At 36.4% G+C, this 72089-nt stretch overlaps 3 protein-coding genes across 4 annotated transcripts; all 3 read right to left on the bottom strand.

Moving 5' to 3' along the window:
* Positions 1-12535: 12535 nt before the first annotated feature.
* LOC140140595 (uncharacterized) lies at positions 12536-30543 on the bottom strand. Its single transcript, XM_072162352.1, has 3 exons — positions 30520-30543; positions 13177-14772; positions 12536-12751 (listed from the first exon to the last, which is right to left on the bottom strand). The coding sequence occupies exons 1-3, from the start codon at positions 30541-30543 to the stop codon at positions 12536-12538; spliced, it is 1836 nt and encodes a 611-aa protein (XP_072018453.1).
* Positions 30544-41805: 11262 nt separating this feature from the next.
* Positions 41806-51274, bottom strand: LOC140141324 (uncharacterized). 2 transcript variants are annotated; one of them, XM_072163160.1, is made up of 2 exons: positions 51114-51274; positions 41806-43678 (listed from the first exon to the last, which is right to left on the bottom strand). In XM_072163160.1, exon 2 carries the CDS (start codon positions 43674-43676, stop codon positions 42081-42083), a length of 1596 nt encoding a protein of 531 aa, XP_072019261.1. In that variant the 5' UTR covers positions 43677-43678; positions 51114-51274; the 3' UTR covers positions 41806-42080. The 2 variants fall into 2 exon arrangements, with proteins under 2 accessions (XP_072019261.1, XP_072019262.1); XM_072163161.1 differs by having other exon boundaries at positions 51225-51273.
* Positions 51275-59206: 7932 nt separating this feature from the next.
* On the bottom strand, positions 59207-67160 carry LOC140141323 (uncharacterized). The gene is made up of 2 exons (XM_072163159.1): positions 66594-67160; positions 59207-61250 (listed from the first exon to the last, which is right to left on the bottom strand). The coding sequence occupies exon 2, from the start codon at positions 61246-61248 to the stop codon at positions 59575-59577; it is 1674 nt and encodes a 557-aa protein (XP_072019260.1). The 5' UTR covers positions 61249-61250; positions 66594-67160; the 3' UTR covers positions 59207-59574.
* Positions 67161-72089: the final 4929 nt, after the last annotated feature.

The raw sequence follows: 72089 nt of genomic DNA, 5'->3' as shown, positions 1-72089 counted from the left end.
GCAAATGTAGCCATAGGGCAGGTATGTTATCTACTGATATCATTAGATTATAATAAAGGTTACTTTGATGACTAAAAATGTCAATTTGTATTAGGCCAAAAAAAAAAAAAAAACCAAGGAAATCAATCATAAATATTCTTGAACATGATGAAATATGATTTTTTTTTTCTGTGTGTCGGAGAGACCCACTCTAAATTCTCTTTCCAATGTGCAGCAAAAAGGTCTTTTTTTTTCATTTTAAGACATGGATTAAAAAACAACAAAAAAACAACAACAACAACAACAATGCATTTTTCTTTTTAGACCTGCTACAGGAAATATTAATTTTTTTGGCTTTATACGCAAAAAAAAAAAAAAAAAATTGATATCATCCGGACATTCCTCGTATTCAGAATGCAATTTAGTGTCTGATGTTCTCTTAGGTCCCACAAAAAAACTGTGCAAAGGTGGGTGACAGAGCCCATACACAATAGTTTTATGATAATGATGCACTCAGATGATACAGCAAATAGCCTTGTACTCATTTTGTGCAAGCTGTATACATACAATAATGATTTTTTTAAATTCAGAGATCAGTGACACTTTTCAGGAAGAAAACCCTGAATTAAGTTTTTTGTTTGTTTTCTGTTTTTTATTTTTTTTATTTTTTCAATCTGGAACTTTTCAGTTCATATTTATATGAGTTTTTCTCACTAGCTTCATATTTTTGAGGCGTGAGTGCTATATAATATATACATAAACTAGCCTCAAAAAGAAACTTATAATTTTTCACAAGGTCATATCTTAAAATCCTCTCCATAAAAATGAACAAAAATTGCACACAGGATTACTTTAATACTCTACGCTAAGCACACGTCAGTAACCAAGCAGTTGTCCAACTGACACAACAGCAAAATGCACTGACATGGAACACCTTCCTGGACCAAAATTCACAGCGCAACAGATTTCTTCTTGTTGGGTTTCAATTATTCGCCTGTGAATGTGGTCCCGGAAGCTGTTCCGTGTCAGTGTATTTTACTGTTGTGTCAGTTGGACAACTTCTTGATTACTGACATGTGTTTAGAGTAGAGTATTGAAGTTATCCTGTGTGCAATTTTTGTTCATGTACAGGCAAATAATTGGAACCCAGCCAAAGAAATTCTGTTGGGATGTGAATTTTGGTCCAGGAAGATGTTCCGTGTCAGTGCATTTTGCTGTTGTGTCATATGGACAACTGCTTGGTTACTGACATGTGTTTAGAGTAGAGCATTGGAGTAATCCTGTGTGTCTTTTTTGTTCATTTTTATGGAGAGGATTTTAAGATATGACCTTGTGAAAAATTATAAGTTTCTTTTTGGGGCCAGTTTATATTGTATACAGAGCATTTCAGGGACTGGACAATTGGACAGTTTATCCACCATACTTAATTACTAGTACTTATTATACTGGTTGCAGGTGTAATGTTTTGGGATATAAAGTCTGCACAAAAAGTAACTCAGCTGTTATAAATACGCCTATAGGTTCAGAACTAATAATTGTTTTCAAAATATTTCAACATAAAAAGAACGATAATTTATTTACGCACATTTTGAAACCACATTTGTCCAATTTTGTTCAATATTGACAATACAGCTGAGCAGTGTTTTGAAAGAAAAATACCCTAATTTTAAAGTTGCAGTTATTTGTATGATTTGAAGTAAGCGCGAAGATAATGGCGGGCTTTACGTGTTTACAGTGCTGCCATTATAACCATCGATCGCTGTAAACTGCAACTTTTAAATTCGGGTATTTTTCTGTAAAAGCACTACTGTGTTGTTAATATTCTACGACATTTGACGAATGGGGTATGTAAATAAATCATCCTTCTCTCTATGTTGAAATATTGTCAAAACAATTATTAGTTCTGAATCTATAGGCGTATTTATAACAGCTGAGTTACTTTTTGTGCAGGCTTTATATATGTCCACTATTATACAGGGTATATCAGGGACTGAACATAGATCAATCCAACAATGTATAACTTATAATGTATAATTATTATACTTGTTGAAAGTGTACTAGGATGTGCCACGGTTTCAGAATATACCTTTTCAGCAATTTTGCTATATCTATGGGTGGGTCTTCAGTGGAGACCAATGAGTCGAATTGGGCACATTTAGGCAAAAGTGCCTTAAAAAGCACCCAATTCGGGCAAATTTGGGTCACGGTGACCATAGACTGTCCCACAGTCTTGGTTCCATCTCTGGGTAAATAACTTAAGAGCTAAAACCACCTTCTCCTTCACTCCAAAGATTAATACCAACACACTACTAAGCCCTAACTACCAGCAACAAAATTATAATTGCTCCTGGAGCACTGTGTGTCGACTAAAACTCAATTAATCTACAGACCAACTTGTTTATTTTTTTTAGAATAGCTCTCCTAATCCGAGTCTGTTACATTTGACAACTCCCTTCCAAATAATTATCAAGCTATGTAACGTGACCGTTGTGTCAATTGTGATAGCCCCGCCCCATTGTCAATTGAAATATGGTAGGCACATAACATGCATGACATGACCCGGGGTTCTATTGTCATTTTGCGCGTGGTAAAAGTGAATTCCCACAAAATGATGGGAAGTGGAAGGAAACTTGTCTACAGATTGGGAGGGTCCATGTATCAGGCTTATTTAATGTTATATAATCTACATTACCAGTCGTTCTCCATGGACCCGGGGTAGCGTCTACGGTGACAGCTGCTTTTTCTGCAAAATTGGTCTAAATGATGGGTTACAAACCAGCAAAAAAAGTAGGCATAAAGAAACTCAGCAAAAGTCTGTGTGGTTCATCACCGTACAATTTAATATTCTTAAAAAGAAAATCCTTCCGCACTTGCAAAATTCTGATATGTTGTAAATCTTATCAAACGATAACACTCTCACCACACAGGCGCTGGGCAGTCAGATTTCCGGCCTGTGAGAAACTCTTTTTACAATATTTATATTGGTATGTTTTTTCTTTGGTGTGAATCCTTTCATGTTTAATCTTATTACTTCCCTCCGAGAAAGTCTGTTCACAATATTTACATTGGTATGGTTTCTCTTTGGTGTGGATTCTTTCATGTCTAGTCTTGTGACCTACGTCTGAGAAAGTCTTTTCACAATATTTACATTGGTAAGGTTTCTCTTTGGTGTGAATCCTTTCATTCACAGTCTTGTCACTTGCTTTTGAGAAACTCTGTTCACAATATTTACATTCGTGTGGTTTCTATTTGGTGTGAATCCTTTCATGTCTAGTCTTTTGACCTACATCTGAAGGTCTTCATAATATTTATATTGGTAAGGTTTCTCTTTGGTGTGACTTCTTTCATGCACAGTCTTGTTACTTGAAGTTGAAAAACTCTTTTCACAATATTTACATTGGTAAAGTTTTTCTTTGGTGTGAATCCTTTCATGTTTAATCTTATTACTTCCCTCCGAGAAAGTCTGTTCACAATATTTACATGGTTTCTCTTTGGTGTGAATCCTTTCATGTCTAGTCTTGTGACCTACATCTGATCAAGTCTTTTCACAATATTTACATTGGTAAGGTTTCTCTTTGGTGTGAATCCTTTTATGCACAGTCTTGTCACTTGTCTTTGAGAACCATTTTTCACAATATTTACATTGGTGTGGTTTCTCTTTGGTGTGAATCCTTTCATGTCTAGTCTTGTTACTTACAACTGAAAAAGTCTTTCCACAATATTTACATTGGTATGGTTTCTCTTTTGAGTGAATCCTTTGATTCCTTTCATGTCAAGTCTTGTCTACGGCATTTGAGAAAGTGTTTTCACAATATTTACATTGGTATGGTTTCTCTTGTGTGTGAATCCTTTAAGGGGACTCGATCTTTTGTGCGTAATTATAGAGGGCCAGGGGATTCATTCTATCATTAAAAAAATTATTTGAAGAAGTCAAAGAGCCCTAAGAATAAAAACTTTAGTGTAATTCACGCCAGACCCAATTTCTTTATATGACAAAAATTTATTTTTGTAATCGATCAAAAAACAAACGTTTCATATCAATTTTAAATTTAGCCTGAATCCGTAAATACGGTACCTCTCGCCCTTTTTTAGGTCGAGACTGTTTTTACCATTATGGAGCGAACCATTGTTGAAGCTATTTCACATACATGTGCAAAACATTCTAGAGAAAGAATGAGGCCATATACTGTTGAAATATCTTTTGTTGATTTCAAATTATGTCTTGAAGTCGTAAATTTTAAGGTCAAATTCCTAAAACCAAAACAAAACATTGAGACGCAGATATTTCCCGACTTACACAAGTTCATCATCACATCAGTGTCTTTATTATTTGTTTGAAACCTTTCCCAAACGTTCGTGCTATCATTTTATGCATAAAACGGCTAATCTATCTTTACAAAACGCGTCTTTTTTTAGTAAACAAAAGGCTAAAGCTGGCATTATGAGATTTATCTTTTATCAATACACTCCTCCGCTCAACTGCCACCGTGGCCGAGCGGTAAAGCACTAGACCCGTAATCAAAGGAAGGTTCGAATCGCTGGTTTGAATCCCAAACGAAGCCTGTGAAAACTTTTTTTTCTTCAAAATTCATGATCGTATTCCGAAATGAGTCACTTGTCGGTAAATCATGTATCGTATCCTTAAGGTCTAGTCTTGTCTCCGGCATGTGAGAAAGTCTTTTCACAAGATTTACATTGGTAAGGTTTCTCTTTGGTGTGAATCCTTTCATGCACAGTCTTGTCACTTGCCTTTGAGAAACTCTTTTCACAATATTTACATTGATGTGGTTTCTCTTTGGTGTGAATCCTTTCATGACTAGTCTTGTTACTTACATCTGAGGAACCCTTTTCACAATATTTACATGGTATGGTTTCTCTTTGGTGTGAATCCTTTCATGTCTAGTCTTGTCTCCTGCCTGTGAGAAACCCTTTTCACAATATTTACATTGGTATGGTTTCTCTTTGGTGTGAATCCTTTCATGTACAGTCTTATTACCTGCAAGTGAGAAAGTCTTTTCACAATATTTACATTGGTATGGTTTCTCTTGTGTGTGAATCCTTTCATGTACAGTCTTATTACCTGCAAGTGAGAAAGTCTTTTCACAATATTTACATTGGTATGGTTTCTCTTTGGTGTGAATCCTTTCATGTCTAGTCTTGTGACTTACATCTGAGAAAGTCTTTTCACAATATTTACATTGGTATGGTTTCTCTTTGGTGTGAATCCTTTCATGTACAGTCTTCTTACCTGCAAGTGAGAAAGTCTTTTCACAATATTTACATTGGTATGGTTTCTCTTGTGTGTGAATCCTTTCATGTACAGTCTTATTACCTGCAAGTGAGAAAGTCTTTTCACAATATTTACATTGGTATGGTTTCTCTTTGGTGTGAATCCTTTCATGTCTAGTCTTGTGACTTACATCTGAGAAAGTCTTTTCACAAGATTTACATTGGTAAGGTTTCTCTTTGGTGTGAATCCTTTCATGCACAGTCTTGTCACTTGCCTTTGAGAAACTCTTTTCACAATATTTACATTGATGTGGTTTCTCTTTGGTGTGAATCCTTTCATGACTAGTCTTGTTACTTACATCTGAGAAAGTCTTTTCACAATATTTACATTGGTATGGTTTCTCGTTTGTGTGAATCCTTTCATGTCTAGTCTTGTCTCCGGCATGTGAGAAAGTCTTTGCACAATATTTACATTGGTATGGTTTCTCTTTGGTGTGAATCCTTTCATGTCTAGTCTTGTCTCCGGCATATGGGAAACCCTTTTCACAATATTTACATTGGTATGGTTCGTCTTTGGTGTGAATCCTTTCATGTCTAGTCTTGACTCCAGCCTGTGAGAAACTCTTTTCACAATATTTACATTGGTATGGTTTCTCTTTGGTGTGAATCCTTTCATGTCTAGTCTTGTTACTTACATCTGAGAAAGTCTTTTCACAATATTTACATTCGTGTGGTTTCTCTTTTGTGTGAATCCTTTCATGTCTAGTCTTGTTTGCGGCATGTGAGAAACCCTTTTCACAATATTTACATTGGTATGGCTTCTCTTTGGTGTGAATCCTTTCATGTCTAGTCTTGACTCCAGCCTGTGAGGTACCCTTTTCACAATATTTACATTGGTATTGTTTCTGTGCTCTGTACCAGTATCTGTTTAATTTTGCTCTATGTCTTATCACATGTTTCATATAATATGTCAAATTACTGTATAACCGTCTGCAGTAGATACATCTGTATGGTAGAAAACGGTGTGCATAATCTGACTCGAGTTGAACTTGATATGGCCTGCGCTGTAAATATTGAAATCGGAGTCTTGTCTTCATGGCTTTGAAATGAGAAAGAAAAAGATATTAATCAGTAAAAAGAATCGTAGTCAAGTCTATAAAAGGTAAACATTTGGTATCTACAATGTGAATGTTCAGCTGAATTTTGCATACTGGAAATCATACTCGGCTTAAAGCCTTAAAGGAGTATTTAGTGATCCTAGCATCCTCTTTTTATGACATTTTTCAGTACATATCCACGAAAAAAGCATATTCCCAAAATTTCAGTTGATTCCGATATTGCGTTTGCGAGTTATGCATGATTATGTGTATTACACTGCTCCATAGACAATACGTTGTAATTTCGTTCTGGTGCACCAGAACGAAATTCAAATTTCACGATATCTTTGCTAAACGAAATAATCTGCAAGAAATATTATGTACATAAACATTATGTAGCCAGAGGAATTTGCAAAGAAACAACATCATAAACTTCACCTCTATCACTCGAAACATCTCGCACCATTTGGATTAGGACAGCGAGTGCGGCCTCAGAATTAGTCTCCTACGCGGCCAGTTTGGTTACGCTCCCTCCACATGTGGAGGGAGCGTAACCAAACTAGTTTTGTAGGAGACTACGGTTTGCGATCGTGGCCGACATAAAATCATAATCTAAAAAATTATGATTTTATGTTGGACCAACAGAAAATCATCCCGTTTTACTACAAATAGGGCGATTTTGACAGTTTGCTCATAGATTTAAAGGAGTACGGTGATCCTAGCATCCTCTATTTATGTCATTTTCATTAGATATCCACGAAAAAACCTATTCCCAAAATTTCAGTTGATTCCGATTTTGCGTTCGCGAGTTATGCATGATTATGTGTATTATACTGCTCCATAGACAATGCGTTGTAATTTCGTTCTGGTGCACCAGAACGAAATTCAAATTTCGCCGATATCTTTGCTAAACGAAATAATCTGCAAGAAATATTATGTACATAAACATTATGTAGCCAGAGGTTTCCAGTGATGTAAAAATCTCAACTTTTTTGAGAAAAGTGGGGGGATGAGGCTGTGGATCACGAAATGCCCCTTTAATGTAAGATCTTTTTAAATTTTTAGATTTTTCTTTTTCTTCCAAATTGATAATATGCAATCATTATGAAAGTTCCCAATACATTTGGACGCGAAAAACATTGGGAATTTGCAAAGAAACAACATCATAAACTTCACCTCTATCACTCGAAACATCTCGCACTATTTGGATTAGGACAGCGAGTGCGGCCTCAGAGTTTAGTCTCCTACGCGGCCAGTTTGGTTACGCTCCCTCCACATGTGGAGGGAGCGTAACCAAACTAGTTTTGTAGGAGACTATGGTTTGCGATCGTGGCCGACATAAAATCATAATCTAAAAATTATGATTTTATGTTGGACCAACAGAAAATCATCCCGTTTTACTACAAATAGGGCGATTTTGACAGTTTGCTCATAGATTTAAAGGAGTACGGTGATCCTAGCATCCTCTATTTATGTCATTTTTCATTAGATATCCACGAAAAAACCTATTCCCAAAATTTCAGTTGATTCCGATTTTGCGTTCGCGAGTTATGCATGATTATGTGTATTATACTGCTCCATAGACAATGCGTTGTAATTTCGTTCTGGTGCACCAGAACGAAATTCAAATTTCACGATATCTTTGCTAAACGAATTAATCTGCAAGAAATATTTTGTACATAAACATTATGTAGCCAGAGGTTTCCAGTGATGTAAAAATCTCAACTTTTTTTGAGAAAAGTGTGGGGATGAGGCTGTGGATCACGAAATGCCCTTTTAAGTTAGAACATGTGTAAGTATTACAAATATGCCAAAAAATCGGGTTAAAAAAAATAAAGGTAAATTCTGAAAAAAGATCGTACATTGAGGCTTGAAGGGATGGGGTATGAACGTTTGGACAGTATTTATTGTGGGACATTAGAGCACATCAGACATATCGAATTGCATTCTAAATACAAAGAATGTCGTTCTGATATTAAATAATTTTTTGCAATTCGCAATGTAATACCCATTTTATGGCAAATGATTAAAAATTGATATTTTTAATATTTAACAGTACTCGAAGTAAACTTTATAAATCTGATATTAGTTATAGTAGTCTTTTTCGGAGGTCAATGGGCGTGGCTAATTAGCATATATGAATATTCATGAGATGGGCGTGGCTAATTAGCATATTTGAATAAAATTGTGAAAAAAAAATTGCAAAAAATTTCAAAATAAAATTAAAAAAAAAATGTCAAAAAAAAATCAAACAAAATGTCAAAAAAAATATAAAAAAATTTCAAGAACAAATTAAAAAAAAAATTAAAAAAAAAATTTTGAAAAAAAAATAAAGTTTTTTTCAGAGTGACCCTTGACCCGGAAGTGACCTTTGACCCGTTTTTGTTATATATGGTAAGGGTCGTATTACAAACTACCCGTGGGGGTCGAGGGGTCGAAAGGTCAATGCGCTTAAAAAATAAATTTTGTCTAGGGAAGTATCGTATTTTTCGTTCTATAGCACGTATCAAAGTAAACAATTTCGGGTTTTGACCTCATGACCCCTCGACCCGTAAGTGACCTTTGACCCAAACGCTTCCATCGCGTAAAAGAGGCGTAAATCGAGTCGAAAAGCGAGGAATGAGGTGAGCTCGAAAAGGAGCGGTGAAATGAGTCGATGAGGCATCGCGATATAGAACCGGATAAAACAGGTTAGAGCCGGATAAAACTGATTATCCTATCCCACCACCACCACATATACGATAAAATGCTCCAATACGTCAAAACGCTTCGATTGCATAACGAAATGCATCAAAGCGCAACGAATTGCATCAAAGCGCAACGAATTGCATCAATTGCGTAACGAGATGCGTCAAAGCATAATGAAATGCTTCAATTGCGTAACAAAATGCGTCAAAGCATAACGTATTGCATCAAAAGGCTTCGATCTGGTAACGAAATGCGTCAAAGCGTAACAAATTGCGTCAATTGGGTAGTCAAATGCGTCAATTGCATTTTCAAATGCGTCAATTGCATTTTCAAATGCGTCAATTGCATTTTCAAATGCGTCAATTGCAATTTCAAATGTGTTAATTACGCAATTTAATGTGTCAATTGCGTAATGATTAGCGTAAGGCGTAACACCAAAGTTTAGTATATAAGTCAGTCATTTCAATCCTAACTTCTGAGCAATCGACATGAATACCTTTAAATCTTATCCTTGCTCCACGTGCGGCAGGACGTTCTCGCGCAAGTACGATCTTGAGAGACATGAGCGACACTTGTACAAGAGGAGGATTCCGACGATAACAACTCGGAGGTTGTCTCGGACCGAGAGTCCGGCGACGAACTGGAAGACAACAAGGCTTATCGGGAATGGTACGCAGGAGCTAAAGAAGCTACGGAAGACATGAGGGAAAAATACGAACAGTTTTTCGGCGACGGCATGGATCCGGAGATGGCGAGGGAAAAGGCCCATTTGAAAACGATATAGGCCGTAAAGTCGCGTTTTACGGCCCACGGTCAAAACCCAAATTTTTTTACTTTGATACGTGCTATAGAACGAAAAATACGCATTGACCTTTTGACCCCTCGACCCCCGCGGGTAGTTTGTAATACGACCCTTACCGTATATATCGAATTTGACGCCGATACCTTCCATAGTACGGCCGATACGACGCGTTATTTTAGGCAAATTTTTTCCCTTATTTTAAAAATTTTGGTGTTTCTAGAACAAAAACGGGTCAAAGGTCACTTCCGAGTCAAGGGTCACTCTGAAAAAAACTTCTTTTTTAAATTAAAAAAATAATTTTTTGAAATTTTTTCTTGAAAATTTTTTTGTTGAAATTTTTTTTTGAAATTTTTTTCTGAATTTTTTTTTTAAATTTTGTTTGAATTTTTGTTGTTGAAATTTTGTTTGAATTTTTGTTTTGAAATTTTTTTCTGAAATTATATTTTTGTAATTTTTTTCCAACTTTTTTTTTACAATTTATGCTAATTAGCCACGCCCATCTCATGAATATTAATATATGCTAATTAGCCACGCCCATCTCATGAATATTCATATGTGCTAATTAGCCACGCCCATTGACCTCCGAAAAAGACTACTATAACTACGACTGATGATTTATAGGTGCGATGAAAAGCCGACGATCAATTGACCTTTCGTATTGAAGATATGGATTTTTTCCCCCCAAACACCGAAAAAAATTAGGTCTTTTTGGGAAAATCCATATCTTCAATATGAAAGGTTAACATTTTCAATTGATCGTCGGCTTTTCCTCCCAGCTACATACACTTTAAGAATATATCATTAGATTTATAAAATTTACTTTGAGGACTGTTATATGGCCGTGTGTCCTGAACTCGCCACCCTTAGCGTTACATGACAAATATTATGATTTTTTACACCAACCGGGGTTCTAATTAGATTATCTCGACAATAATCAACTCTAAACTAGCAAAAGTATACATTTTAACATAACATAACATATAAACAGAAAACTTTTGGTGCGCTGTTCCTTATGACAAGCTCGTAGCGCTTACAAAGTAAAAATAAATAAAAATTCCTTTAAAAAGGAATGGGGCGCCCAATGTGAGCTTGGTCGTGATGTGGTGAATTTCATGGTGTTTAGATTTGGTATTATTATCTCTTGCAAACCCGGTGACACCTCATTATAGAAATCAGACCTGTTGATAGGTTGTAAGAGGGGATAGCCTTTTCCAGGCACAAATTGCACCATATATAAAGAAAGTTTTGCTACTTTGCAACACAATAAAAACTTAAATGCAAAATGAGATCCTGTAGGTGGCTCCCAATGGGGCTTAAAAAACTAAATGCAAAATGAGGTTTTTAAAAAATATTGTTTTGCACAGTCAAGACGCAGGTATCATTATTAAGCCTTATATCACTTATTTATTGTCGAATAAGTGCAGAGTAGGTTAGATATGAATATTAAATGTTAGACCAAAGTAGCTCAAAGCACATGTACTATACACCTGATCCGTGAACTTGTCTTTTTTAAAGGTAGTTCTTGTTTCTGTTGAAAAGACAATATTGATGTCTAAGATCTTAATTATAGCATTCATAGCATTTAAATTCAGGATATAATATTATCTATAAGACTTCCCCTATGGACAATGGATCTATTCCCTGATCCAGCATGTCTGCAAAATGTATATCATTAGAATTAACACCTGATAACGACTGTTGACTAGTATTATAAAACTTCGAACATATTTCATATCTGCCTAAATTCTTCTGGTAGAATAAACAACCTTATCTCTGTTTCTGATAGCCAACTTATCTTGAAGGTCATCACAAAAATAATGCATACGTAGACGTAGTGGTGATGATTTCTTGTTGGTAAGAAGAAAAGCCCTAGCATTATTTCAAAAGAAAATATCACATTTTCATCAAAATGTACCAACTTTTAATGTGTTTGGTATCAATCTGGACTGAAATTGAATCATTCGCCAGATTCCGTTGATTACAGTAAAATTCATCCACAAATAAAAATCATATTATTGGGTGGCAACTGTAGTTTGACAATAACCACTATATGGATTTTATGGTAATTAACAAACAAAGGCCATCGGTTTAACCCCAATACATTTGTACATTCATTGAATGACTTTGAAACTTTGGGTACAAAACTCATACTCTGCAACTTAGGTCAAATTTTGCACTATGATTGTTTAATTGAAGTTATTGGACTATGCCATTGAGATTAGGCTATTGTGGTCCACGGTGTTGGTCACCGTCTATCGGGTTCTAAGAGGCGGTAAACTGGTTTTTAAACCAGTTTAAAAGCCTTACAAAGGTACAAAGGTCACGGATTATTTGGTGTTTTTACAAATCCATTAATTTTGTGTTTTAAACAAAGAATATACGCACACCATTTTATCCCGTGCATAACAGAAAACAATAATAAAATAAAATCCAAGCATATTGTGGTTTTATTTCTGAGCAAGGGCATAATTTTAGCAAAACAATTGCGGAGTAAATCTAGTAAGAGTGAAATTAGAAGCTACTCACAAACTCATGCCTATATTGTGGGACGCCTCCGTAGAGGGCGCCCCAAAAACATCTTAAAGTACACAAGCAAAACCTTAAATAAATAACATTATAGAGTACAAACCTTAAATTTACATACAAGTCTTAAATATAAAGATCAACAAAGTAAAACACATCATGGAAAAAGATAGGTCTTAATTGACTTTTTAAAAACTCGCGATGGAAGAGGATTCTCTTATTGTGATAGGAAGTTCCATTCCCGTGAAGCACATAACGTAAATGTCCTGTCTCCTGCTCTAAGGTGAGCCTTGGGGTAATCCAAACGAAGAAAATCATTGACGGATCTGAGATTACGGGTTGGATGATAAATATGAAGACAAGTATTCAGATAATCTGGTGCTAAGTGGTTTAGAGTCTTGTAGACGTAGAGGAGCAGTTTGTAGATAATACGCTGTTGGACAGGTAGCCAATGAAGAGCAGACAACAATGGTTGGGATTCGTGCTTGCGAGGTACATTAAAAACAAGTCGAGCTGCCCAGTTTTGAAGACGTTGAAGACGAAGGACATGTTTATGTGGAATTGATGACAAGAGACCATTACAGTAATCCAAACGGGACCAAACAAGTGAGCGAGCAGCATGATTACAAGTATCTTTATCAATATATTTCCGTATTCTAGTTAAATTACGTAGATGAAATGTAGTTGTTTTGCATAAATTAGTGATGTGCGTTGTCATAGACATATTTTTATGTTGTTGATAAAGCGTGTGTTATGAGGAGACGATGCAATGAAAAATTCAGTTTTATCATTGTTGAGTTGTAATTTGTTTTGAATCATCCAAGTTTTGATTTCATATATACAGTTTTGAAGTTTTGCAATAGCATTATCTAATTCACCAGGTATCTTAGGATTACAGGAGACGTAGAGTTGGGTGTCATCAGCGTAGACATGGTAGGACACTTTGTGTTTACGGGCAATATCACCGACAGGTAGTGTGTATATTGTGTAGCCAATAGGCCCAACAATTGAACCTTGTGGTAGTCCAAATGTTGCAGTTACTGGTTGTGAATGTTCTCCTGCTACATCAACACGAATGGACCATCCAGTGAGGTAGGACTCGAACCATTTGAGAGCAACACCTTTGACACCAAGGCGATTTGAAAGGCGTGAAAGTAATATTCCATGATCGATGGTGTCAAAGGCGGCAGAAAGATCGAGAAGCACCAATAACACAACTTGGTTCGAATCCAACGCAAACATAATGTAATTTTTTACCTTAATTAAAGCAGATTCTGTGCAAGAATGTGATCTGTAGGCTGATTGGAAGGGATCAGCAAGGTTATACAAGTTCATATGATCGGTTAGTCGGGAACATGCAATCTTTTCAATGATTTTGCCAATGAATGTTAAATTGGCAACAGGTCGGTAGTTCTTAAGGACATTCCTGTTCAGTGATGGCTTCTTCAACAGTGGTTTGATTATAGCATGTTTTGCTGCATTTGGAAAAGTACCGGTTGAAAGTGATGAGTTTATAATGTTAGTGATCAGAGTAAGAAGATGTCCATTGCTCAACAGTTCTTTTAGAAACCACGTTGGAATTGGGTAAAGTCTGCTAGTTTTGCTAGGAGATTTGCCAATAAACTTTCTAACTTCCTCTTCGGTGGCAGGTTTGAGCATTGAAAGTGTGTGAAGATCGGCATGATTGTCAGCGAATGTCACATGATTAATTGTAGTACTTGTAGTAGTAGTAACATTGCTATCCAGATTTGAGCGGATTTTCACAATTTTGGAGACGAAGAAATTTGACAATTGATTGCTTAGAAGACTTGGTGAATCGTGAATAGGTAGCACATGTGAAGTTTTGTTCAAAAGTGTATTGATTGTGCGAAAAACATCCTTGGTTGTACACATATTTAATTTGTCCTTGAAGTATTTCTGCTTAGCAATATCAGTTAAGTGTTTGACATAGCTTTTAGCCTTAGTATATTCTTGTCGATCTGCAGATAGTTGAAATTTTCTCCATTTTCTTTCAGCTTGGTGTTTTATTTGACGAGCACTGTGTATATCCTGATTATAATATGGCATTCTGTGTTTGACACGGCGAGTTTTGGTGACAGATGGTGCGTGCTTGTCAAGAAGAGACATTGTTTCCAGAAGATCATTTGCATCATGATTCTTTGAATCAGGACAACTAAGAAATTCAGTTAAATCATCATCAAATAGAGTTCTATCAATATTTTTGTAGTTTCTGGTAGAAGATTTGATATAAATAGGAGGTGGCTTAGGTGTATCAATTATCAGATTAATTCCACGATGATCAGACAGTTTGGAGTACTGAGTAGAAATACAATCATCAATAATTGGATCCAAGTAATGATCAGACAATAAAGTGTCATCAGTAGTGCAATTCTTAATAATTGGATCATTAGATTGAGTGAAGACTAAATCAATAGTATGACCAGACTTGGAAAGCTGAAGGCATAAGCAATTAAAATATATACATTTCAACTCATTATACATGGTGACCTGCAAGTTATACAGGGTGGAATAAAAAGATTTTGATAAAAAATGGACCACTCAATGCATTGCTTATTACCAACTTACAGTAATAAACTGGAAGTAAACAACATTCATTTGGTTAGAGGATATGGAGAGCCAACTGACTTTGGAAGAAACCAAAATCACAGCTGTTTGGTAATCTAGGAATATAGGGTGTCCCAAAGTATGTTAGATTTTTTTACAATTCAACATATTTTGAACCTAAACATTTTCCCCTAACCCACACAAAAAAAATATGTCCATATTTAGATTCGTCGTCAAATTTCCCTTCAGAAAATCTATACTTTGACTATGATAGGATAAGTAATTAAAATTTTACAGTAACTTTTAGATTTTGAAGACATCTGCATTACTTATAGACTACCCGTAGTCCACTTGCCCATTGTGCATACTGTGGATATTGTATTTAAGCTTAAAACTCTGATTTAATTAATGTGTGCACAATTTATAGATTTTCACATCTGTTCTTTTCAGTCACCCTACTCCCTCTGTTAGCTTCCCAAGTGGACTACTGACATTGGATTGCGGTTTTCATGCTTAACATGGCTGTCTATGAGCTTCTATGGATGAGATTGTCGGAAATCTGGCCTACTAAAATTGGCCATGATGAATGCATCTTTAAATGGATCTGGCTTGTGATTGGTCGCCCTGATCTCGTTATGGTTTAAATCCTCCGGGTACCTGTCATTACCATTAATAACTACATGGTACACAAGTATGTGGCCTACCCCGCCTTTGTGTTGTGTAATTGCATGAACGCGTCAATAAGTGCACGAACGCGTCTTGTATTTGCTTGCGGTTAAATTTGATTGATAAACAAGTATGATTGACAGTGTGAGTGTTAGGGACTTTGCCCGTTCAAAATCATAAGTCCATAGTCTATTTCGCGATTAATAAACTGGCAGATTCTAAAATCAAAATTGTTCAGTATTGAAGTGCCAATACAATTATGACATTATGATATGTTGCATTCAATAATATAAGCCTACGTACACTTTACTTTTACTGAAATTTTTTTTTTTGAAATTTTTTCTGAATTTTTTTTTGAAATTTTGTTTGAATTTTTTTTTTGAAATTGTTTTTTGAAATTTTATTTTTTAATTTTTTAATTTTTTTTTCCAACTTTTTTTTTTCACAATTTTATTCAAATATGCTAATTAGCCACGCCCATCTCATGAATATTCATATATGCTAATTAGCCACGCCCATCTCATGAATATTCATATATATGCTAATTAGCCACGCCCACCGACCTCCGAAAAAAGACTACTATAACTACTACTGATGATTTATAGGTGCGATGAAAAGCCGACGATCAATTGACCTTTCGTATTGAAGATATGAAATTTTTTCCCCAAAACACCAAAAAAAATTATGTCTTTTTGGGAAAAATCCATATCTTCAATATGAAAGGTTAAAATTTCAATTGATCGTCGGCTTTTCCTCCCAGCTACATACACTTTAAGAATATACATGTATCATTAGATTTTATAAAATTTACTTTGAGGACTGTTATATATATATCAAAAATGTGAAAAATATCAAATTTTAATAATTGTCATAAAATTTGTATTATAATATCGTGAATTTCAAAAAATGAAAATTATTTGATATCAGAAAGACATTCTTCGTATTCAGAATGCAATTCGATATGTCTGATGTGCTCTTTTGTCCCACAAAAATACTGTCGAATCGCTCAAAAAGCTTCAAAACGCTCATTCCAGATCCCTTAAGGGATCTAAAATGAGCGTTTATTGCGTTTCGACAGTATTTTTGTGGGACATGAGCACTCAGACCTATCGAATTGCATTCTGAATACGAAGCATGTCTTTCTGATATCAAATAATTTTCATTTTTGAAAAATCACAATAATACAAATTTTATGACAAATTATAAATATTTGATATTTTTCAAATTTTTGATATATAATAGTCCTCGAAGTAAATTATATAAATCTAATGAAATATTCTTAAAGTGTATGTAGCCTGGAGGAAAAGCCGATCAATTGAACATTTTGACCTTTCATATTGAAAATAAGGATTTTCTTCCCAAATTTGTCAATACGAAAGGTCAAAATTTTCAATTGATCGTCGGCTTTTCATCCCACCTACATACACTTTAAGTATAAATCATCAGATTTATAAAGTTTACTTCAAGTACTGTTAAATATCAAAAATATCAATTTTTAATGATTCGCCATAAAATGTGTATTAAATTGTGAATTTCAAAAATCAAAATTATTTGATATCAGAATGACATTCTTCGTATTCAGAATGCAATTCGATATGTCTGATGTGCTTTAATGTCCCACAATAAATACTGTCCAAACGTTCATACCCCAGCCCTTAAAGCCATGTACAATTTTATAAAATGAAATTGGTTAATTTTTTTTCAAACCTGATTTTTTGGCGTATTTGTAATGTTTACACATGTGCAAACTTACATTTAAGGGACCGTTCACAAATACTTTTCAGAGCCCCCCTTTTGAGATCTCAAATATTTCAGGGCCCCCCCCCCCTCCCTTTTTGACATGAAAATTATAGGTCAACCCCATAGAAAAGCATAGGAAAATTTGTGGTCATTTTTTTCAGGGCCCCCTTAGGAGGGTCAAACTTTTTAAGCCCCTCCCCCTTTTTGCATCAGGCTCCCCTGTTTGTGAACGGTCCCTAAAAGAAATCAGTCAAATTTGTTGTGTTTGTATGTCAAAAAGCAATGTTCAACATAAAGCCATGAATTATGACTATAGAACTGCATGTTAACCCCCTGGAAACTACTGGTCATCTAACAGCATTTCTAATTGGTTGATAACTTGAAATGCTCATTTCAATTGCCAATTAGGCTTTAAGGGGGTACTACACCCCTGCCCAATTTTGTGCCCATTTTTGCATTTTTCTCAAATATTATAGCGTATTGGTGACAAGTAAGCTATGTATATTATAGGGGCAAGGACTACAACTGCTACACTGGAAATTTTATTTCATCACAGACAACAGTTGTGGAGTTACAGTCCAAAATGATGGAAAACCAGTATTTGATCAATAAATCAATAACTACTTGCCTTGTGTTCCTGAATTTTCAGTGCAGTAGTTGTAATCCTTGCCCCTATAATATACATATCTTACTTGTCACCAATACGCTATAATTTTTGAGAAAAATGCAAAAATATGCACAAAATTGGCCAAGGGTGTAGTACCCCCTTAAAACTACATGTATTTATGGTCGAACTTGCATTCCTTGAGTGGTTCAAAATCCGGTTCAAAATTGGACACAATATATTCATTTTGGCCATTCGGCAGGTAGTTCTCATGGGGTTAAACGGCCAAAATAACCAGTAGGGTTTCTTTCACTTTACCTTGTTATTTCAGTTCAAAATGGACAGAAACCCTTCCCGAAAATTATTACTAGTATTATGTGAGCATTTTGAGTCTAGAATAACAAATTAATAATTTAAGGGCAAACAAATATTTCCTTTGGTACATTTACATATTTGGGGTGCTGACAAGGTCCCCCTTGCTATTTTGGTCTATGGGCCCCCTGCTCGTTTTTTTCTTTCTTTTTTTCCCAACAAGGCTCTAAATAACATCTTATACAGAGTGGTCCAAAAACAACTTTACCCAATTTGAAAGCTTAATTTCTCGGAATTAGATCACCTACTCCTAATATTGTTACATATTTTAAATATGTATCTTTCTGAGAGTATGTGGTGAAAAAAATTGAGAAAAAGAAGTTAAATTAACAAAATTGCAGTAGTTTTATGTCAGAGGGTCGAAAATCAATTTTCCCACATGTTATTCAATGGGATGTATCCAAATACATTCAGCATTGTGTTAGGCATACATCTACCCAGCAAACACAAAACGTTTTCGACATCATTCGCAAAAGGTTGTCAGAAAACGATTAAATGTCAGGTTATATAAAGGGTATATTAAGAGTATAAAACGTTTTCATAACCTTTAAAAACATTTTTTGATAACCCACTGCTCAGCAAACAAAAATGTTTTACAGAAAACGTTTAAATGTCGGGTTATATAAAGGGTATAAAAACGTTTTAATAACATTCCAAAAATATTCTTGAAAACTTAATACAAAACATTCTAAACAGAATGTTATTTTGGGGTTGAAAAAATATTTTGCGAAAAATGTGTGCCCAAAATATTTTCAATAACGTTTTAAAAACGTTTTCATGACCTTTATATAACCCGACATTTAAATGTTATTAAAAGGATTTGAAAAAAACATTTTAAGAACATCTCTGTGTTTGCTGAGTTCAAATATTTTAACATAATGCTATTTAAGTATTGACACAATATTTGGCAAAAATGTTTGCAAAAATAGTTTACAATAACATTTTTTGAAAACGTTTAAAAATATTGTTGTAGTGTGTTTTCATACAAAACGTTTTAAAACGTTATCATGACCTTTATATCACCCGACATTTTAATGTTATTAAAACGTTTTTACCTAAACCAAAATATAACTTATTAAAAACGTTTTTAAAACGTTTTTGTGTTTGCTGGGTAATTTGTAAACACCCCAGGCTTGTCATTCGAAAGGGAATGAATTACAATCCAAGATTTTAATCCTCACTATTCAATTCATGCTAGTTACAATAATGTACCTGAATTTCACACCCATCATTGACAAAGAATTATGAAAATAATAAAACAATCGCAATTTATTTTTGAATTAACTTTTTCAGGTTAGACACTACTTTAAACTGTTGCGATTTGGTAGTTCATAGCATTTTGCGAATGGTTGTGAGCTTTGGCAAATATTGCATTGCTCCATTCATTGCAGAGCATGTAGAAGAATTCAAATATTGGTATAATCAGCAATAATGGCACCAAAGTGTGACAAAAGGGTCAAAATTACAAACAGTGTTCTGAGATGTAATTGTTGTCTTATTTAAGCAAAACATATGTAAATTCAAGGAAAAAAAATGCTTCAGTAATGTTGCTAAATATATTTTTTCAACTGGTTTATTGGCAAAAGTAGTCCAAAATCTTCAGAAACATAACACAAAAGATCCATGTCATTCCTTGTTATATTTTGACAAAATTATGCAAATATGTAATTCTTTGAGTTTTAATTAATTACTTAGACACTAAACTAAAATACCGTATTCATTCCAATAAGCGCCCAGGGCACTTAACAAATTCATTTTGGGTGGGCGCTTATTTTTTACCTGGTTTACCCAATGTTTCGTAAGGGGTGTTAGACGAATTAATGTACCGGGTATGTTATAAAAGGGTCCTGAGACGTTCTAGTAGCTTTTCTGATGTAGAAAATGTATTTCAAGTTTACACAGGACTTGTAATCCTCCAGCTATTTCACTGTATCGATGTCTATCTGTCACTTCAACATTGATGGTACCCTTTAGCAAATTGAAAATACCCTGGGTGGGCACTTATTGGGGCATGGGAGCTTATTGGAATGAATACAGTAGTCATGTAGAATTTTTCACATGGAAACAATTAAAGTTTTGTTAAAAAAAATTTAAATTTTCATTTAAACACCTAAAAATTTGTGGAAATCAGGAACAAAAGTTTTTATTTGTCAAAAGAAACATCTTAAATTATTTTCTGTTTCAATTTGTATCATGCAATATGATGTGCAAAAACTGTGTTAGAAGTTTTTAGTATCACATTGTTCTTCAAATTGATGTCAAGATCCATCAAAGTAGTGCTATTGTGTAACACTCCTGACATACCTGTATGACCTGAAATATTTTTATAAACTACATTTTCTAAAACAGTCTTTGTAATTTTTTGTTGACAACATCTATTGCCCTCTCAAAAAAGGCACAGAATTTAGGTGATTTATGTTCAATTTTGTTTTATGAGCGCAACTTGCATGTTTTTGTAACACTCCTGACACGTTGCTACAGTAACTGTATGGCCTCAAATATATAAATTTGCAAATCACATTTTTGGTGACACTATCTATGGCTATCTCAAAAAGGGGCAAAAAATTGAATTACATTAGTTCAATTTTATTGATCGAGCTATTTACAATTGATTGTCAGGAGTGTAACAATTTGGTCAAGCTATGAAAACCATGTTTTTATGTACATATTTCTTGAATATGAAGGTCTTTACACCATGATTGCAGCAGTTTGGCTTCAGGAATATATTTTCAGGGCTAAAAAACACCAACAAACTTTTAACTCTTCAGAAATTTGAATCATTGCCAATTAATTAATTCTGTGTAACACTCCTGACATTGACTATTTAGATAGCTGTAGCAAACATGTTCAAGCAATGGCAAATATATTTCTTGTTTTGAGTTCCTATCCCAATGCACTAATAAAATAAAAAGTAATGAATATTGCCAATTTGGTGCATGAAAAAATCAAGTTGAATTCTGATGTAACACTCCTGATGAGACAGAATTTCTCTTTTCAACCCGCTCTAAAAAGAAAACGGTTTTTATATCATGTAAGTTTAATTTTTTCCAAGTTTGACCCAAATGTTGTTTTTACTAAAACAGACTGAAATAGATTATTACTGTCATCATTACCTTACAATGCTACACAATCTGTTGACAGGTGATTTTTGGAACATGTTTTATTTTTCGCTCCATGCAGTCTTCACATGTTCATAAGTAGACTATTAAGCGACTAATATGAAAGAAGTTGGTACTTAATAATAGCAGACACTTCACAAAATGCCATGAAAACCAATGCAAAACTTCTTAACTTCATATACTTTTCATATATATTTTTACAGTGCATGATTCAAATACAAATACCTCTTTTCTTGTCACGCTAACATGTAACACTCCTGACCATATGGGGAAGAAAATTGGGCATATTATTTTTTACATGACAGCTATGACACTACAAATTGCTGTGGTCAAAGGGCCAATCATAACACACTTTTTGAAAGATGAATTTCTATGAGTGGTCTTTTTCATTCACACAGCAGGCATCAACCAAACGGTGCCATTATTTTTTACTTTACCCATATACTTTTGTAGGTCCTGTGGTTCTTGAGTTATGTTGTAAAGAGGACTAAAACAACAATACTTTTGTAAAACGTACATAACTCATTAACAACGATAAATCAAGCAAGTTTTTAAAGTATATTGTAACGAGTCGTACTGACTCAAGGCCAAAATCACCATTTACCCGAACTCACACGAATGCACAACACAAATACACTGTTTGGTTAAGCTAACAAAATCTAAGTCTTTAATTGAAAGCAAGTTATAATTGGTACAATATATGACAACAAATGTACATACACAATAATCAAATATAATCACTCTTTAACTATTTAGTACTTAGCCAGCATTCTTCTTCTTGGTAATCATAAAGAGTTCTTGCAATGTTCTGGATGACTGATGTAATATATCCTTATTCACTTGTCCTGCGAAAATCAGCAAAGTCCAGTGTACACTAGCGTTTACAAATATCCTTGCGTATGAAATCCTCACACGAAAATGATGCTGCTCTCTTCAATATCACTTATCTTCTTGAGCTGCTTTCTCCACAATATATCTCCTTGTGCTGCTTTCTCCAAATATTTCTCCTTACGCTGCTTCCTCCAAATATGGTGTTTCTTTCACCAATTACTCTTTCTCCAGGGAACAGGCTGCTCCGCTGTATTTGACAGATGTGTTGTCTTCAAAATACCAGCAAATTCCAGCAATTCGACAGAAGAACTTTAATCCTTCAATGAGGAAGAGCACATTTGTTTGCTCGCTATCTCCTTCGTTGCTGTATTAAAATTAGCTCAATTATTGGCCAATATGTAAACTGGTTAAAATGTACTTCTTTTTTTTTGAAGCATGAAGACCATCACACACATGTGGAGTTTACAATCTCCCATCACATTCTGTGAAACCAAACTCCAAATCTTCACCTTTTATACACACAATCTATTAAGAGTAGGCATGTCCACTAAAAATTGAAGTACTTTTAAATTGATTCAGACCTTATTGGCTGCGAATTGATGAAAGAAACATTTTGGCGTTTAAATAATCTTAATCGGACGTTTCATTCCAGAGATATGGCCTTTCGAGTGTCACGGTTTTATATAGGGCTGCTAGAACATGTTAAAAAGTTAAAGTCCAAAAAGGAATACTAACAGAAAGTGCAACTTTAAGGTACTTTTTCTTAATGTATTTATTAACTAGATTATCTGGAACATATATTTGCTTATAACAACATGAAAATAAGATCATCCTGAAAATATAATAGATTTTGTTGACATACAACAAAAAATATAAGACCTCAAAACCCATGGTTTGTTTGGTGAAACCTCAAGCATGATCATAGATGGCCACCATGGAAAATATCTCCATAGAGGAGATGAACAATAAGTGCATTATTTCAAATGAAAAGCGGCAGCCTTAAACATTGTTCAATCTTTTAAGGTCAGCACATTTTATCTTCAAAAATTATTATATTTCATCATGGCATAAGTTTGGTAACATTAATCACTACCAATTTTGAGAAATTTGCTCCAACTCAAAGGTTATCTTTTCTACATTGAGCAATACACTGTGTGTGCATAGCGCATGGAAGCCAAGATGGATAGCATATGAAATGGACATGGTAGTGAGAAGTGCACGGGAAGTGCATGATTTGAGATGGGTCACGGTAGGCTTAAACATTCTTAAATTTCTTAACATCCTACACATTTTGTCTTCAAAAATAGTTAATTTTTATGAGTATGTAAGTTTGCTTGTCTGATTCACTCCAAATTCGAAGATAGTTGCGTTTGAACACCTGATGCACGGAATGGTGTCACTTCAACCTGTTGTAGTTCTCATCTCATTAAATTTTTCATTAAAAAAGTTGATCTCTTCATGAAGGAAGGTCCTCTCTATTTACTGACCAAACAGGAAAACGTTTGGTTAATGTTTTCTGGTGGAATCAGGAATTTCTTGAAACACCCTGATATAGGCCTACATTTGGATCAAAACAAGTATGTACGCCATTTAACAGGCCTGGGATTTCTTGTATCGATCAGTTTCTCCATAGACAATACGTGTGTGAGTGCACGCACACAGTAAATGAAAAATCGTTCTAGTGGAAACTGTATTGACAGTGGGCATCCCTATTAATAGACCATTACTTCCTGGGGACTTTCAAAAATCATGTCCATTTCACAATCTGTTATCAGGGATTCCCCTGATCATGTTGATGGTACAACTATGCACTAAATATTGAGTAATACATGTAATGGAAAATCCCCTATGATATTAATAACTCTGATTCAGTTTGTTTTGATCACCTGATGAATGAAAGGGAATTCCCCCAGAACTTGCCATAACACACAAACTCAGGCTATTGCCAGTGAAAGGGTGTTTCCATCTCATGAAATGCTTTCAGCATGTAAACAAGGTTAAATAATTAAATTAAATCACTCAGGGCACATCACAATATGATTTGCAGAATGAACTGTTGCAAGACATCAAAATGTTATTTTTCAATAATTATATTGATTTAGATTGATTCGACCAACAATAACTCGTCTGTACCCTTATGTTCTTCAAATATATGCAACAGCAATTATTTGAAACGTCATTCGTGGTATGTGAGGCACAAAGTTGCGTCTAGAGCCGACTCGGGAGGTATTAAGCAGGCGTTTTCCCAGCAATGTTCACAGCGTCGTTTGGCCAGTTCTATGATCTCCACAGCGTCCTTCACATTTATTCAGCATATATAATAGGCCAATAGTTGCTTCTACTGTAAACTTATGGTACGTTTGGGTGAGATTCTCACATTCTGGGAAGGAATCCTAATTCACACCGCACATCCATAAACTCCTGATTAAAAGTATACTTCTGTAAAAACCCGGGTAAAAAGTCCTGTCTTGTGTTGTAAATTGCCTTATCTTGACACCTTGAAATCCTGTCTAGAAATTCATGCTGTCACAAAAAGCAAAAATTTCAAATTTAAAAATTGCACCCGGGATTGCACCACATGAAACCAGTGATATTGTGTAATTGTTATATTAAAAGGGCATTTCGTGATCCACAGCCTCATCCCCCCACTTTTGTCAAAAAAAGTGAGATTTTATATCACTGGAAACCTCTGGCTACATAATGTTTATGTACAAAATATTTCTTGCAGATTAATTCGTTTAGCAAAGATATCGTGAAATTTGAATTTCGTTCTGGTGCACCAGAACGAAATTACAACACATTGTCTATGGAGCAGTGAAATACACATAATCATGCATAACTCGCGAACGCAAAATCGGAATCAACTGAAATTTTGGGAATAGGTTTTTTCGTGGATATCTAATGAAAAATGACATAAATAGAGGATGCTAGGATCATGAAATACTCCTTTAATTTGTCAATTTCAGGGATATTGTTTCATCTAACATTCATCTAGCATGACTAGTGTAGATTGTAATTCACTGGTGCACAAAAAATGTGAATGACAAGCCGAGCGTGTTTACCGATATGTATGCCTAACGCAATACTGATATGAAATTTTTTGCCCAATTTTCCCGAACTTTGATGACTTTTTTCTCAGAGGTGGCAGTCTTTGGCACTGAAACGAGTTATTGTCTGTCCAAATAACTTAGACACCTGGTTTTTAGGATATATTTCGAAAAGTTTTCACTTTGGCAAAAAGTCATGAAAGAAAAGTGGCTAAACACGGTCAGACCCAGACAGGGTCTAATTCTGCATAAAACCGGGCAACGTTATTTCTATAGATCTGCTGCGCATTCAAATTGCATTGTATTGCATCGTAATTTCATTTGTGTCTATGCTAATTATGTTTACACAACATGAACTCACGTGTTTTCAAGCAAATTCGCCGATAATAGGTGATCAAAAGCGATCGGAATGTTACAAAAGTACAGATCGCATTCAGCTTACTTCATATGAGATGATCTTTGGAAAAATACGGCATAATTTGTCTTGGTGTTTGCGGAATGCCATGCAGTAAAATATTAATACGTTGCGGCAATTCATGATTGACAACTAACAATCGGCGTGTCCTTCGTATCCTCCACTGTCAATTTTCTTATCCACTCACTATTTCTCACGACAGCTTTGTGTTGATTACGTAATGTGTGGAGGCAAATTGCAATAAGTACAATGAAATAATGAGTAGGGCGGGCTCCGAGGCGGGTTTCTTCTTCATCTTACGTAACAGTATTGTTCTCCAAAAAAAAACCGGAAGCTTGTCGTTTGGAGCTCTAGCAAGCAAGATAATGTAAGATAGTAAATGTAAACCTGTATTTTAGCTAGAGTATCTCGAGCTAGTCAGACCTAACAGAAATTATTAGTAAAGCCATAAAAAAATATTCTTCCTTGTCTACTTTTATTCAATTTTGACCAATTTACAGCAAGATATCTGGGTCCAGCCGAATATTCCTAATGACTTGAAACTTTTGATGGGATAATCTATTTACAGTAAGGGGTGTTTGAACATTGTAATAATGCATATTGATCAGTGATTCCACCCTTTTTTCTTTGATCCTTTTACTAATTCACAATAATGGCGGTCTACTCAAATGCATTCAACAAAAGCATGTTTGCAATCTACCGCGAGAGGTCGTTACACACATAACAAATACACTACGATCAAATAGGTTGATGATAATATTTGATTGAATGGACTACACTGTGTCATGATTTCGGTGAAGGACACCGGTTCAAACCCTTTGTTTGGAGCCAATCAATAATTTCATGCACAACCTCTATAACTCAAAAGATGTCACCGTTGGTGCATTATAACAAATGATAGGGCAAGTTACTATGCGTCTGGAGTGTATTGTGAATTATACTCCTCACAAATAACATCAGAACATTCATATGGCATACAATTTGTATTTTCTTAGAATTGTGCCAAGCCAAAAGCATGCACAGAAGAGATTCAAATACCGCGCCGAATTGTTGTAATTGGTTGAGGGACAGCTGGGATCACTGAGTTAATACACTAAGAATAAATATATGCCAATTGGAAACACTGTCTGCATTTTATGACCTGAATTATATTTTTCATTTTTATAAAATGTTTTGGTTGGTGAGGAGTATAATTAATTTACTATTCATCCATTCACTATCCAAAATCACCATACCTACAAATCTGTATAATGAGACCTTCCAAAATAATGGTACCCAACTTCTACCGGATTATTTTTAAAGTGTTGAGAAAAACCTTCCAATTTCAATAGAATTTCTGGTAAACTCTCACTCAATGCTTTGGAAACACAAAAATCCCGTTAGGTCTCAGCGAATGTTAACACTTTTCTTTCATGACTTTCTTTGAAAGTGTATATTTTTTCAAATAATTATCAAAAACTGGGTGTCTAAGTTAATTGGACAGACAATAGCTATTGTCTGTCCAAATAACTTAGACACCCGGTTTTTAGGATATATTTCGAAAAGTTTTCACTTTGGCAAAAAGTCATGAAAGCCACGTCGCTAAACACGGTCAGACCTAACAGAAATTATTAGTAAAGCGATGAAAAAATATTCTTCCTTGTCTACTTTTATTCAATTTTGACCGATTTACAGCAAGATATCTGGGTCCAGCCGAATATACGCCGTAGAAGTGACGTAGTTAATCGGATTAACTACCATAGCAATAGATGAATACAATTTTGACTATACCACCCTGCACTACAACGTTCATGCGGTACCGATGCATTGAACCATAGATGTCAAAGAAAGGCTGATCACTCGCACCTGTAAGATAAATATCTTTGAAAAGAGCGGCATTGTACTCAATCTGTTTGCTGATATACACAGGTGATTAGTGCAATCTGCTTGTAGTGCAGGGCGGTCTGTTCAAAAATTTGATGGGATAATCTATTTACAGTAAGGGGTGTTTGAACATTGTAATCATGCATATTGATCAGTGATTCCACCCTTTTTTCTTTGATCCTTTTACTTATTCACAATAATGGCGGTCTACTCAAATGCATTCAACAAAAGCATGTTTGCAATCTATCTACTCAAATGCATTCAACAAAAGCATGTTTGCAATCTCGTCTCACACACATAACAAATACACTACGATCAAATACGCTGGCGAAGTTATGTAATAATCGGATTAAGTACCATAGCAATAGGTGAAAACAATTTTTGAATATACCGCGCTGCACTGGTACGTTCACGCGGTACCTCTGCATTGAACCATGTCATGCTGAAACTCGCACCTGTAAGATTAGTATCTTTGAAAAGACCGGCATTGTATTCAATCTATTATTGCAGACGTTCACAGGTCATGAGTGCAACATGCTTGTAGTGCAGCGCGATATATTCAAAATTGTTTTCACCTATTGCTATGGTAGTTAATCCGATTTATTACGTAACTTCGCCAGCGTATAGGTTGATGACAATATTTGATTGAATGGACTGCACTGTGCCATGATTTCGGTGAAGGACACCGGTTCAAATCCTTTGTTTGGAGCCAATCAATAATTTCATGCACAACCTCTATAACTCAAAAGATGTCACAGTTGGTGCATTATAACAAATGATAGGGCAAGTTACTATGCGTCCACACCACTCCACGCCATACATAAATTCTCCCAGTCACATTTCCCCAATATGAAACTTAAAAAAAGTTAAATTTTAATTTTAATTCTTTTAAAGTTTGGCAGAGGCGGGGTTCGAACTCACGGCGCACCACGCCGCTTTGGATATGCTATATGAGCCTAGCGCCTTAGACCACTCGGCCACTTGTCTTGATGGAATCCATTTGAAACTTATTTGAAGATATAATCGCAACTTCAATATAGGCCTACCACGTGACAAGCAAAAGCAGAAAACGTACCATATTTTGGAATTTTATTTGCCTAAAAAACATTAATGTGTATTAATAGCGCTCAAAAATTGTTGTTAATCCAACAATAAACATGATAAATGCGCGTCTATATGGACAATACATTATATCGATTTTGACATGTGCTCGCACGGTGTCAGTACATTTCCATGGTCAGTAAAATACTATAGAGGAACCTACCATTTTTTCTTGTATACACGTTCGATGTTTTTTATCAATTACATAAAAAATCCATTTTAGACCCCAAATGTTTTTTCAGGAAATAAAAGATTAGATTACCATAAAAACGAAACAGTAATCTTTAGCCGGGTCTAATGTTACTTATACATAGAATTTTCAACGTTTTTCTATCTTTATTCTTGCTCAATTAAAAAAATATTTTGGCGTATATAAAATTGAAATAAAATTCTCTGCCTCATAAACGACATCAAATGTGCCACAATTGGGTATCACGAATCGTTATATATGATGTGCAGTTAATATTCATATTTTCTTTTATACAGAGGATGCTTCAGTTTTGACAGGAAAAATATTTTCTTGAAAACCCTCTCACTCGGTTATTTCAAAACGGTAACCACGCTTCCCTAGAATGTGCAATAATTTAGCATTAAAATCTTTCTTATTCTAACAGCAAGCGTTTCTAGAATGCAGTATAGCGAAATGTGGTGTACTATGCGTCTGGAGTGTATTGTGAATTATACTCCTCACCAATAACATCAGAACATTTATAGGGCATACAATCTTCTTATAATTGGGCCAAGCCAAAAGCATGCACAGAAGAAGATTCAAATACCGCAACGAATTGTTTTAATTGGTTGAGGGACAGCTGGGATTACTTAAATACACTAAGAATAAATACATGTATGCCAATTAGAAACACTGTCTGCATTTTATGAACTGAATTATATTTTTAATTTTTATAAAATGTTTTTGGTGAGGAGTATATCCAAAATCACCATACCTACAAATCTGTATAATGAGACCTTCCAAAATAATGGTACCCAACTTCTACCGGATTATTTTTTAAGTATTGAGAAAAACCTTCCAATTTCAATAGAATTTCTGGTAAACTCTCACTCAATGCTTTGGAAACACAAATATCCCGTTAGGTCTCAGCGAATGTTAACATTTTTCTTTCATGACTTTCTTTAAAAGTGGATATTTTTTCAAATAAGTAACAAAAACTGGGTGTCTAAGTTAATTGGACAGACAATAGTTACAATTATACACGTACACACATATATAAACTATTAAATTAAACAGGTTTCATATACCGGACTCAACCGGAACATTGTGCATTATTTAAGAACATTAATTTTTCATCGAAAAAGTCACCAAAATCTTACCTTATTTGCTGAAGATGAAACTCAGCAAAAAAACGGCCGATTTTGATGACCTTTTCGATCTTTTAAAGGACATTTTCTACTCAACACGATCAAGAAAACAGTTTGACTGTAGATCCCAAAACAAAAGCTACTATACATGTTCAGAGCATCAGTGAAATTCTAGAATCTTACTTTCGGGTGGCGTTTGTTTGTTCGTGGATGGGTTTGTTATAGTTTTTTTCCAGTAATGATTTCGCCAAGCATCGATCGCGGTAAAATGGATTTAATGAAAGGAAGTACCATTGATAGCTTTTCTTTTCATGCGTCAATAGATAAGCGGATTAAAACTTGGCCGATCGAAGTCGTTGTGGTTCCTTCTCATCTCTTTCTTCCATGGATTGATTGAGCCCATATTTATTGGTCGAGGGGGGGGGCAGAGTGAATTTTAGGGGGAATCAACAAATTTTGCGCAAAATTGCCGCAAAAAGTGGAAATGTACAAAAGCTAACGTTTTATGGAAAAGATATTTATCTTAAATCTAGGTTTTGTGGAAATGTTAAGCTTACCTACCTGTTTGGCAATATTGATACTCATGATACTGAGTACTACCATGCACCATCGTACTACTACTACTAGTCTAGCATGCTAGCCTAGTGAACTTTACTCGCGAGGTTATTCGATTTTCAATTGGTTGCGGTTCCTGATATGCACTCATACAAGTGCAATTACAGGGGCTGTGTGTGACTGAGTGTGAACCAAAAATAAAACACTATGTAGGCCTACTACATGTAGCTGATAATTTGTTCTGCAATTGTGCCCAATTCAAGTTTTCAACACAATTTTTGTAATTGGGTTACGGGCTCTCTGTGCAGCGAAATTAAAACTAAGGGCGCACGCCACCAGTTTTCATTTTCAGTTTAGATTTATTTGTTTGTACATATAGGCCCTTTGCACTACAAATATAATGATTACATATGAGGAAGACATATAAATAACATGAAGAAATAATTACATAAATTCAATCGTTTCACGAAGTTTCATAGCGTGAAAAACAAACAATGAGAGACCACTGATGTCAGATGGTGTATATCTGAACTCATGAGAGAAATGAATTTTGGGGGATCCGGTTCCAATCTGTACCTGAATGGAAGATATTTTGACGAATCTTATCAAAAAACTTGCAGACCATGACAAAATGATATTCATCTTCAATATTCCCATCCCTGCACAGACCACAAATCCGGTCCTCCAAATCCAATTTCAGTCATCTATCTGAAATTAAAAACCAAATAATTTACGGTTGCGAGACTTCGGGGAGCACACCACACTAAATCAATGCGGCATTTGTGTAACCAACTTACATACGGCCGTCGCTAGACCATTTTCTCAGGGCGGTGCGGTCGAGAAATAATTTTGCTGGTATTATAGCTGGATTTACCTTTTGCTGGTCCCTGGGCAATATGATTGCCACCCTGGTCTTCGGTGCTTTCAGTGCTAAAATTCAAAGGGGTGTACCTAACCAGAGTCAGCGAGCCAGGGGAAAATTTCCACATCATCCCATGCACTGATCTGCTACTAAAAGAACACCTACTTGGAATTTTAAAATGGACACAATGGTTGGTCACGATTACCTGGCCGATGGTGACTGTACCCACCAAGTCTCATGCCCATCCAACAGTTTTTACTAATTTGACCTCAGATGACCCTGAAATGACCTTCCAAAAATTGGGCTCTAAATGTTGATTGTACCCACCAAGTTTCATGCCCATACGACAGTTTTTAGTAATTTGACCTCAGATGCCCCCTGGGTGACCTCGAATGACTCCGAAATGACCTTCTGAAAGTTTGACTCTAAATGTTGATTGTACCCACCAAGTTTCATGCCCATACGACAGTTTTAGTAATTTGACCTCAGATGACCCTGGATGACCCCGAAATTACCTTCCAAAAATTTGGCTCTAAATGTTGACTGTACCCACCAAGTTTCATGCCCATACGACAGTTTTTAGTAATTTGACCTCAGATGACCCCTTGGTGACCTCGGATGACCCCAAAATGACCGTCCGATATTTTTTACTCTAAATGTTAACTGTACTCACCAAGTTCCATGCCCATACGACAGTTTTCAGTAATTTGACCTCAGATGACCCCTGGGTGACCTCGAATGACCTTCTGAAACTTTGACTCCAAATGTTGACTGTACCCACCAAGTTTCATGCCCATACAATAGTTTTTAATTTGACCTCAGATGACCCCTTGGTTACCTTGGATGACCCTGAAATTACCTTCCGAAACTTTGACTCTAAATGTTGACTGTACCCACCAAGTTTCATGCCCATACGAGTTTTTAGTAATTTGACCTCAGATGACCCCTGGGTGACCTTGGATGACCCCTAAATTACCTTCCAAAAATTTGGCTCTAAATGTTGACTGAACCCACCAAGTTTCATGCCCATACAGTTTTAAGTAATTTGACATCAGATGACCCCTGGGTGACCTCGAATGACCCCAAAATGACCTTCTGAAACTTTGACTCAAAATGTTGACTGTACCCACCAAGTTTCATCTCTATACAATGGTTTTAGTAATTTGACCTCAGATGACCCCTTGGTGACCTTGGATGACCCTGAAATGACTTTCCAAAAAACATGACTCTTAATGTTGACTGTACCACCAAGTTTCATGCCCATACGACAGTTTTTAGTAATGTGACCTCAGATGACCCCTGAGGGACCTTGGCTGACCCATAAATAACTTGCCGAAAAAGGTGAGAGTAAAGGTTGCGGTGGCCGCCGAAGTTTCAAACCCATACGACAGTTTTAAGTAATTTGACCTCAGATGACCCCTGGGTGACCTCGAATGACCCCAAAATGACCTTCCAAAAATTTGACTCTAAATGTTGAGTGTACCCACCAAGTTTCATGCCCATACGACAGTTTTTAGTAATTTGACCTCAGATGACAACTTGGTGACCTTGGATGACCCCGAAATTATCTTCCGAAACTTTGACTCTCAATGTTGACTGTACCCACCAAGTTTCATGCCCATACGACAGTTTTTAGTAATTTGACCTCAGATGACCCCTTGGTGACCTCAGATGACCCCGAAATGGCCGTCCGAAAATTTGACTCTAAATGTTAACTGTACCCACCAAGTTTCGTGCCCATACGAGTTTTTAGTAATTTGACCTCAGATAACCCCTGGATGACCTCGGGTGACCTTGACCCACTAACCAATACAAATTTGTTCTGTCTGGGGTCAAGATGCACCTAGTTCACCACGTAAACTTGTATGGCTCAAAATAGTATCAGTTTGTGAATGAGGACATCGTATAAGTTCCTTGTACTAAGATGCACCCACCCACCAAGTTTGAAAAACGTGCGACCCCTAGTCTCCGAGAAAAAAGGTTTTTGCATATTATGCATAAATTATGCAAATTCGGTAGTTAATTACCATATTTTACGCTGAAAATCGAATCAGGTCGAGATCCTCTGGTCATGCTACCCCCTACCACGTTTCATCATCATAGGGCTTAGCGTTCTTACGGATCCCCAGAAACAGCTCCACAAGGTGGATTTCTTCAGATTTCCAACCATATTGTAGAAGCGTTCCGCATAAATTATGCAAATTAACAACTAAATGCGCATACTTTTCGCCGAAAAACTAATCAGTTGATCAGCAGGTGTGTATCATTCCTGTCACCAGGTTTCGTTACCATGCGCCCGACGGATCTTGAGATAGTCTGTCCACAAACTCCGCTATCAATTTGCGCTGATTTTCGCATAAATTATGCAAATTAGCTATGTTAATTTGCATATTTTTCACCGAAAACATACGATTACGGAGCAAACTTGGATACCCTTCCTCCCACCAAGTAGCGTCCCCGTAGGTCTTACGGTTCCCCAGATACAGCTCCGGACGGACACACACACACACACACCCCTCCATACACCCCCACACACGGACAGACAGAAATAGTGATTACTAAGTCCCATCCTGAACAAAGTTCAGGCGAGACAAAAATGGGGTTATGGGTCTAAATAGACCAAAAGTAAGATGCAAATCGTTAATGTTGTAACAGCACTTCTGTCGACTGAGCAGGGGAGGGGACTGACTTGCAACTCTGGTCAGTGAAGTTAATGGTACAAATGCTCGCGAAGGGAGCAAAAAAATTGGCAAATATATTGGCACATTTTAGGTTTATGTGGCCAAATATTAGGCAAGTTTGGTCCGTCAGAAACCCACACATCCCCATGTGTCAACATGGGGGGTGTGGGGGGGGGGGTGATTGTATGGACCATCATCCCCCTGGATCTATGCCTCTGTCCATGGCTAATCTCCATTGGTGCTGATGAAGAGGGCCAACACCAATGTAGACCCCATACTGGATCATACGGCCTATTACGAACTGAATGTAGTTTTTATCCCCTCCTCTCTCTTTGCCCTCTCCCTTTCTTTTGTTGCTTCTCTCTTTCCCATTTTTTAGGGATCAGCACCGGGGATCAGCAGGGGGAGGGTGTCGCAACGAAGGAGGTAAGGCGGGCCCGACCGACCCAGATTTTGAACAAATTGGGGAAATTTTTTTTCCTGTACAAATGAATGCCGACCCAAATTTCGGAAATTTCAGGAACAAAATTTTGTTGTTGCTTTTTCTCAAATTGCAAATTATTTACAGATTTTGGTGATTTTTTGGGTCATTTCCTAAAAAAAAAAAAAAAAAAAGACCGACCGACCGACCCAACTTGAAAGGTCCGTCCGCCCGTAGAACAGGGTTTCTTTTTTCGTCGCCTAAGGGGTAACACGAATGCACTATCCGCTTTTTTAACGTAAAAATATTTCTTTTAAGTTACTTTTTTTCGCTTTTGGAGTGTCCCTGAACCTAGAGCAAGATGCTAGAATCATGAACGATTGACAATAAAAAAATAGGCCCAAGTGTTTTTAACATGCAAAGTTATAATTTGTTTATACAAATTCAATCCATTTTGAAATCATTAATAGAGTATGACATGAACACAAATTATAACTTTGCATAATTATTAAAAACACTAGGGCCTACTTTTTTCTCTTTTTTTTTTTTAAAATGTAAACTATATGGATAATCCTAACATTTTAAATTAGGCCAAAAGACACTCCAAAACCGGAAAAAATAACTATATAGCTTAAATAAAAGCCCATGCAAGAGTTTGAGTCGCATTGTTATAATTATCGAGAAAATAGGTCTGCAAATTAAAACATAGGTAGCAGATTTGCAGTCTTGAGAGCATGTCAAAAAACAGTGAGGGTGCTGTTTACGGCATGGTACCGGGACAAGGCGGTTCTCGAACCACGAGTCTCGCCTACTTTTGCGTCCACCTGCTTTCGCGATTACTTTTGGTAGAAGTAAATGAACCTGCAACAACCCATGGTGATTTGCCTGTTCAATTTGAGCTTGATTGGACCAATATTGAAATTTGACCTTTGACCCTAAATTTTGGTGGTTCTCGGCTGGGCACAATTACCTGGCTGTTGGTGACTGTACCCACCAAGTCTCATGCCCATCCAACAGTTTTTACTAATTTGACCGCAGATGACCCCTAGTGACCCCGAAATGACCTTCCAAAAATTTAGCTTTAAATGTTGACTGTACCCACCAAGTTTCATGCCCATGTGACAGTTTTTAGTAATTTGACCTCAGATGACCCATGGGTGACCTCGGATGACCCTGTAAATGACCTTCCAAAAATTTGACCCTAAATGTTGACTGTACCCACCAAGTTTCATGCCCAGATGAGCTTTTAGTAAATTTGACCTCATATGACCCATGAGTGACCTTGGATGACCCCAAAATGACCTTCCATTAATTTGGCTTGAAATGTTGACTGTACCCACCAAGTTTCATGCCCATATGAGTTTTTAGTAATTGGACCTCAGATGACCCCTTGGTGACCTCAGATGACCCCGAAATGACCTTCTGAAAATTAAATTTGACTCTAAATGTTGACTGTACCCACCAAGTTTCATGCCCATACGACAGTTTTTAGTAGATTGACCTCAGATGACCCCAGGGTGACCTTGGATGACCCCGAAATGACTTTCCAAAAATTTGGCTCTAAATGTTGACTGTACCCACCAAGTTTCATGCCCATACGAGTTTTTAGTAATTTGACCTCAGATGACCCCTGGATGACCTTCGGAAAATTTGATTCTAAATGTTGACTGTACCCACCAAGTTTTTAGTAATTTGACCTCAGATGACCCCTGGGTGACCCCGAAATGACTTTCCAAAAATTTGACTCTAAATGTTAAGGGGGTACTACACCCCTCGATAAATTTGTGTATATTTTTGGATTTTACTCAAAAACTAATAACACAGTGGTAACAAAAGTTATGTATACAAGTATTTATAGGGGCAAGGAATCCAATTACTACACTGGAATTTCAGTGACCCAAGACAAGCGGTTCTTTATTTATGATAAGAAAAGAGGTACCACTTGAATGTTACTCATTTCCTATTATATATACCGAACCGCTTGTCTAGAGTCACTGAAATTTCAGTGTAGTAATTGGATTCCTTGCCCCAATAATATGTATAACTTTTGTTACCAGTATGTTATTATTTTTTGAGAAAAATGCAAAAAGTCACAAATTTACCAGAGGGGTGTAGTACCCCCTTAAGTGTACCCACCAAGTTTCATGCCCATACGACAGTTTTTAGTAATTTGACCTCAGATGATCCCTGGGTGACCTTCAGAGATGTCACAGGCTGACCCCAAAAAATCCTGAACTTGCGAAGCGAAGCGAGTTCTCGCGCAACACGTAAAAATAACATTTCAAAGCTCCTGGCTTTGTTCTACACTTTAATAATAAAAATTCCTTTAAAAAAGGAATGGGGCGCCCAATGTGAGCTTGGGCGTGATATGGTGAATTCCATGGCATGGTGTTTAGATTTGGTATTATAATGATTTTTTCTAGGGAAGAGTAGAAGATGATCAAATGCAAGAGAAATGTGTTTGATTGGGGAAGGTGTATCACAGGACCGTTTTCGATGAAATAAATTGAATTGGAATGAAGCTGTCGTGTCAATTTGCGATTGTGGGATGGGGGAGTTCTGTTTTTTGGGCATATTGTAGTGGTGATATTGCTTTGGATATTGTTGAATTTCGTTATGCAGGGGGTATATGATGGATAGTATAGAAGACACAAATAAGTAAGCTCCCCCTGGCAAAATATTGGGGGGAGGGTGATCCCCCACCCCGAGATCTACCCCTATGTTGATCAAAAGAAAAGTTTTTATGAATGTATAACGTCTGTGATACATATACATCATCTACTTGCTAATACACTGAAAATCTAATAGAGATGAAGGATAAAAAACAATTACAGAACATTCATTCTTCATAAAAGTAGCTACCCAGCAAACACAAAACGTTTTCGACATCTTTCGCAAAAGGTTATAAAAGGTTGTCAGAAAACGTTTAAATGTCGGTTATATAAAGGGTACATTAAGAGTATAAAACGTTTTCATAACATTTGTTGGTAATTTACTGCACAGCAAACACAAATGTTTTACAGAAAACATTTAAATGTCGGGTTATATAAAGGGTATAAAACGTTTTAATAACATTCCAAAAACATTTGTGAAAACTTGGTACAAATCATTCTAAACAGAATGTTATTTTGGGGTTGAAAAAATATTTGCAAAAAATGTTTGCCCAAAATATTTTAAATAACGTTTTATGTTTTCACGACCTTTATATAACCCGACATTTAAATGTTATTAAAACGTTTTGTAAAAAACATTTTAAGAATATTTCTGTGTTTGCTAGGTGCAAATATTTTAACATGTTATTTAAGTGTTGACAAAATATCAAAACTGCTGGGTACCAAACTTTTTGATACAGCTTGTATAGTAATTAAATTTTGTTCTAATTTCCATGCAAAAGGAGCTAGTTGTTTCATCCTTAAAACAAATACACCATAATTTTCAATTACATGCAGATAGATAAGACCTTGGTAAGATAGCATGTTAATTGTTATGTCACTCTCGCTATCTTGATCTTGATAAGATGCCTACCATGCTGCAGCGTATTAAACAAGGACACAGTTCTATACAACATACATTTGTACATTCATTGAATGACTTTGAAACTTTGGGTACAAAAACTCATACTCTGCAAGTTAGGTCAAATTTTGCACTATGATTGTTTATTTGAGGTTATTGGACTATGCCATTGAAATTAGGCTATTGTAGTCCACAGTGTTGGTCACCGTCTATCGGGTTCTAAGAGGTGGTAAACTGGTTAAGCCATACAAAGGTCAAAGGTCTCGATATATTTGGTGTTTTTATAAGTCCATTAATTTTGTATTTTAAACAAAGAATATACGCACAAGATTTTATCCCGTGCATATCAGAAAACAGTAATAAAATCAAATCCAAGCAAATTGTGGTTTTAATTTTAAGCTGGGCATACTTTTAGCAAAACAATTGCGAAGTAAATCTAGCAAGAGTGAAATTAGAAGCTTTTCACAAAGTCATGCCTATATATGGTGCCCCCTCCGTAGAGGGCGCCCCAAAAAGTGCTTCCTTCTGCCAGAAAACAAGCTTTAAAGTTTTGAGTTTCCTATACTTTATGCACAAGAGACACTCTTAAAAATGTTTTTTGGCTTCATTACGTGACCAATATGGCTGATGCTGATATTTGTGAAGCAAAAAACTAAGGCAATAATTAATTACTTTTTTGTGCTTGGCATCCACTGCCTTTAGAACTCACCCCACCCCACCAACCAGCACCCCATCATGGGCCTTGACGATCAGTGTGCTTTTAGTTAAAATTTCAGGACAACAAACATTTTAGCAGATTTAGCACCCCAAAAGAGACCATTTTTGACATAAAAACCTGTTTTAGACTTTTTTTGAAAACATGCTTCCTTCATCCTAAAAGTGGTTTTAAATGTTCAGTTTCCTATATATACTTTTGTACATGAGAGACATTTTGTTGCCTAATAAGATGGCCTACATGACTGAAATTGATATATATATATAAAAACAATGATTCATTAAATTTTTGACCCCCCCCCTCTTCGGGTATGTGGGAGGGGGACCACATGGGAGTACTAATGTGCATGAAGAATACATTGTATGATTAGAGTAATTTGTAAAATTCGGTATGTTAAACATACATGACTTTCCGAAAATTTGACTCTAAATGTTGACTGTACCCACCAAGTTTCATGCCCAGACGACAGTTTTAGTAATTTGACCTCAGATGACCCCTGGGTGACCTCGGATGACCCCTGAAATGACCTTCCGACAATTTGACTCTAAATGTTGACTGTACCCACCAAGTTTCGTGCCCATACGACAGTTTTTAGTAATTTGACCTCAGATGACCCCTGGATGACCTTGACCCACTAACCAATACAATCTTGTTCTGTCTGGGGTCAAGATGCACCCACCCACCAAGTTTGAAGAACGTGCGACTGCGACCCCTAGTCTCAGAGAAAATGTTATGCATAAATTATGCAAATTAGGTACTTAATTAGCATATTTTGCGCTGAAAATCTAATCAGGTCGAGAACATCTGGCCACGCTACTCCCCACCAAGTTACGTCACTGTACCCCATACGGATCTCCAGATAATCTGTTCACAAGGTATTTTGCTTATTACGCATAAATTATGCAAATTAGGTACTTAATTACCATATTTTGCGCTCAAAATCTAATCAGGTCGAGACCCTTTGGTCATGCTACCCCCTATAAAGTTTCATTATCATAGCACTTACGGTTCTCAAGATAACGCGTTCACAAGCTTTTTCCGAACACACACACACCCCCACACACAAGTCTCTCCCTGAACATGTTCAGGCGAGACAAAAACGAGGTGGAAGGTTACCCATGTTAATCTTTCATAGATTTGCAATTGATCATAAATATTTTGTCTGGGGAAACCCCATCAATACAAGCACTGTTTTCCAGGGGTGTCCAGGGGTCAAAACAAAATACATTAAACTACTTTTAAAACAGTATAAGTACAATAAAATTAAAATATGACCCGGGTTGGTTATAAGTGTGAACAGGAAAAAACCTCATAAATCGACCTGGGTCAATTTTTTTCCCGGGGGTACTCAGTACAAATGACCATACGGGACGTGCCGCAAACATGGGTAGCATTTTCAGCCTTCTGGTATATCAATGACCCCCTTTTCAAAGCCTATTTTGGTATATGAATGGGTCCTTTTTCAAAATTTTCTCAATTTTTTGGAAAACAGCCCAATTTTTCCTTAATCTAGCCAAAATTTTCAAAATTTTCCCAAAATTTTGGGAAAATTTGTAAAAACTAAGACAATTTTGGTTAAATTCGGCCGAAAATTTCGACTTTTGGTATATCAATGGGTCCAAATTTCTTGAAAAATTGGTATATTTATGGGTCTACTTCCAAAATCTCATGCACGTCCCTACCAAAACCAAACTTGAGTACCCCCGGGATTTTTTTTCAACCTAGGAAAGAGTAGGTTAAAACCTGGGTCAAACCGGGTATGACCGGTCAATTGTAGTGTGAACAGAAATTCACTGTTTGACCCGCATTACTAGAAGTAAACGCAACCATTATCACCCCATTTCTATTGTTTCTGTCTGCACTGGGAAAAGAATGATTCAGTTCTTTGGCAATAATATCAATAAACATCTATTCCTGAGATAAGAAAGTTATTTTCATGCAAACAAATTACTAGTATTATCGAATCAAGTGAGTTTTAAACCCAAAACAGCTACAAGAAGCAACTAGATAAATTACATAAGGTGGAATTAGGAAATAAAATTTTAAAAATTAGCATAATTAGGCCGGGAGCCTGTTATATATACCGGTAATAGTCAATGACAGAATATGTATACGCCTGCATCATCAGTAGGCTTAGGTAAAATAATCAACCCGGGTCAATTTTCTTCATGAGAGTGGCTATAGTGTGAACAGAATTTTTTGAACCCGGGACCCGGGTACAACCCGGATTAACTTGGGTCCCGGGTAAATAATTCATACGTGAACATGACCTTAGACATACAATATACTTTATGTTCAAATGCAAATGAAGCTATAGGGCACGCGTGTGCTCTCTATATAGCCATGGGGTGCTATCTACTGACGATAACAAAGTAAATGTAGTCATAGGGCAGGTGTGCTATCTCATGGAGCTAACACTCTACACATGTACCTATGCGGCAGATGTACTGTCCACTGGAGATACCATGTGGCAAATGTGTAGGGAAGTTATGTGCTATCTGCTGATGATACATCACAGGAAATATAACCAGAAGATAGGTGTGCTATCTACTGAAGATAATACACTGCAAACGTAGCCATGGGGCAGGTGTGCTATCTACTGAAGATAACACACAGCAAACGTGGCCATGGGCCAGGTGTGAAAAAAAAAAAAAATTGGGTCAACCTTTTCGGGCTGTTGAGGAAGGGCGGCAAAATTGAATTTTCTTCAGCCCCCCGGGCACATAGTCATCATCCCTATATCTTCGTGTCAAAAATTGGCGTGATAGTAAGGCGAATCCTCTCATTTTTCAAAAGCTACGCATGGCGATTTTGTTCGCGATAGGCCGGGCGACTCGGGCTAAGTATACCATTTACATGATATGAGATATCACACAGAGCCGGCCGCATAGTTTCTGGTGTTGTCATTATAGAAAATACGATTTGTTGTCAGGTAAAACCCAGGTTTTGTTTCCAGTACACTAACTCGAAAAGCAAAACACTAATTAGCGGGGCCTTGCTGTTTGCTGTGGATATATTTTACTGCATTTTATAAGTAAAGATTTTGAAATCCAAAGTAAAAATTGTGATATATTCAACTATTTGAGAAATGAATTCTGCACCAAACTGGTGTTGTTACTGCCCAATTGGGCGGATTAAATCCGCTTAAAAATCGATGTTGAAATGTATTGTTGTAAACTTTGATCATTCTTTTGTCTACGTGCAGTTTAGTATCCCCATCAAGGCCACATCAAATTGGATTCCTCTATAGTTCCAATAAAAAAAATCAGGTGAAAAAATATATCAAAAGCTCACTCTTACCACACAGCTAACAGAGGTATGTATTTTAATATGGCAGGATGCATATTGCAAAATGCAACGGGGAGATAGAATCCATCATTGGTATGATTTCTCTTTGGTGTGAATCCTTTCATGTCTAGTCATGTTACCAACAGCTGAGAAAGTCTTTTCACAATATTTACATTGGTATGGTTTCTCTTTGGTGTGAATCCTTTCATGTTTAGTCTTGTTACCAACATTTGAGAAAGTCTTTTCACAATATTTACATTGGTAAGATTTCTCTTTGGTGTGAATCCTTTCATGTCTAGTCTTGCTACTTGACTCTAAGAAAGTCTTTTCACAATATTTACATTGGTATGGTTTCTCTTGGGTGTGAATCCTTTCATGTGCAGTCTTGTTACCAACATCTGAGAAAGTCTTTTCACAATATTTACATTGGTAAAGTTTCTCTTTGGTGTGAATCCTTTCATGTCTAGTCTTGCTACTTGACTCTGAGAAAGTCTTTTCGCAGTATTTACATTGGTATGGTTTCTCTTTGGTGTGAATCCTTTCATGTTTAGTCTTTTCACTTGAAGATGAGAAAGTCTTTTCGCAGTATTTACATTGGTATGGTTTCTCTTGGGTGTGAATCCTTTCATGTACAGTCTTGGTACTTGCCTTTGAGAAAGTCTGTTCACAATAATTACATTGGTACGGTTTCTCTTTGGTGTGAATCCTTTCATGTCCAGTCTTGCTACTTGAGGCTGAGAAAGTCTGTTCACAATATTTACATTGGTAAGGTTTCTCTTTGGTGTGAAACCTTTCATGTTGAGTCTTGTGACCTGAAACTGAGAAAGTTTTTTCGCAGTATTTACATTGATATGGTTTCTCTTTAGTGTGATATCTTTCGTGTACAGTCTTGTAACCTGAAGTTGAGAAAGTCTTTTCACAATATTTACATTGGTATGGTTTCTCTTTGGTGTGAGTCCTTTCATGTTTAGTCTTGGTACCTGACGTTGAGAAAGTCTGTTCACAATAATTACATTGGTACGGTTTCTCTTTGGTGTGAATCCTTTCATGTACAATCTTGCTACTTGGGTTTGAGAAAGTCTGTTCACAATAATTACACTGGTATGGTTTCTCTTTGGTGTGAATCCTTTCATGTCTAGTCTTGTTACCAACATCTGAGAAAGTCTTTTCACAATATTTACATTGGTATGGTTTCTCTTTGGTGTGAATCCTTTCATGTTTATTCTTGTTACCACCACCAGAGAAAGTCTTTTCACAATATTTACATTGGTATGGTTTCTCTTTATATTGGTATGGTTCGTCTTTGGTGTGAACCCTTTCATGTAAAGTCTTGTTACCTGCCTGTGAGAAACTCTTTTCACAATATTTACATTGATAAGGTTTCTCTTTGGTGTGCATCCTTTCATGTGTATTCAGTGCAATTGGGTAGCAGAAGCTCTCGTTGCAATATTTACGTTGGTTTGGTTTCACTGTGCAAGTCCTATCATGAATAGTCTGTACTCTGTACCAGTACCTCTGTAATCTTGCTCTATGTCTTATCACATGTTTCATATAATATGTGAAATTACTGTAAAACCGTCTGCAGTAGATACATCTGTATGGTTGAAAACTGCTTGCATGTGACTCAAGTTGAACTTGATATGTCCTGCGCCGTAAATGCTGAAATTGGAGTCTTGTCTTCATGGCTTTGAAATGAGAAAGAAATTATTTTAATCAGTAAAAATGAATCGTGGTCAAGTCTACAAAAAGTAAACATTTAGTATGTACAATATGAATGTTCAGCTGAATTTGGCATACTGGAAATCCTTAAGGTAGCACTATCGGATATCGATGTTTTTCTAATTTAAATATGTGAAAGTCCATGTTCTCCTGATTACAAAAGATTACGAAAGTTTTATTTTAATCTGACATTCGGTTCTCGAGATACGTCCTGCTAAAATGGCGCGAAACCAACAAAGTGGCAATAACTTTCTTTTTATTTTCTTTATTTTTGGCATGCAGTGTTGGCAGGTAATTTTCTAATTATATAAAAATTATGCATGAATTATGCAAAGTAAAGATTTTAGATCTATACAATTAGAAGAGGTATGGTCCCGGGTATGGTACTGAAACTTGGTACATGGGTAATACACATGAAATGCAACAAATCTACGGTTGCGTTTGGCAAATTTCCATTTGCATAATTAATTAGGGCCCTTTTCTAATTAGTGGCCCTAATTAATTATGCAAATCGAAATTTGCCAAACGCAACCGTAATTTTGTAGTACCTTGTGTGTTCTGCGCATGTACAATTCCTCAGTACCAACTTTACTTTGAATAATTCATGCATATATAATTAGAAAATTACCTGTTAACTGGACTTGTCAAAAATATAGAAAATAAAAAGAAAGTTGTTGCCAATTTGTTGGTTTCGTGCCATTTTGACAGACCATATCTAGAGAAGCGAATGTCCGATTGAAACAAAATTTTCAGTTTTGTAATCTACAAGGCAAGAGCTTTGTAGCATATTTAAATTGAAAGAAAATCTAAATTTTTGCATTAGCCGATAGGGCCACCTTAAAGCCATAATATACGAAAACAAAATTGGTTAATTTTTTTTTCAAACCAGATTTTTGGGAATATTTGTAATTGTTTACACATGTGCAAACTTACACCTAAATGGAATCAGTCAAATTTGTTGTGTTTGTAGGTCAACAGAGCAAGGTTCGATATTAAGTCATAATTTATGGATTATGACTTTATGTACTCCTATATACATGTAGAATACACATTTTATGGCAAATCATTAAATATTGATATTTTTGATATTTAACAGTACTTGAAGTAAACTTTATAAATCTGATGATTGATACTTAAAGTGTATGTAGGTGGGTTGAAAAGCCGACGATCAATTGAAAATTTTGACCTTTCGTATTGAAGATATGGATTTTTTTTCCCAAAACACCAAAAAATTAGGTCTTTTGGGAAAAAAATCCATATCTTCAATATGAAAGGTCAAAATTTCTATTGACCGTCGGCTTTTCCTCCCTGCTACATACACTTTAAGAATATCTCATTAGATTTGTATAATTTACTTCGAGGACTGTTATATATCAAAAATTCGAAAAAATATCAAATTTTTATAATTTGTCATAAAATTTGTATTATATTGTGATTTTCAAAAAATGAAAATTATTTGATATCAGAAAGACATGCTTCGTATTCAGAATACAATTCGATAGGTCTGAGGTGCTCATGTGCCACAAAAAATACTATCGAAACGCAATAAACGCTCATTTTAGATCCCTTAATTGCAATTCAGCTCAAAATGGACAGAAACCTAAGTTCTCAAAGTCAGAAGGTAATATTCTCTCGACTAGATCTAAAACATGTAAGCAATACATGTATATTGCCCGGGGTATATTGCCAGTGTTGCCGAAAGCCATTACGGGCCCGGGGGCAATGTGGACGGACGGCCCCTTTGATCAGTGATGACGGTGCAGAACTTCAGAAGTGTGTGTTGGGTGGAAGGGGGGTAGCAGGGGCGTAAATTTCTTAGTGACATGGGGAGGGAGGTTGGTGTAAAATCCTTGAACATATGTTGAAGCGGAGCGAAAGTAGCATGTTTAGCTGCCAATAATCAAATATGAACATTGAAGTACACAAATGCGCGCATAGCGCACAAATTCGCAATTATTTGAAAGTGGCATTTTGCTCTTTACTAATTAATTCCTCTTTTATATCTTCCACATGAAGTGCAAAAATGTCACAAATTTTAAGCCAATTTGAAGCTAAAATGATCCAAGTATGAACTGTTGAATTGGACAAATTGGCGCGAAAATATGCAATTCGAATTAGCGATTTTTGCTCCAATATCAAAACAAACTCCATGCTAAGCGTGGAAAAATTGCCAATTTTAAGGTAAATGATCAAATAATAAACTGAAGGGCACAATGTGCGAGAAGCACACGAAAATTTGCATTTTGTGTTCACACGATTAAGCTGCACTCCCCCGATTTCTCAAAATTTCATTATAGCGAGGATGATTATTTTGGCAAAAGCAAACAGTAAATTCCAGTGAAATATTAATTAGAGTGTGTGCTTCAAAGGCTATTATTTGCATGTCTCTTTTCTTTGTTTTTTATGGCCCACTACTTTTGTTTGCTTTTTATGGGCCATAAAAGTTCAAAGAAAACAGACCTTATAATGGACCCCGAAAGGCAAAGAAAACAGACCGTAGTGGTAGTGGGCCCGTAAAAAGCAAAGAAAAGATACCGGGGTACCATAGGCCCGTAAAGGAAAGAAAAGAGACCTTAGTGAGTATGTAAAAAAGCTTAAAAGGGGGGTAACCCTTTGGATATGGATTGTCTTTAAAATTACATATATAATGTACTGACGCGAGTATAGTCCCACCCCAAATTTTCAAAAAATTTCAGAAATTAAAAAAAAATAAAAATTGAATTTGTATGCATTTTGAAATCAATAATAGAGTATGACATGAGTACAAATTTATTCAGAACACATAGGCCTACAATTTCTTTTTTTTTTAAATCAACCATGAATGATCCTAGCATGTAGTTCTAGGTCCAGTGACACTCCAAAGCTGAAAAATAAATACCGGTAACTTTAAAAAATTTTTTTTGAAATTCGAGTATAGTCCCACCCCCAATTCTGATAAATGTTCACCCAAAAACGTGGTGGGACTATACTCGAGTGATTCAAGTCAGTATTTACATTGGCAATGGTCTCTAGCCTCAAGCTACCCTGAGTAAAGATAGTCACTTGTGCTGAGCATCAAATTGGTCACTTATCGCTCACTGTTCAAAATGTGACATCTACACCAATTACTGTCCCTGAAATTGTCTACTTTTTAGCCGACCTCAATTCCGAAACATTTAGTGATAGTTAAAAATGCGATCCCCAACCCTTTGGTTACCTTTGGACGAATTTGTCGAAATCTCCGCGGAGTCTCCGTGTCTGAAATTCCCCGGTACAAACATCGAAAATGTCGCAATTCTCAGTTCCGGTGATGATACTATATCCGCATCGCTGTTTTCATACATGAATATATGCATATCTCTGACCCTGTACGGTCAAAAACGTGGCGTTGATTTCAACCAATCCGATCCACCGTTTAATAAGCAGCTTGATACTGACGTCATATCCGAGGTGACCAGGAGGCAGGAGCTACCATTTTGGTAAACTGAACTCGACTCGTGCGTTCTTTTGGTTCACATAAATCGAACAAAATTTTCAATAACGGGTAATAGTAGGATTTCGATTTTTTATTAATGAAGTTACTTGTAGTTTTGAGGAATGACAAAGTTGTTTTTGGAAACTTAGATGTTTGTTTCAACTGATGATGTAGGATCGCAAGGCGAGTGAATTCGTGAAGAGATTTGCTTGTTTGAGAGTGATAGTAGGATACGGGATGTAGGCTAGTCCTCTGTGTTTGACCGGCCCCCGACGTCTCAATTCACGACGTCTCAAGTCGTACCTGCTTACCAGACATGGAACCAGATATAGCCTCAAGCCATAGGTGAGGTAATTTGTGGCTCGACTTCTCAAGCCCGTCCCCTCTTTAAATATTTTCCACCCTGATGTGGCAGTGATGGTCAAAGCGCATTTCATTGGGGGTTACTCATCAACAACTGTAGGTTTGAATTTGCACACTATAGTTAGAGCTAGAATGCCTATTACAATCGTTTTTCGGTCAGTCACCGTTGCAATTTTTTTGCACCGGGGTTATTTATTCTATAGTAATAAAATTTAGATGAATGAAAGTTATCTTGATGAGTCAATTGTATCTACTGAATAAATGTTAAACAGTCCGAAATTTGCTGAAGTGCAATTTTAGCAACATTTATGATGCGATTGCCCGTTGTGATCGGCTGTGTTTACTTCTGAACTTACATTGCTTCAAGAATCCGACCAGATTCTGAATGCAAAGGTCTCTAGCCTAGAATGTGAAGCTATCGGTGAGCTAGACTTCTCGAGCAAATTGGGGGCATCTACAAATCGCTACTGTTCACCTGTTCACATACGGTCATTTTCACGGTAAAGGGTGTAACTTTGGATTTTTAACATTTTGATCCGTAGTTTTCTAATAGTCCGAATAATCAGACCCAGAACAAAATATTAATTTCTGACATGATCGTGTACTGGGTCTGAACTGTTTCCATATGAAATCTTGATGGCAAATTGGACAATAGAAGCACATGGTTCTACGTGACAGCTTTTTAATCCCTATTCAGGTTACGTGAATCACGCTATTGTGGACCATCCTTCTGATACTTGAGTGTTTGGACAAGCGGAACGGTTTTTTGTCTACCTCTCTGTTTGTAAACAAACCAGGAGGTCGAAATCGTCCTCCTCGCCGAATACGAAAGTCAGCGTAACAGTACGGCACTGGTTTTCTAATAAAGCCACAGAATTCCATGATTTTTGGCCACATAAGTCATCTAGTTAGCAGCTACCTTGGGTAGCATAATCATCTTCGGGAGTTACTGCGTTCAGTTTTAGCAGGCTTAAATGTACCTAATATTGCCATTTTGAAAAACTGTAAAAAACAGTAACATTTTTGTAAAACCCTGTGTTTTCTTCAGTTAGTTCATGGATAATTTTTCTTATCCTGAAAGTACGGTCATATGTTCAGTAAACACTGCCACATTAGATTTAATTGTGAACAGCCCTGTATTTTTGAGAACCGGACTTGATATTTGTCGTTTCGGAGGCTTCATTTTCCGTTAACAATTGTTAACAAACTTTGTGGGTATAGCTTTGGTTCATAATTCTTGGTTATTTCTTCACTTCTTCTTGATTCATAACAGTTGATATCTTAACTTGAAATGGGTAACAAAAATTAGTTGATTTGCAAGCTTTTAAAATTTTTATAAAATCTTGACTTCAAAGAGCCGATTTTCCGTTAACTTTTTGAAGCCTCCGAAACAAACTGTTCAGCAAGCTTGGGCAAATATAAATAAAAGAGCTCATCCAATCTATTTATCAAAATGTAGCAAAGTAGATCCTCAAGTCACTTGTTTTTAAATCATGGAGATATATATCACCGTTTGAAAATGGGACCCAATACAAACTTTCCGTTAACAATTGAAGCCTCCGAAACAAATGAAGCCTCCGAAACAACAGTAAACTTAATTATCATCTATGCATATCTAAATTGGTATGTTCCATATTGATATCTGCATTGTAATTGTTGCATGATATGTGCAGAATGTCATAAATTTAAAAAAAAATTGATATTATGGTTAATGCTTGAAAAATATACTGATATCCAAGAAAGCCCGTTTGGAGGCTTCACATGCAAATAACACCATACTTAACAAATGGGTGAAAAAATTATCATGTTATAAATCTGCAATATCTGCCGCATAGAATCATTGATTCAATACACACAAGAAAATAACAGCTTAGATGATCCCAACAGTGTTGTTTTCAAAAAACTACTTCTGCCATGTTTAACCATTGTAAACATGAAGCCTCAAACAAAAAAAATGACTTGCTGTGATAATTTAATTTTTGTCACAACTGAAATTCAATACTTAGAAGCAAAGCATGAAAATTGGTAATTGTGATATTTTTTACCTATTTTTTCATGTCAACTTGTAGTAGTTAGCCAAATATTTTACTTTTATGATCACCTGTGTTGTTAACTGAAGCCTCCGAAACACAAATCCCTTGAATTGCCAATTCTAAAAAATAACTCCAATTTCTGTGAAACTTGGCTGGGAGGTTCCTTTCATCAAGTAGTATTTGTACATGAAGTTAGACATTTAAATTATTTTAGGAACCCAATTAAAACTTTAAAAATATGTTTAAGGTTGGGAAATTTCCATTGCAAATGACCCTTGATGTTAAAAATTTTCAAAATTGCAATTACAAACATAGCAAAACATGGTATAAAATTTAACTTATATCTGTTGACTTACTTTGGAATGGGATTTCACATGTATTCCAGCTTTCATGTCATAATTTTCTGAGCTTATGTAAAATACATTTTTCTTAGATTTTAACCAAAATGTTATGGAAATGTCAAATTTTTTATCAGAAATCAAAAGGTTTAAGCCTTGAAACACTATTTTACTGGAATTGAAGTTGCTTCTATGCATGATTACAGTAAACAGAAACATATTTAAGTGGTTTGAAATTTTGACCCTAAAAATCAAAAGTTACACCCTTTACCGTGAAAATGACCATACATGCTCAACTCAAAGCACTGGCGTACACATGCACACACTTAAAAAAGACACATAGTATAATAATATTACCGGTAATCAGAATAACATACCCTGCAAAAATCAAGACTTTCACCGCAGTTTTGTCAAAATCCAAGATTTTGAATGAAGCAGTGCATGAACTGTAATCTTGTTATTATGATGAAAATATTAGTCAAACGTATACGCGATGTTCAAAACACAGTACGTAAATGGCCATGGCGTGCGAGACAGTCACACACACACAAAGCCGAAGAAGGATTGCTTTAAACTTACTGTAGCAAGACGGATTGTTTGACAGTGACATCGGTGCTGGTAGTAAATTCCAATTTGTTCAATTAAAAAGGGGACACATCTGGCAGTAAAAGCACACTGTGGTAATTTAATAAAGCTACATGGAAATGTTACAATGTTAGACATGTCCACATTGCTTATTATAGAGGGCGACATTCAATCCAAAAAGTTGTGTCCACAGTCAATGGCTTAACTGTGTAATCCCCATAGGGAAATACAAAAATTTGATATTTGGACACCAGAAACTTGACGACGTAGTCTAAAAAGTGCTGGTACTTTATCCTAAATACAGAAGTCAGCATGCAGTGAAAGTTAGATTTCATAAAATAAAATCGCCTTTGTGTAAAATGGATCATCGTGGTAAAAAATGGTGCATTACATGCTTTTTTGTACAGTAAGTCAGTGTAAGGCATTGTCAATGATGGACGCAGAAAAGTGCAGTTTTTTAAAAACAGACATTTGCCCATAACTTCGCTAATTTTTGACCTACAGACATGGTTGACCCCTCATTTTTTAAGTTAAATAATCACCTTTTTAAACAAAATAATTTCAATGTGAAATATCCTACTTGAAAATGTTGTGAACATGCCTAACAATGTCAATGGCTTAAGCTTACCTGTTTGTGTATGACCAACTGAGTCAGTGTATGACTTTATGTGATGATAACTTGTCGAGGTTTTCGATTTTGAATTGGATTTGGATGTGGCTTCTGAAAATATATACTCACGCAAGTGCAATTAGAAGGGCTGTGACTGCTGAGTATGATCAAGTAAAACACGATGTTGCACCAAATTAATTTTTTTAATTGGGTTACGAGCTCTTTGTGCAGCGATTTGAAATTAGGGGCGCACGCCACCAAATAATTAACTGTTGCGAGCATACCCGTATGAGTGCTCTAAATGTTAATTCAATGCATTGAAATCGAATTGAATTGAAATGAATTTTGGGTGATTTTCATTCAATGCATTGGAATTGAATTGGAATCGAAATGAGTGGGCTTGGGCATGAATTGAAATCATGTTGAGTGATGAAGAATGAAGTGGAATTGAAATGAAATTCAGCTTTGATTTCAATTCAGCATTTCAATTCACAAGCAGATGTCTGTGATTCCAGATCATTCCACCTGTAAAAAGTGCCCTTCCCCGTTCTGATACACTTCCACGTCTATTCACACAAGTGACATAGGCCTATGCACACATTAAAAATTTAGCATCAATAGATGGCACCATATAACATGTATAATGAGACCCCCCCCCCCAACTTGCCAAAGATCTCAAACTTTAAAGCCCCTATTTTCTCAAGCTCCTAATTTTTATGCTCAAAACTCATTACATTTGAACAAATTGTCGAGAAAACCATTAAAGAAAATGCTCATATCTTTGACAGCTTTTTTCACACTATTTCAAAAGTAGGCCTACAAGGATTTTGAGTGTAAAATCTTAGGAGGAGCAGGAGACAAGCAGATGCTATCTAATAGTATCAAAACCTTGATCTTTGAGGTCAGTGTGGGGACAGGGTCCCATTATCCATCGTACCACACACCATAAGTTTAGAAAATAATATGCATGGTGGACAAGAAGTTAAGATAAATATTAGGAAGTCAGTCACCTAAGAACTAAGAAGTTCCAAAGTTCCATAAAATAGGACCCAGATGTCAAGGATCACTTGCATTGTTTGAATGTGAAAAGTGACTTAACATAACAATAAAGTATCTTCTGTTGAAATGTTTTTGTGACAAGTAATGTACTTGATTATGACTTTGTGTTGCTGACTTAAGTGTTACAAAATTGGTAGTAAACATTGCTGAATGCTAAACATGTTTAGTAGGCCTAATTTGATGCCTTGAGTTTAGCTATTAAACACTAGATGTTTTCAAGTTTGACATTTGTGTTTAGATTTTACGTTTGTTTACAAATCGAGGACAAAAAAGTGTTCAATCTCTAGACACAGTTTTTGCAGTGTGCCTTTGGTCAATTAACACAAACTGCAACTGTATTGGAATTGAATTGGAATTGAAATGAATAGAATTGAATTGAAATTGATTAGCTGTTAATTTCACTGCATTGGATTGGAATTGAAATGAAATGATTATGAAATTGAACAATTCAATTGGAAATGAATTGAATTAATTCTAAAGCAAGGTGGATTGAATTGGAATTGAATAGCAAGACTTTGGGTGTAGAAAGAATTGAATTTGAATAGAATTGAAATCAATTTTCTGGAGTGAAATAACAAAAGAGTGTCCCCCCCCCCATGGGGTTTTGGCCCGGGGGTAGCACTCAACTTTACTAAGTGAAGCGACACGGGTATGTGCCTACCGGCATCGCGAAGTAGGGGCCTATCGGTATTAAGCATTATTTTTAAAAAGGGGTCATTGGGTACAAACAAAATAAAAAAGGGGGTCATTGGGTATAATTTTTTGAAAAAAGGGGGTCATTGAGTATAAGATTTCAAAAAAAGGTCATCGGGTAGAAAATTTTGAAAAAATGGAGCAAAATTTTGAAAATTTCAGCATACTAGTAATTTTGAACAAATTGAGCAAAATTTGAAAGTTTCGGCATTATTTTTTGCATGATGCTATTCTAGAAATTAAAAAAAAAAGGTCATTGGGTAGCCACAACCAAAAAAGGGGGTCATTTGGGTAGACGCAACTAAAAAAGGGGGATCATTGGGTATGACTTTTAAAAAGGGGGTCATCGGGTATAGCCGACTTCAAAAGAGGGGGCCTATTGACAGGCACATACCGTCACTTCCAAAGTTGAGTGCCCCCCCCGTGGGTTTTGGTAGGCTGAAACGTTAAACATTCTTTACTTTCTTAACATCCTGCACATTTTGTCTTCAAAAATAGTTTAATTTTATGAGTATGTAAGTTTGCTTGTCTGAATCAATCCAAGTTCGGAGATAATTGTGTTTCAACACCTGATGCACAGAATGGTGTCACTTCAACCTGTTGCTGTTCTCATTAATTTTTTCTATAAAAAAGTTGATATTAACTTGATAAAGGAAGGTCCTCTGTATTTACTGACCAATCAGGAAAGAGTTTGGTTATAAGTTCTGGTCAGGCTATAATATCGAATTGATTAATTCGAATTAAACAATTCATTGATGTTTGCACTGGGTAGTAGCCATTACTGCCAGTAGACAGGAAGTCTAGAAAGTTGACCTCAACGCTGTGGGATGTCTTCCTGTGCTTTTGAATGGGAGAGCAGTAACCTTTGGCCATTTTTTAGACCAAAATTTTGGATTTTTCAGATTTTTTTCTAAGTTTGTGCGAGCATAACAAGACTATCCGTCGATGGATTTTTATTTCCGTCAGTAGATATTTTTTAAATAAACCTGTCACTTGGTAGTCTTGTAACATGTCTAATGGCGCTGCCCATAGCCACTCGATGAATTGTTTAATTCGAATTAATCAATTCGTTATTATAGACTGCTGGTGGGATAAGGAATTTCTTGAAACACCCGTTTTAGGCCTATAAATTGCTGCCATTTATCAGGGCTTGGATTTAGTGCATGGAGCTGTGTTTGCATAGAAAATACATGAGTGAGTGCACACACACGGCCAGTAGGAAACCGTTCTAGCAGATAATGTATTGACAGAGGACATCCCATAGAGTGCCCTAAAAACACCCAATTTGGCCAAATTTGGGTCACGGTGGCAAGTGACAATGGTGCTTCGGTGGAAATTAGTATAATGATGGGTTGCAAAAACAGAAACAAGTAGGTATAGAAAATAATGTCAGCATCCAAAAATCTGTGTGCTTCATCCCTTACAATTTTAACCTGTAACCCCAACTCTGTAAAATCGTTCAAAGAAAACCACTGCGCATGCATGCATTGCACGTGTCGGGCATGACACAATCAGTCTTTAAGTCATATATACCCAGGGAATCACTGGCCCAGCCAGCAAAACCCTCGTAACTACAAGTGGTGATCTTGTGCGTGGCAGCCAAGGGGTGTAAGGTTCGAATCCTGGGGTGCCAAGTAAAATATTTGCTCATCTGAACTCTCCTTTTTCAAAATTTGCAAAATTCTGATGAGGTCACCTTTCTTGGGGTTATTTGTTTATTTTCCAACCGCATATTTTTATTGTTTCATTCACGGGCCGAAAGTCAGTTTTAGGCATGGACCTACTCAATTACATAGTAAATCCAGCACCTTTTGGCAACAGAATAAGTTCATGGTACAAATGTGCACGAAGTGCGCGAAAATTTGCAATATTGAAACCAAACTGGTGAAATATGGTGAAAAAGTTAAAATTGGTACTTTTTATGCTAAAATGGCCAAATATGAGGTTACTTTGGTCAGAAACCCACAAATGACAAACAGGCGTCAACATTGGGGAATGATTGTATGGACCATCAAAATATTGGAGGGGATTTATATACGCCTATGACGGTCGCAACGTGTATGTTAAGTTGCATTGTATATGTTATGCTGGTTTTTTTTATATATAGGCACGATAAAATGATATAAATTGGGGGTGTCTGGAAGTTGGAAATATTTTAAAATGAAAGCTGTAATCATCTGCAGGAGCGTATGCAGGAGGTAGTCGCTCCTCTCTCCATCAAAGCCGAAATGGACTATTTTTTATGCTTTTTCAGTAAGAAAATGTCAAAATTTGCCTGTTCCTCTCCCCTCCCTTTTTTCTCTCCTTCTCTTTCTCCTTCCTTTTCCTTTTGCAAATTATAGGGGGGAAATTGCCCCCCTGTGGCGCCGCCACAGGGGGGCAAACATAAGCATGTTGAAAACATAAGCATGTTGACTGCAAATCTTTATTTTGTTTACACACATTTGCTGCTGAACATACTGAATGCAACTTGACTGACTGTCGGACATACACACGGGTTTCTGTCGCGTCATACAAATCGTGCACGCGAAATAATATGATTTTTTTTAAAGAAAGAAAAATTGGAGGAAATAATATTACAATTTTCAGCAATTGCATTTTCGAGTGAAAGAATAATCTTAGTATTCATAAGGCCGTATTTGGTTCTCGTCCCCTCCCTCCTCAATTTCTGGGATTTGTCAGATTTTTGTTTTAAATAGATTTTTCAATTATTTTAGACTTTGGAATGATTTATGAATTTTCATACATATAAATAAGTTTATTAGAGAACAAGGACCACTGCCAAGTCTTTTTGTGGTACTCTAGGGGGTTTATACCTCAGAATCTCACATTTGAAAAAAAAAAACCTCATCGTTTCCTCCAGCACTGTTGGAAAAGACCGAAAACTACAGACAATGCTGATTTTACACTGAAAAAAAAACAAACAAAAAAACACCTCCCTCCCTCATCAATTCATGAAAATCCTCTGGACGAGAACCAAAATATTAATTTTATACAGCCTAAGTATCAAGAGACCTCAAATTCAGGCGTGGAACAATGTGTCTCCCCTTATCATGCCCTTACCCTTACCAAAGTGTCAGGCCTGAATTAAACCTGAATTCAGCTAGAAATCAGGCCTGAAATAATGACTGAATTCAGGCCTGATTCTAACCTGAAAAAGGGCCGAAATATTTAAATGAGATTAGCCAGAAATGTTAATGTCAGGCCTGAAATTTTAGCCAGAAAAATTTAACCAGAAATATATAAGCCAGAATTTTAGCTAGAATTATTAAACAGAATTATTAGCCAGAAATATTAACCAGAAATGAAATCAGGCCTGATTCTAACCTGAAAAAGGGCCGAAATATTTAAATGAGATTAGCCAGAAATGTTAAGGCTGAAATTTGAGCCAGAAAGATTTATACAGAAAAAATTAGCCAGAATTTTAGCTAGAATTATTAAACAGAATATTAGCCAGAAATATTAACCAGAAATGAAATCAGGCCTGATACTAACCTGAAAAAGGGCCGAAATATTTAAATGAGATAAGCCAGAAATTTTATAAGGCCTGAAATTTTAGCCAGAACAAATTAGCCAGAATTTTAGCTAGAATTATTAAACAGAATATTAGCCAGAAATATTAACCAGACTTCACTCTACTCAACTTTAGCCTCATACATGTGTAGATTGAAATCCCCCCAATTGCCATGATCGGAATGCACCAGTGGCATGTGCCCCCAATCGATTGCAAAATTTAGAAAATCCCATAGGAAAATTGCCAAAAAACAGCTTGTGCCTCGCAATAAAACCTGGTGCCCCCCAATCAGACCCGGTGCCCCCAATCATGGTTGGTGCCTCCCCAATCGGATGACCCATGCTTCGTCACTGGAATACACCTTTTTATAGGATTGTGTTATCAGAACTTGCTGGATAACATCAGTTTATTTGAACTCCAAACCTGAAAGAAGTTTGATATTCATATTGTACACTTGACCCTCTTTACAAATTAATGCTCTCCTTTCTCAAATGTTGGTCACAACCTTGTCAGTTTTGTTTTCAGTCTTTAACCCAGGTGAAAAGTGTTACTGATGTTCTTGGGGTGTTATGAAGTGGGGAAGGGTTATTTGGAGAGTTCAAATATGGTGAGTTGTCATTTGGAGAGTTCCGATATGGCGAGTTGTCAATTGCAGAGTTCAACTATGGTGAGTCGTCATTTGGAGAGTTCCAAAGTGGCAATTTGCCACCTTGAACATATTGGAAAAGTTTTGTTTGTAAAGTTGGGATGTGGTGTGCTATGTCTTTTTTGAAGTTTCTATTTTGAAGTGAGGAGGGTAATTGAGGTCGTGTTCTCACTACAGACATGGGGTCTCGTACCTAGGTATTTATGTACAAGTAAAAAGTACAGTAATAATGAATTACCGGGCGTATTTGATGGCTTCTTTACACTACGTTCCAATATTCTTCGGGTATGTGGGAGGCCCACATGGGGGGTACTAATGTGCATGAAGAATACATTGTATGATTAGAGTAATTTGTAAAATTCGGTATGTTAAACATACATGACTTTCCGAAAATTTGACTCTAAATGTTGACTGTACCCACCAAGTTTCATGCCCAGACGACAGTTTTAGTAATTTGACCTCAGATGACCCCTGGGTGACCTCGGATGACCCTGAAATGACCTTCCGACAATTTGACTCTAAATGTTGACTGTACCCACCAAGTTTCGTGCCCACAAGACAGTTTTTAGTAATTTGACCTCAGATGACCCCTGGATGACCTTGACCTACTAACCAATACAATCTTGTTCTGCCTGGGGTCAAGATGCACCCACCCACCAAGTTTGAAGAACGTGCGACCCCTAGTCTCAGAGAAAATAGGTTTTTGTATGTTATGCATAAATTATGCAAATTAGGTACTTAATTAGCATATTTTGCTCTGAAAATCTAATCAGGTCGAGAACATCTGGCCACGCTACTCCCCACCAAGTTACGTCACTGTACCCCATACGGATCTCCAGATAATCTGTTCACAAGGTATTTTGCTTATTACGCATAAATTATGCAAATTAGGTACTTAATTACCATATTTTGCGCTCAAAATCTAATCAGGTCGAGAACCTTTGGCCCCGCTACTCCCCACCAAGTTACGTCACTGTACCCCATACGGATCTCCAGATAAGCTGTTCACAAGGTTTTTTTTGATACGCATCAAATATGCAAATTAGGTACTTAATTAGCATATTTTGCGCTGAAAATCTAATCAGGTCGAGAACATCTGGCCACGCTACTCCCCACCAAGTTACATCACTGTACCCCAAACGGATCTCTAGATAATCTGTTCACAAGGTATTTTGCCTATTACGCATAAATTATGCAAATTAGGTACTTAATTACCATATCTTGCGCTCAAAATCTAATCAGGTCGAGACCCTTTGGTCATGCTACCCCCTATAAAGTTTCATCATCATAGCACTTACGGTTCTCAAGATAACGCATTCACAAGCTTTTTCCGAACACACATACACCCCCCCCCACACACACACACCATAGTGATTACTAAGTCTCTCCCTGAACATGTTCAGGCGAGACAAAAACGAGGTGGAAGGTTACCCATGTTTAAAATCTTTCATAGATTTGCAATTGATCATAAAATATTTTATTTTATTATCTATATCTTATTTTGTCTGGGGAAACCCCATCAGTACAAGCACTGTTTTCCAGGGGTGTCCAGGGGTCAAAACAAAATACATTAAACTACTTTTAAAACAGAATAAGTACAATAAAATTAAAATATGAATAATACAGATAATAACATAGAATTAGACATACAATATACTTTATGTTCAAATGCAAATGAAGCTATAGGGCATGCGTGTGCTCTCTACTTAGGATAATACTCAGGAAAATAGCCATGGGGTGCTATCTACTGACGATAACAAAGTAAATGTAGTCATAGGGCAGGTGTGCTATCTCATGGAGCTAACACTCTACACATGTACCTATGCGGCAGATGTGCTGTCCACTGGAGATACCATGTGGCAAATGTGTAGGGGAGTTATGTGCTATCTACTGATGATACATCACAGGAAATATAACCAGAAGACAGGTGTGCTATCTACTGAAGATAACACACAGCAAACGTGGCCATGGGCCAGGTGTGAAAAAAACAAAAACAAAAATTGGGTCAACCTTTTCGGGCTGTTGAGGAAGGGGCGGCAAAATCGAATTTTCTTCAGCCCCGGGCACATAGTCATCATCCCTATATCTTCGTGTCAAAAATTGTAGTGATAGTAAGGCGAATCCTCTCATTTTTCAAAAGCTACGCATGGCGATTTTGTTCGCGATAGGCCGGGCGACTCGGGCTAAGTATACCATTTTATAAGTAAAGATTTTGAAATGTAAAGTAAAAATTGTGATATATTCAACTATTTGAGAAATGAATTATACAAAGTTGGCCATTACTGGGTCCCGTCTGCACCAAACTGGTGTTGTTACTGCCCAATTGGGCGGATTAAATCCGCTTAAAAATCGATGTTGAAATGTATTGTTGTAAACTTTCATCATTCTTTTGTCTATGTGCAGTTTAGTATCCCCATCAAGGCCACATCATTTCACATTTTAGGTGGAATAGACCTAAGGGGGGACCCAGCAATGGCTGCCATTGAGGTGTAAGAATGTGTGAAATTGGATTCCTCTATAGTTCCAATAAAAAAAATCAGGTGAAAAAATATATCAAAAGATCACTCTTACCACACAGCTAACAGAGGTATGTATTTTAATATGGCAGGATGCATATTGCAAAATGCAACGGGGAGATAGAATCCATCATTGGTATGATTTCTCTTTGGTGTGAATCCTTTCATGTCTAGTCTTGTTACCACAGCTGAGAAAGTCTTTTCACAATATTTACATTGGTATGGTTTCTCTTTGGTGTGAATCCTTTCATGTTTAGTCTTGTTACCAACATTTGAGAAAGTCTTTTCACAATATTTACATTGGTAAGGTTTCTCTTTGGTGTGAATCCTTTCATGTCTAGTCTTGCTACTTGACTCTAAGAAAGTCTTTTCACAATATTTACATTGGTATGGTTTCTCTTGGGTGTGAATCCTTTCATGTGCAGTCTTGTTACCAACATCTGAGAAAGTCTTTTCACAATATTTACATTGGTAAAGTTTCTCTTTGGTGTGAATCCTTTCATGTCTAGTCTTGCTACTTGACTCTGAGAAAGTCTTTTCACAATATTTACATTGGTATGGTTTCTCTTTGGTGTGAATCCTTTCATGTTTAGTCTTGTCACTTGAAGATGAGAAAGTTTTTTCGCAGTATTTACATTGGTATGGTTTCTCTTGGGTGTGAATCCTTTCATGTACAGTCTTGGTACTTGCCTTTGAGAAAGTCTGTTCACAATAATTACATTGGTACGGTTTCTCTTTGGTGTGAATCCTTTCATGTCCAGTCTTGCTACTTGAGGCTGAGAAAGTCTGTTCACAATATTTACATTGGTAAGGTTTCTCTTTGGTGTGAAACCTTTCATGTTGAGTCTTGTGACCTGAAACTGAGAAAGTTTTTTCGCAGTATTTACATTGATATGGTTTCTCTTTAGTGTGATATCTTTCGTGTACAGTCTTGTAACCTGAAGTTGAGAAAGTCTTTTCACAATATTTACATTGGTATGGTTTCTCTTTGGTGTGAATCCTTTCATGTTTAGTCTTGGTACCTGACGTTGAGAAAGTATGTTCACAATAATTACATTGGTACGGTTTCTCTTTGGTGTGAATCCTTTCATGTACAATCTTGCTACTTGGGTTTGAGAAAGTCTGTTCACAATAATTACACTGGTATGGTTTCTCTTTGGTGTGAATCCTTTCATGTCTAGTCTTGTTACCAACATCTGAGAAAGTCTTTTCACAATATTTACATTGGTATGGTTTCTCTTTGGTGTGAATCCTTTCATGTTTATTCTTGTTACCACCACCAGAGAAAGTCTTTTCACAATATTTACATTGGTATGGTTTCTCTTTATATTGGTATGGTTCGTCTTTGGTGTGAACCCTTTCATGTAAAGTCTTGTTACCTGCCTGTGAGAAACTCTTTTCACAATATTTACATTGATAAGGTTTCTCTTTGGTGTGCATCCTTTCATGTGTATTCAGTGCAATTGGGTAGCAGAAGCTCTCGTTGCAATATTTACGTTGGTTTGGTTTCACTGTGCAAGTCCTATCATGAATAGTCTGTACTCTGTACCAGTACCTCTGTAATCTTGCTCTATGTCTTATCACATGTTTCATATAATATGTGAAATTACTGTAAAACCGTCTGCAGTATATACATCTGTATGGTTGAAAACTGCTTGCATGTGACTCAAGTTGAACTTGATATGTCCTGCGCCGTAAATGCTGAAATTGGAGTCTTGTCTTCATGGCTTTGAAATAAGAAAGAAATGATTTTAATCAGTAAAAATGAATCGTAGTCAAGTCTACAAAAGGTAAACATTTAGTATGTACAATATGAATGTTCAGCTGAATTTGGCATACTGGAAATCCTTAAGGTAGCACTATCGGATATAGATGTTTTTCTAATTTAAATATGTGAAAGTCCATGTTCTCCTGATTACAAAACTGAAAGTTTTATTTTAATCTGACATTCGGTTCTCGAGATATGTCCTGCCAAAATGGTGCGAAACCAACAAAGTGGCAATAACTTTCTTTTTGATTTTCTTTATTTTTGGCATGCAGTGTTGGCAGGTAATTTTCTAATTATATATGCATGAATTATGCAAAGTAAAGTTTTTAGATCTATACAATTAGAAGAGGTATGGTCCCGGGTATGGTACTGAAACTTGGTACATGGGTAGTACACATGAAATGCAACAAACCTACGGTTGCGTTTGGCAAATTTCCATTTGCATAATTAATTAGGGCCCTAATCACCTTTTCTAATTAGTGGCCCTAATTAATTATGCAAATCGAAATTTGCCAAACGCAACCGTAATTTTGTAGTACCTTGTGTGTTCTACGCATGTACCATTCCTCAGTACAAACTTTACTTTGAATAATTCATGCATATATAATTAGAAAATTACCTGTTAACTGGACTTGTCAAAAATATAGAAAATAAAAAGAAAGTTGTTGCCAATTTGTTGGTTTCGTGCCATTTTGACAGACCATATCTATAGAGAAGCGAATGTCCGATTAAAACAAAATTTTCAGTTTTGTAATCTACAAGGCAAGAGCTTTGTAGCATATTTAAATTGAAAGAAAATCTAAATTTTTGCATTAGCCGATAGGGCCACCTTAAAGCCATAATATACTGAAAACAAAATTGGTTAATTTTTTTTTCAAACCAGATTTTGGGTATATTTGTAATTGTTTACACATGTGCAAACTTACACCTAAATGGAATCAGTCAAATTTGTTGTGTTTGTAGGTCAACAGAGCAAGGTTCGATATTAAGTCATAATTTATGGTACTCCTATATAGAAGCATATGTTAAACAGCCAAAATAAGTAGGGTTTCTTTCACTTTAAAGGAGTGTTTCGTGATCCTAGCATCCTCTTTTTATGACATTTTTCAGTACATATGCACGAAAAATGCCTATTCCCAAAATTTCAGTTGATTCCGATTTTTGCGTTTGCGAGTTATGCATGATTATGTGTATTACACTGCTCCATATATAATGCGTTGTAATTTCGTTCTGGTGCACCAGAACGAAATTCAAATTTCACGATATCTTTGCTAAACGAATTAATCTGCAAGAAATATTTTGTACATAAACATTATGTAGCCAGAGGTTTCCAGTGATATAAAAATCTCAACTTTTTTTGAGAAAAGTGGGGGATGAGGCTGTGGATCACGAAATGCCCCTTTAATACCTCAAAATGGACAGAAACCTAAGTTCTCAAAGTCAGAAGGTAATATTCTCTCGACTAGATCTAAAACATGTAAGCAATACATGCATATTGCCCGGGGTATATTGCCAGTGTCGCCGAGAGCCATTACGGGCCCGGGGGCAATGTGGACGGACGGCCCCTTTGATCAGTGATGACGGTGCAGAACTTCAGAAGTGTGTGTTGGGGTGGGGGGAGGTAACAGGGGCGTAAATTTCTTAGTGACATGGGGGAGGGAGGTTGGTGTAAAATCCTTGAACATATGTTGAAGCGGAGCGAAAGTAGCATGTTTATAGCTGCCAATAATCAAATATGAACATTGAAGGACACAAATGCGCGCATAGGGCACAAATTCACAATTATTTGGAAGTGGAATTTTGCTCTTTACTAATTAATTCCTCTTAATAACTTCCACATGAAGGGCAAAAATTTCACAAATTTTAAGCCAATTTGAAGCTAAAATGATCCAAGTATGAACTGTTGAATTGAACAAATTGGCGCGAAAATATGCAATTCGAATTAGCGATTTTTTCTCCCATATCAAAACAAACTCCATGCTAAGCGTGGAAAAATTGCCAATTTTAAGGTAAATGATCAAATAATAAACTGAAGGGCACAATAATGCGAGAAGCACACAAAATTTGCATTTTGTGTTCACACGATTAAGCTGCACTCCCCCGATTTCTCAAAATTTCATTATAGCGAGGATGATTATTTTGGCAAAAGCAAACAGTAAATTCCAGTGAAATATTTATTAGAGTGACCTCCAGTGACCATCATTTCTGAACAGCAATTTTTTGATGGATTCTTGTACTTTGGGGTATTAATTAATGAGATTGTCTGCTATACCTTGTAAAGATTCTTCATAATGGGCTACAAGATTAATTAATTTTACAGCGTTGCAATTTGAATTTTGGTTGCTATGGTCACCTTTATTCGACCATTTTGAATATTTTGGATATGTTTGGCCTTCTTTGATCAAATTGCTATCTTCATTCCATCAATGTGCTTTCATGTATTAGGAAAGACACATTTGATACTCAACCAGGTCAAAAAGTACATGATTTATAGTCATTTTACTGCGTTGCTAAGTGGAATTTGGTTGCTATGGCCGCCTTTAGTCAGCCATTTTGGATATTTTTTCAGTAGTTTGACCACCTTTGACCAAATTGCTATCTTCATTCCATCAATAGGATATGATTTACTTAGAAAAAGACACATTGAATACTCAACCAGGTCAAAAAGTGCATGATTTATAGACATTTTATTGCGTTGCTAGGTAAAATGTGGTTGCTATGGTCTCCTTTGGTCGGCCATTTTGAACATTTTGGACTTGTTTGACCTCCAAAGTCCTCCTTTGATCAAACTGGTATCTTCATTTAATTAATAGGCCTCGATTTGCTAGGATAAGACTAATTACATACACATTCAGGTCAAAAATCACTTATTTTATAGTAGTTTTACTGCATTACTGTGATGTTTGTGGTTGCTAAGGGCAGCCATTTTGAACTTTTTGTTTACCTCAACCCCCTATGACCATTCTTTCACTTTCTTACAATCAGTCAACCTTGATTTACTAAGAATAGGTATAATAAATGCACATATATGTCAAAAACGTTGATTTTTTGTTATTTTAATGCGTTGCTATGAGGATTTTGGTTGCTATGGGCGGCCATTTTGGATTGTTTTCAGTAGCAGACGATCTCATTTGTGAATAAATGTTAGAAACATTGAATCGGTGTTCAATTTATAATACAAACGATGAATTAAGTGCACTTGTAATACATTTTTATGAGTTGTTTCTCAATGTACTGTATAATTTAATGTATTTCTAGTACAGCCAAAGGCGGCCATCTTGGATTTGATGACGAATATGGCCAAAAATGGGTAAAATAATGCCTTTAATGGATTTCTCACCACAAAATTAGTCGAAAATGACACCTTAATGACTTCAAATGACCAAAGCATTCAGAAGATACCGAAAATTCACTTTTTCAAACTGGCCGCCGCCAGCCATTTTGGATTTTGGCCTCTCCCAGCTAATGCCCACACTTTGGTGAGGGACATAGGAGCTTATTTTGTTTAAAATACCCCAAAGTACAAGAATCCATCAAAAAATTGCTGTTCAGAAATGATGGTCACTGGAGGTCCAAATATGACCCTACTAATTATTTGCACGTCTCTTTTCTTTGTTTTTCATGGCCCACTACTTTTGTTTGCTTTTTATGGGCCATAAAAGTTCAAAGAAAACAGACCTTATAATGGACCCGGAAAGGCAAAGAAAACAGACTGTAGTGGTAGTGGGCCCGTAAAAAGCAAAGAAAAGATACCGGGCTACCATAGGCCCGTAAAGGATAGAAAAGAGACCTTAGTGAGTATGTAAAAAAGCTTAAAAGGGGGGTAACCCTATTGGTTTTGGATATGGATTGTCTTTAAAATTACATATATAATGTACTGACGCGAGTATAGTCCCACCTTCGAGTAAAGTCCCACCCCCCCAAAAAAAAATTGAATTTGTATGCATTTTGAAATCAATAATAGAGTATGACATGAGTACAAATTTATTCAAAACACATAGGCCTACAATTTTTTTTTTTTTTTTTTTTAAATCAACCATGAATGATCCTAGCATTTAGTTCTAGGTCCAGGGACACTCCAAAGCTGAAAAAATAAATACCGGTAAATTTAAATTTTTTTTTTTGAAATTCGAGTATAGTCCCACCCCCAATTCTGATAAATGTTCACCCAAAAACGGGGTGGGACTATACTCAAGTGATTCGAGTCAGTATTTACATTGGCAATGGTCTCTAGCCTCAAGCTATAGGTGAGGTAATTTGAGGCTAGACTTCTCAAGCCCGTCCCCTCTTTAAACATTTTCCACCCTGATGTGGCAGTGATGGTCAAAGCGCATTTCATTGGGGGTTACTCAAGAACTGTAGCTTTGAATTTGCACACTATAGTTATGCATTCGATGCTAGAGCTAGAATGCCTATTACAATCGTTTTTCGGCCAGTCACCGTTGCAATTTTTTGCACCGGGGTTACAGCTACAAATCGCTACTGTTCACCTGTTCACATACATGCTCAAAGCACTGGCGTACACATGCACACACTTAAAAAAAGCCACATAGTATAATAATATTAATCAGAATAACATACCCTGCAAAAATCAAGACTTTCACCGCAGTTTTGTCAGAATCCAAGATTTTGAATTATGAAGCAGCGCATGAACTGTAATCTTGTTATTAAGGCCAAGTAAAATAAAAAACATGTTTCACGTCCGGGTTTTTATTTTGTATTTTTTATAGCAAAATAGGTGTGAAAACCCGTACAATTAGAGCTGTTTTAGCATATACAATAATGCCTGGAAAAAGGAGGAGGCCTCTTTTTATTTGTTGTTCTGAGAGATAGGCCCCTCTAACTATCACAAAATCTTATATAAAAGTGTTTCTTGTATATTAGCAAGGCTATAGAAAGCATCTCTACTTCCTAGACATATTTTTTGAAAAGTTATAACTGAATTTCAAAAAATAAAAATAAAAATGAAAAAACCTCAAAAAAGGAAGCGGGAGGGGACGTGAAACATGATTTATTTTTTATTTGTCCTAATACAATGAAAATATTAGTCAAACGTGTACTGGATGTTCAAAACACAGTACGGTACGTAAATGGCCATGGCGTGCGAGACAGTCACACACAAAAAGCCGAAGAAGGATTGCTTTAAACTTACTTTAGCAAGACGGATTGTTTGACAGTGACATCGGTGCTGGTAGTAAATTCCAATTTGTTCAATTAAAAAGGGGACACATCTGGCAGTAAAAGCACACTGTGGTAATTAAAGCTACATGGAAATGTTACAATGTCAATGGCTTAAGCTTACCTGTTTGTGTATGACCAACTGAACTGAGTCAGTGTATGACTTTATGTGATGATAACTTGTCGAGGTTTTCGATTTTGAATTGGATTTGGATGTGGCTTCTGAAAATATATACTCACGCAAGTGCAATTAGAAGGGCTGTGACTGCTGAGTTTGATCAAGTAAAACACGATGTACGAGCTAGTAATTTGCACCAAATTAATTTTTTTAATTGGGTTACGAGCTCTTTGTGCAGCGAATTGAAATTAGGGGCGCACGCCACCAAATAATTAACTGTTGCGAGCATACCCGTATGAGTGCTCTAATGTAATTCAATGCATTGAAATCGAATTGAATTGAAATGAATTTTGGGCGATTTTCATTCAATGCATTGGAATCGAAATGAGTGGGCTTGGGCATGAATTGAATTGGAATTGAAATCATCGTGTGCAATGAAGAATTGAACTGGATTTGAATTGAAATCATGTTGAGTGATGAAGAATGAAGTGGAATTGAAATGAAATTCAGCTTTGATTTCAATTCAGCATTTCAATTCACAAGCAGATGTCTGTGATTCCAGATCATTCCACCTGTAAAGAGTGCCCTTCCCCGTTCTGATACACTTCCACGTCTATTCACACAAGTGACATAGGCCTATGCACACATTAAAAATTTAGCATCAATAGATGGCACCATATAACATGTATAATGAGACACCCCCAACTTGCCAAAGATCTCAAACTTTAAAGCCCCTATTTTCTCAAGCTCCTAATTTTTATGCTCAAAACTCATTGTACATTTGAACAAATTGTGAGAAAACCATTAAAGAAAATGCTCATATCTTTGACAGCTTTTTTCACACTATTTCAAAAGTACAAGGATTTTGGGTGTAAAATCTTAGGAGGAGCAGGAGACAAGCAGATGCTATCTAATAGTATCAAAACCTTGATCTTTGACATCTTTGAGGTCAACGTGGGGACGTACAGGGTCCCATTATCCATCGTACCACACACCTTAAGTTTAGAAAATAATGTGCATGGTGGACAAGAAGTTAAGATAAATATTAGGAAGTCAGTCACCTAAGAACTAAGAAGTTCCAAAGTTCCATAAAATAGGACCCAGATGTCAAGGATCACTTGCATTGTTTGAATGTGAAAAGTGACTTAACATAACAATAAAGCATCTTCTGTTGAAATGTTTTTGTGACAAGTAATGTACTTGATTATGACTTTGTGTTGCTGACTCAAGTGTTACAAAATTGGTAGTAAACATTGCTGAATGCTAAACATGTTTAGTAGGCCTAATTTGATGCCTTGAGTTTAGCTATTAAACACTAGATGTTTTCAAGTTTGACATTTGTGTTTAGATTTTACGTTTGTTTACAAATCGAGGACAAAAAATGTTCAATCTCTAGACACAGTTTTTGCAGTGTGCCTTTGGTCAATTAACACAAACTGCAACTGTATTGGAATTGAATTGGAATTGAAATGAATGCTCAGAATTGAATTGAAATTGATTAGCTGTTAATTTCACTGCATTGGATTGGAATTGAAATGAAATGATTATGAAATTGAACAATTGAATTGGAAATGAATTGAATTAATTCTAAAGCAAGGTGGATTGAATTGGAATTGAATAGCAAGACTCCAGGTGTAGAAAGAATTGAATTTGAATAGAATTGAAATCAAATTGAGTGAAATAACAAAAGAGTGCTCCCCCCCGTGGGGTTTTGGCCCGGGGGTAGCACTCAACTTTACTAAGTGACGCGACACGGGTACCGGTATGTGCCTACCGGCATCGCGAAGTAGGGGCCTATAGCATTATTTTTAAAATAGGGTCATTGGGTACAAACAAAATAAAAAAGGGGTCATTGGTATAATTTTTTGAAAAAAGGGGGTCATTGAGTATAAGATTTCAAAAAAAAGGAGGTCATCGGGTAGAAAATTTTGAAAAAATTGATAAAAATTTTGAAAATTTTGGCATAATTTTGAACAAATTGAGCAAAATTTGAAAGTTTTGGCATTATTTTTTTATATTTTGATGATGCTATTCTAGAAATTTTAGAAAAAAGGGGGTCATTGGGTAGCCGCAACCAAAAAAAGGGGGTCATTTGGGTAGACGCAACTAAAAAAAGGGGGGTCATCGGGTATGACTTTTAAAAAAGGGGGTCATCGCCTCATCGAGTATAGCCGACTTCAAAAGAGGGGGCCTATTGACAGGCACATACCGTCACTTCCAAATTTGAGTGTCCCCCCCCCCCGCGGGTTTTGATAGGCTGAAACGTTAAACATTCTTTAATTTCTTAACATCCTGCACATTTTGTCTTCAAAAATAGTTTAATTTGATGAGTAAGTTTGCTTATCTGAATCAATCCAAATTCGGAGATAATTGCGTTTCAACACCTGATGCACAGAATGGTGCCACTTCAACCTGTTGCTGTTCTCATTAATTTTTCTATAAAAAAAGTTGATAACTTGATAAAGGAAGGTCCTCTGTATTTACTGACCAATCAGGAAAGAGTTTGGTTATTATTTTCTGGTCAGTCTATAATATCGAATTGATTAATTCAAATTAAACAATTCATTGATGTTTGCACTGGGTAGTAGCCATTACTGCCAGTAGACAGGAAGTCTAGAAAGTTGACCTCAACGCTGTGGGAGGTCTTCCTGTGCTTTTGAATGGGACAGCAGTAACCTTTGGCCATTTTTTAGACCAAAATTTTTCAGATTTTTTTCAAAGTTAGTATTCATAAGTATCAAGAGATCTCAAATTCGGGCGTGGACCAATGTGTCTCCCCTTAAAGCCATATTAAAACATTTTCATTCAAAATAGGTAAGTATTTCTTTGCCATTGTGGCGGGACGGCCGATTGCCGAAAAGAGCGTGAATGTCTCAATGTGGGTTTAATGAGTACCTGATTAGACTGTAACTTGGTATATGAAATGTCAGGTGGCCGGGTTGACACCAGTTCCCAAAATGGGAACACGAAAGGTTTTGCGTGAGACGTGGGTAGGTCGTGGGGCGGCCCCCCACCTTCGATATTTTTCACAAGCAGAAGTACATCTAACTAATCATCACGTAGTATTCTCTCGATTCCTCAACAATATTTTATTTGCATAACTCCAGACTACAGCATACAAGACTTAGTCACACCCATAACCTATACTTTAACTTCCTACTCCTACACTACCTCTGCAGTACTACACAGCTACCACCCACTGCAGCAAAAGATGAGAATCAATAGGAAAAATGTGTTAATACAATTTAACATGAAAGGCCTACAAAAATCTTAAGTTATTTTGGTACTAAATGAAAAATTGGGCATAGTAGCCCCGCTCAGCGCATGCTAATAGTAATGACACTTACGAACACATGCAAGCATGTATTGGTAAAGTATCATCATAATATCTCATATACACATAATAAAACAATATGATTCCAACAGCATGTGCACTAATCACGTACATAATAAAAATAAACATGACTCACCAAATAAAATCCTCTCTTGTTTATAAAATATAAAACTCACCAAATTGATATCCTCTCAAAAGCCACAATACTCCTCAGACTTAGTTGAGGTAACTCTAAGGAATACTACTCCATATAGTTGATACTCCACTCAGGATTAACCCCGAACTTCTCGCAGGGTCGGCGTTAATCCCTACTTCTCCATATTAGTTGATAATCCACTCAGGATTAACCCCGAACTTCTCGCAGGGTCGGCGTTAATCCCTACTTCTCCATATTAGTTGATAATCCACTCAGGATTAACCCTGGGTAACTCACAGGGCCGGCGTTAATCCCTACTCTCCATCTTAGTTGATAATCCACTCAGGATTAACCCGGGTAACTCACAGGGCCGGCGTTAATCCCTACTCTCCATCTTAGTTGATAATCCACTCAGGATTAACCCCGGGTAACTCACAGGGCCGGCGTTAATCCCTACTCTCCATCTTAGTTGATAATCCACTCAGGATTAACCCCGGGTAACTCACAGGGCCGGCGTTAATCCCTACTCTCCATCTTAGTTGATAATCCACTCAGGCCTAACCCGGGTAACTCACAGGGCCGGCGTTAATCCCTACTCTCCATCTTAGTTGATAATCCACTCAGGATTAACCCCGGGTAACTCACAGGGCCGGCGTTAATCCCTACTCTCCATCTTAGTTGATAATCCACTCAGGATTAACCCCGGGTAACTCACAGGGCGACGTTAATCCCTTCTCTCCATCTTAGTTGATAATCCACTCAGGCCTGTAGGCCTAAGTATATCCTACAAAGAGCAACATATGCACAGAGTCCGTTGGAACCAATAAAAATACAATAAAAATAAATAAATAAACAACACTGCCCATCACTTACCACGTCTTTCCGTGAGTACTTACCACGAATATATAAATGAACCATAGCAATTCAAGTTATACACAATGCATAGGCCTAAATAGGATCATAGGCCCTCTACATGACAATCTAGGTATACTTCCACCAATGCATAAATAAAATCACATGACATTTTAAGTATCTTTCTCCAAAGCAGAAATAAAATAAAAGTGGTTTACATGACAATCTCATAATAAAAACCTAACTATCCTGAAGTAGCATTTGGGTGTGACTTGTACATAAATACTATGATCTAAATGTTAAAGCCTCTATGATTTGCAACAAATTGTAATTTCGTTACAAGACTACTTTTGGTTGCGGCCTATGTCTGTATACTAGATAATAAGCATGAATAATGTCAAAGGTCAGGCAACATTGCAACACATAATATTTGGTGAAATGTGAGAAAGAGAGTGTGAGTATTATTTTCCAAACGAAAATAATACAACGCGACAATATAATGATCCCTATTTAATTATGCACAACATGCCACGTCTAAAATAATTAAATAAATCTAAGATCCGAAAATATAAAACGGGGAACCCCCGTATTGATGCAATTAGCACATGTACATTGTATATGCACTCCCAGTAATGCACATGTACTGTACGCACCTTTGCCTCGAAGAAAGGCCATCCATCACCTGCACACGTAAGCACCCACACAATGATGGATCCCATATTTAATTACAAATATAAAATAATTCACAACACCAAACTAATTCAGCTCTTTCTCACTTCCCACTTTACCTAGAAAGCTGAATGGCACACCATAGTAAGGGCAAAGGTATGCTGTCTGGTTTAGGACCTATGATGATAAAATACTAGAATGAGAAATCCTGAATTTGGAGGTGCATTTGAAACCATGAACGACAAGAAATTTGGATGCAGCGCTATGCACACCGCTTACACGTGCGAAACAACATAGCCAAAATCACTAAACTCATGCATGATGAAAATCATCCAAAACACACTTTAAAATTGATTTCACGATCCCAAAACCACCTCTCCGCGTTCTATACACGATACCTAACTTAATTTGGAACAATTTACTTCCGAAAACATAATAATGCTCTAAAAATAATGAAAATAAAAATACGACAAAGAAAAGCTGTATATATTCACCTGCAGCAAAAGATGAG

This window comes from Amphiura filiformis, chromosome 19 (genome assembly GCF_039555335.1).
Source record: "Amphiura filiformis chromosome 19, Afil_fr2py, whole genome shotgun sequence".
Classification (NCBI taxonomy): domain Eukaryota; kingdom Metazoa; phylum Echinodermata; class Ophiuroidea; order Amphilepidida; family Amphiuridae; genus Amphiura; species Amphiura filiformis.
This window is presented reverse-complemented; position numbering and strand designations above follow the sequence as displayed.

What these genes read in the sequence shown, in the direction of transcription:
- LOC140140595 (XM_072162352.1), bottom strand. Translation starts at nt 30,543, where the DNA reads ATGAGTATCAATATTGCCAAACAG. An exon ending in GTATCAATATTGCCAAACAG is followed by an intron (nt 14,773 to 30,519) that starts GTAGGTAAGCTT and finishes TTATGCCTTCAG; the next exon opens with CTTTCCAAGTCTGGTCATAC. An exon ending in GTGAATTAGATAATGCTATT is followed by an intron (nt 12,752 to 13,176) that starts GCAAAACTTCAA and finishes CCTGTCCAACAG; the next exon opens with CGTATTATCTACAAACTGCT.
- LOC140141324 (XM_072163160.1), bottom strand. Translation starts at nt 43,676, where the DNA reads ATGAAGACAAGACTCCAATTTCAGCATTTACGGCGCAGGACATATCAA.
- LOC140141323 (XM_072163159.1), bottom strand. Translation starts at nt 61,248, where the DNA reads ATGAAGACAAGACTCCAATTTCAGCATTTACGGCGCAGGACATATCAA.